Raw genomic sequence first — 72089 nt, forward strand, 5'->3', positions numbered from 1 at the left:
CTCTGCAAGAGAGGCGCTCTGCATCGCGGTGTAGCTTGCTGTCCAGGTTTCGAGAGGGTGGTTTTCTGGATGAGGTATCGAATATATTGCTTCCCCCTACTTATACCTCCCGAGGAGATCACGAATGTAAAATTAGAGAGATTCGAGCGCGCACAGAGGCTTTCCGGCAGTCGTTCTTCCAGCGAACCATACGCGACTGGAACAGGAAAGGGAGGTAATGACAGTGGCACGTAAAGTACCCTCCACCATACACCGTTGGGTGGCTTGCGGAGTATACTTGTAGATGTAGAAGGTACGCGCCCTCCGTTATGCGCAGTCTGGCAGCTTGTGGAGTACGTACGTTGATGTGCAACCTGATATTGTGTTGAGCAGCCCTCATTAGTGTCTTATTGCTGCAGCTGAAATGCACTGCAGTGGCGAGAGCTGTTAATGAAGACGAGTGCTCGGCAGCACAGAGGCCTGGTGGACTGGGGACTGGCGCGGCGCCGCTCTCGCCTGCGCGTGGCGGCGCTGCGGCGGCTGGAGTCTTCGTGGGGCGGCGCGCCGCCTACCGCGGGTATATAAGACGCGGCGCGGGCGGCCCGCGGAGTTTCTCCCGACACCGCCGCTCTGCCCCGTCCGTCGCCGCACGGCCCGCAACACCTCGCTACAGTACCGCGCTCTTCTGCAGGTGAGTCCCTCTCTCTGCCACACTCTTCCTCGCGTCAGCCAGAAGGTAAAGCTGGAAGCTAAGGATTCAATGTCCCACAGACACCGAGGCCATTCGAGATAGAACACTAGCCTATTTGGACAAAGATGGGCGAGGTAATTAGCTGCCATCTGGTCTGGTTATCTCTGCGTGATTGATCAAACGCGTGCTTTGGGGTGTTCGACGACCGACCCAGTGGTCTTCTTCAACTGCTGCGAACTGTATTATGAGACTCGCCGTCCAGACTCCAACCAGTATGATTAGAGTCTAAGAGCAACAGCCCGCTGCACTTCAAGAAAACTGCGTCGTTCGTCGATATATTGTGCATGATGTGGAATCAACAACTTGTCTCTACATACGAAAGCACACCATTAATCCTGCGATATTTACGAAGGGACCACCCGAAAGAGATTTCGTGCAAGTGGTGGTAAACGTGAATAAGGATGACCACTCGAAAATTTCAGTCCCATACCCCCCGAATACAAACCTAATAGCTTAACCGAATGGAGGAGGGAATCGTAGATTCTGTGCAATTGCAAACGGCTACGCGGTTTATCCGAGGATTTTCGCGGTGGTCACCAAGTACTTTCATCGTTACAAAAGAAAGAAGGAAGGAATATTAGAGTTTAACGTCCCGTCAGCGATGTCGACGCCAGTAGAAATGGGGGCAAGGATGTTCAGAAGGGCCATCACAGAAAATCTAAACCTGGTTCCCCGATCGAGATTTTAACCGCCGTCCGAATGAGCGTCCAGTGTACTACCACTTCCCTGTTAAGAGACTTCCCCTAGAAACAGGTTTAATCTGAGTAAACAGCCGTGACAGCTTATATTATCATCATCCAGTTTACCATTTTCTTTCGCAACACACGTGTTATTGCATTTGAATGTGTACATCTAGCGAAATCATTTATGAGACGTTACACTTTTCTATGAATTCTACTTATTTTTTCCGGCAGCAGGATGGTTTCGTAAGTAAGCTAAGTAACTCCACTAATCGGCATTTTCTTCGTAAGGATGTATCATTTCCGCCGCAGCAATGTTCTTCACATGATAGTATGCAGTGTCCTTTATCCCGCGCGTGGATGTGTAACAGTATAGCGCAGATGATTGTAATGGTGGTGGTTTGCGTGCGATTTTCCGTATTCGCATTAATGAAAGGATATTGAGGTTGAACGTCACATAAATTGAGATGTAACTAGAGACGGACTTCGAACTCAAACGGACAGTTTTGTGTGCGCTCATAGAGAGGAAACCCCCGACATTCTTCTGAAGTCATTTGTGGAGTCCACATGAAACCAAACTCCGACTGATTCTTCGTGAGTTTGAAGCCTACTCTTCCTGAATACGGGTACGATGTATAATCTCTCTGCCACATCACTCATTCTGTGCCTGGAATTAAAGTTATGAAAACGATTATGAGCCCGATGAAAGCACGTAATTCTCTTTCGAAAAAACAAAGCTCGGTTTCATAGCATAACGTCATTACGTACTCACACAACGTACTAATCATCACGAACTGTCTCATCTGCCTTCACGTCGTAATAGACTGCTAACCGGATAGAAATGTATCGGAGGACATTCGTGTACGATTTGATGGGCGCCGTCGACAGTTCTCAGCTTCTAGCAGCTCTCCTGCCGCAGTCGAAAATATCTTCCACGATCTGATTCGAACCAGCATCTTGCGAGTTGAAAGCCACACCGTGACAAAGGTTTTTTAACTCACGCGTCCCTTTACGAGGTGAACTAGTGTTCGAAATTCACCTCCATTACCTTCACTTCAACGCCAGTGTATCTTTTCGTAGCAGTCGCTCTTGTGACCACATTCTGATAGTGAGCCACCATAACGCACCTGGACGAAAGAATAGCTGTCTGCGCGCGCATGTATGTGAATGTAAAATCACTTATTGATGACAGATTGATGCTTGAATTAGACATCATCGTACTAAATAAACTGGCACTCAGCAACATGGTACGCACGTTAAATGCTCCACTACTGCATTAATGCGAACTCGTGTTCCAAATTTCGACTCTTCTTGGCAAATGTAGACTTCGCTTTTAGTATTAACACCACTCTAGGCGACTACTTAATAATTCTGCTCTGGGAGGGTCGTTACTCTCTTGAAATTCCACAGTGCCCCTGCTCAAAATATCACAAAGTAATTTTATAGGTGGTGCGGATAACCAGCATGTTATTTAAAAGGCGGAGTATATACACTCTTTCGTAACAACGTATTTAGTCGTCTGTCTAGGACACAGTTTCAGCCCTCAGGTCCGCTGCTTCCACAAGCCTGTAAAAAGAAGTTTGGAGGAAGACCATAAACACCCTGCACATGAAAGTTACTAAGACTCCATCGTAACTGTCAGTGATAAACTTCTCCAATAGTCATGCCATCACATTACCTGTAGGGAAATGGTAACTACAAACAACAAGAAATGAGGTATTGCAGGAATTAAGGTCAGTGAGAGCGGAGGTTTTGTTTCTTTTCCTCAGACAATCCACGGCGAATACCGCTAAAAACGGACCTTAAAGAGAGAAAGTCAGAGTTTCTCCGCTGTGGCTTAGGAAGATTTTAAACAACATTCGAAGTCAGAATTTTTTCAACACAGAGTTGTTTCTGTTCTAATTCCATACGTAGACGTTGGCTTTACTTATCAGTTTCTTAAAGTGTTTGATACACAAAATAATTGATTTTCTGTTTGCTGAATATCAGGTGACAGTTTAAAAATTTACTGTTTCCTCAGAATTCGCTTTCTAAGAAAAAGGTTTAGCATTTGAAGAGTACTCAGTTAAGACTGCCGGGATGAGAGGCCGCGATCGATATATGAAACTATTCATTGAGGTTCCATGCCAATCTGCGGGATACATCTTCAGTGACGAACCGGTCACTGTTGCAGCTGCCGAGTCATCTGTGAAGAAGTAGCCCTCAGATGGGGAGGAAACGTCAGTGAATAATGAATACTATAATTATCGACCAGACCCTCTCAAACTACAAGTTTTAACTGGTCTAAATACCGACAGTAACAACCCACATTTATTTGCAAGAGTTATTTTTTTGTATTTATATATTGTATGTGTGAAGTTATTTTATGAGATTCGCCACCTAAATGTAAAGCGTGTGTATCGTGCGGATGATTACGGCTAGTGTTTCGTGGTTCATTGCTGATTTTGTGGTGTTGTGTACGCTTGAAATTTCAACAAGAAAGAAGTTGAACCCAGTGATGGAGCGGGTGTGGCCTGTCCTTGTGGGTGGCCTCTGGGTGTGATGGCCCCATACGAATATGCATAAGGAATGTCCAAGAGACTCTGTGATGAGTTTTTGCCACTTAAACCGTCATCGCATACAGTCTAGGGGCCAATAACTATACGTCGGTCTCTCAGTTCCCCATGTCAAATTTCAGTGACAGTTTTTTCTGCGATCAGCACTAGAATGTATTATATCCAGTCCGAGCGAGATTGTGACGCTGTACGTGAGCGTCAGTGGCTACGGAGGCGGATTGTATTACACATATACTCATCATTCTCAACCTCGAAGAGCCATGCGGCGTCGGAGCCATTGCACAGCTCAAATTTTTTCTGACCAATGCCCAGCGAGTTGAGAATTGAGTGGAGAGGCTCGGAATTGGGAATTATCTGGAAGGAGTTTTCCCATTGCTGGCATTTGCATTACAACAGAGGGATAGCTCTTGAAGGCCTTTACTGCAATCGGGAGATTAGAACTAATTTAAATTCATTTCTGAGGCAATGCATCCCAGCCAAAGAAGAGGCCTCGTCCGTGTTTGTGTACTTGTTTGGGTAACACAGTAAAGTCGACTGCTTATTATGACAAGAACGGGAGTCTCGCATGTCGTTTTACAACACATAATGTAGCTAACTTCAGATATAGGAGCAATCAGACAGCACGCGGAAATTCCAGCAGTTTAAACGCGTAGCACGAGGAGTGAGTGTGCAGTGGAGAGACAGGATTACGACAGGCAATCAGAATTGCCTCCATTGTCAGTCGTGAGCAAGAGTCGATGCCGCGGCTGGAGTCAGGAAAACTTTGCGTTAATTTCCGAGGCCGCCGGTCCGGATATGAGATCCGCTTCATCGCGAATAGCGCTCCGGGTCACGAAAAGTCGTGCGCTTGCAGCAGCCAGCGTAGCGTTGCTTGCGTAAGCGAAACAAGCGTTGCGCGGAGGAGACCTGTGATTTGCTAACGAACCTGAGCTTCTCACAGACAGATGTGCTGTTATTAATGCGTGCATAACGGTACCATCGTAATAGCAGCGCCGAGCGTAGTCATCACCTGGAGGCCAATCCCCAATCGTAAAGTCAGGATCATAACCTACAGCCACGATAGTTGCAATGTGCAATTAGTGAATCCCGAGCACATAAATAAAAAAACGTATATTCTCTTTTTTCGTGTTATTTGGCTGACTGTAATCCCGATATGAAGGTGTGGGATCATACCGAGTGACCAGAATAGCTTAATCACGACATAAACGTGGGACGCTAAACAAATTATGTATCGAGGCCGTCATTGTCGTAGTGAAGTCTAATCGGCAGCCTTCGTTAGAAACTATGGCTCCAGAGCTCTGATTTGCATCTAGAAGTGATGCCTTTTACTGTTGTTGTGTTCAGATTCCGTTGGTTACCCCCAGTAAGTAAACTAAATATCATGGAAGTTAACCTTTATTTCGAATTCCAGTGCTGCAAAACATGCCGAATTTCACTTTAAAATAATGAAAGTGAATTATGTGAAGTGAGGAATCAAACTACACGGTGTAGCTGTAAAGTCGTCATGTGTCGACACGAATAATGCCAAACATGGTGGAGAACATAAACTTTGGTGGAGGAGATATTATCTTGAGGGCATGTTTTTCTCGACGTATTTTGATCTCTTGATAGGAACGTTGAAGCCAATAAGGTAATAATGAGCACTTCTTCAACATTCAAACTGTGTCTACTAGTTGGATCTGTCAACATGATCATTTTGGTGTTAATAAAGCAAAAGCTATAGCCGAGCGATGAGCTAAAACAGGAGTGCCACACAGCTGAAACGAAGCCCAGATCTCAACGCAGTCCAGCCTAGTCCATCATGTTCAGTTATACTATCGACCATACCATGCCACACCGTAACGGATAAGTGTTTGTCATGTTCCAAATGTAACGATCGACGTATGTGAAGAAATCTACAGCAATTCTTTGAAAAATCTTCCCATAACTGCAGAAGTCGAACTAATTGCGAAATACTGATTAATTGCTCGAGATCAATTTCCTGTAAGGAGCCCACTCACAGGAGCATTGTAGAGTTTCTGGTCGGCGTCGCTTTTTGAATGACTGGAAAAATCGATTAAGATATCCCACGAGGAAAAGTTCTGCAGCAGTGACATTACACCAACTTTGAGTTCAGGAAGCTACTATTCGTCTTTGTTGGCCAACGTGTAGAAGAGAACGGCGCTCTTCGCCAGACAACATTCGAATGAACGGTTTTTTTTTCGTGCGCCTCAAAGCATTCCCTTTTTTGGCTACACAACGTAGTAATATTTTTGTATTTTTGCATCTGTCGCTGTTTTGTAGCAATATATTTTTTATATCTCTACTAGTTGAGAGATTCCGATCCAGTACTTCATGCAAAAGGATTACTGATGCTCTCATATCAGGAAAAACCTGATGCAGTTAGTCTACCGGTAGCAAACCCAGGTGACTGCTGAAAGAGAAAGCCGTCAATTATAGCGCAATTGGTGGAAAGGAACAGGTTTTCTAGTACTCTGAAACTGGTTTCATCTCTAGCTAGCATTTCAAGCACTCGTATTTCCCCATAAATACTTTATGTATGCCTGGAAACCGTTGCTGTTCCTCCCGACCACTCTCCTTCACCACCAAAGCAAACTGCAGTGATCTGTTGAGTTGTGAACACAGTCAGCAGCAATGAGCTCCAGACACGGCAAATAAATTCGATAATAGGCTCGTCGAAAGAATATCCCTGACAAGTGCAGTGGGCTTGGCGTTGCTGCTTCGTGCGTCTACCTCCACCAATCGCGTAACGCGATTTTGTACGTGTCTCTATGGCAATGGCTCACTGTTACTGCAGCTCTGTAGACGACAATCGTTTTCGCTGCAGTCGTTTGTGCTTCCCAGTTGGCAGTTGGCAGCTGTCAGAGATTTTCTTTCGCTGACTCCACCACAGTTCGGTGTAGAAAATGATTCTGGATACCAGCTCATATGGAACAAATGAGGAACGCTTTGCCACGGAGGAAGCACACCGGAACGGAAGAACCTTCAACATCGCAGCGCGTCAGCAATCGTTGGTTAATATATTAAAAAACTACAAACCCGCCTCGATTGCAAAAAAGCACCTAGTGTTAACCTAGGTTCCGGCGTAGATAACTACACCTTCTTCAGAACAATAAAACCCATAAGTGCCCTAGCTATAGAGTTCTTTTAATCATTGACAAAGGTCTTCTTAGGCACTTGTGGGTTTTATTGTTCTGAAGAAGGTGTAGTTATCTACACCGAAACCTAGGTTAACACTAGGTGCTTTTTTGCAATCGAGGCGGGTTTCTAGTTTTTTAATACACCGGAACGGGGCACTTGTGATGACCATTGACCGATAGTCTGGATGGACATCATGCTAAGTGCAAGGACATAACCGCACAGAGAGCTGTATCATACTGGAAAGGCATTGTGCAAAGACGGAGATGCAAAAAGACTGGAGAGACAGTTCATCGTGTGAACAGAGTTACCTATGTATCCCTCGGATATGAATCCTATAGCTTTGGATTACCGTCGGAGAAATGTTGGCCCGTTAGGATCGTGATGTCGCGTAGAGACAGGACAGGTGCGACACACGTACAGAATATTTGTACTGTCCCGTGCAAAGTGATATAGATAGTCACAGACCATGTTTTGCTTTCCTCGGTGTATACATACTTGACTGATCAGCTGCCAAGCATGATGCAATGACATTGTAATCAGTGTACGATACTTCTCCGAGTCCAACTGTTTCTGTTGTGTGCTCACCCGTGGTACGGTATTTCTGGTATATCATTATGTGATTAAAGGTATCTCAACATTCCTAAGTAGTATGGAATTGGCCATCAGATGTAACGAGAGACGGACACCCCAGTATAAAACAAATGTTCAAATGTGTGTGAAATCTTATGGGACTTCACTGCTAAGGTCACCAGTCCCTAATCTTACGCACCTAAATTACCCTAAGGACAAACACATACACACACCCATGCCCGAGGGAGGACTCGAACCTCCGTCGGGACCAGCCGCACAGTCCATGACTGCAGCGCCTTTAGACCGCTCGGCTAATCCCGCAGGGTGGACGCCCCAGTATAAAAAGAGACTGAGGTATACTGTTGCCCTGTCCATAGAGAAGCAGTAAAGCAGTAAGAGCAGGGTGGGTCGGTCGCGAGAACGCAGTCCCTTCTAACATGGACTAGTCATTGGATGTCATCTGAGCAACAAATCCATGAGGGATACTTTAATCATGCTAAAGGTGCCCAAATTGATTGTTGGTGATGTGACTGCAAAGTGAAAACGAGAGGCAACAACCACAGCTAAATCAAGAAAAGTCGGACTTCTTTTTCTGGCGGATAGCGACCGTAGAGCGTTGCCGAGGGTGGTTGTGAAATATCGCATGGATTCGCCGAAAGGAATCACTTGTGAGTTCCTAAGTTTTACTTGCAGTCCAGTTAGCACAATGACTGTACGTAAGGAGTTAGAGAGAACGGGGTGCAATGGTCGAGAGTGTCCTCATACGCCGTACATTTCTGTAGTGATGACCGATGCTTGAGATGGTGTAAAGAGCGACGCCACTGGACAGTAAATGATTGGAAACGATTTATTTGCAGTGATGAATCACGGTGCACCTTGTGGCACTCTGATGGAAGGTTTGGGTTTTGGAGATTACTCAACAACATTAGTGGCCGTCATGTGTAGTTCTGACTGTGGAGTATGGAGGAGGTGCTGTTACGGTACGGGAGTTTCTTCTGGTAAGGACATTGCGCCATTATTGCGCTTAAGAAAACGCTAAATGCGGAAAGATATGAACACATTTTACAGTATTGTGTACTGCTTACAGTAGAGAAACATTTCGGAGAGAATGATAGTGTGAGCAGGTCATCGTACCCTGTCAAAGAAGCATCTGTGAGACCGGCGTCCAAGATTACTACCTTCTCTGAAAACAATGGTTCAACTGGCTCTGAGCACTAAGGGACTTAACTTCTGAGGTCATCAGTCCCGACCACTGATTTCTGCTCTTGAGGAAGAATGGGCTGTCATTCCTGTACGGACATTCAGACGCTTCGTTGAAAGTGTCCCCAGCAGACTCCGTCATAAATGGGAAGGGTGGACACATCTCATACTAATATCCACTATAGGTTTTCGGATACTTTTGGTCAGATAGTGTAAACGGAATCAACACATGTTCCAGATCCCGTATCGTTTTAGATATTCCAGTACCCATGTTAACAAAAGCAGCAGAACGTGCTACTCTGTAACTCTGCAATTATTGAAGCACTGAAAACGGAAGGTCAGTTATTGAGGATAAAAGTATATAGAATGTTTATTGGTGTGACACATCAAATTGTACCTATATCCCTATAGAACTACACAAAGGCGGACATGTGAATATACAGCACTTGAGTCTTACACGTCTGCTCTTAAATCGAGGTGGAGAGTTAAGTGGCCGTTCACTTGTAGAGGGATGGCTGAAACCGTGCCATTCGATTGGTTCCGCTGCCGGGCCCGCGGCAGCTGTGTGCTTTGTCACGCAGAGGGAAACCGAAGGCCAAGCGGCTGCTGGGAGGCAGAGAGACAAGGCAAGGCTGTGCCCGAGAGCCGGCACTTTCCTGGCGCGCCATAGGCAGCCGGCAAGAGCCGCACTTTCACACCCCACGTCGGCTTTTTTACACCGGCCTACATTCCCCAGCAGCCGCTGTAACTCACCGCACTCCCGAAAGTGAACGCGCCGCCGCCAGCGCTGCGTTTAAGGTGATCCGCTAGCTGAACCACGAAGTCTGTAACCGTGTGTATGTACTAATCACGATAAAGTTGTACACACATACATTACTAAACTGCTGATCTGCTTCATGGTCCACGGTCCCAGTTGCTGGCTGCCCTGTAACCGCTTCCAGGGACTACAAAAATTTGATTTTTAGTACTTCATATTCACTGAGGAGACAGAAGTCATGGGATAGCTGTACGCACATAAACAGGCGACGGTAGTATCGCGTACACAAGGAATGAAAGGGCTATGTATTGGCGGGGATATCATTTGCACTCATATAATTCACAGTGAAAGGTGATTATAGACGCACGAGGAAAATTAACAAATTTTGAACTCGGAATGGTAACTGGAGCTAGACGCATGGGATATCCCATTCCGGAAATTGTTAGTGAATTCAGTGTTCCGAGATCCACAGTGCCAAGAGTGTGCCGAGAATACCAGATTTCAGGCATTACCACTTACCACGGACAACGCAGTGGCTGACGGACTTCACTTAACGACCGAGAGAAACGGCGTTTGCATAGAGCTGTCATTGTCAACACACGAGCAACACTGCGTGAAATAATCGCATCGCTGAAATCGATGTGGGACGTACGACGAACGTATCCGTTAGCTCACTGCGGCGAAATTCGGCGTTAATCGGCTATGGCAGCAGACGACCGACGCGAGTGCCTTTGCTAATAGTAAAAAATCGTCTGCAGCACTTCGTCTGGACTCGCGATCACATCCGTGGACTCTAGACGACTGGAAAGTCGTGGCCTGATCAGATGAGTCTCGATTTCAGTTGGTAAGAGGTGATGGTAGGATTCGAGTGGAGCGAAGACTCCATGAAGCCGTGGACACACGTGGTCAACAAGACACTGTGCAAGCTGATTGATGGCTCCATAATGGTGTAGGTTGTGCTGACACGGAACGGAGTGGGTCCTCTGGTCCAACTGAAGCCATCATTGACCAGAAATGGTTATTCTCGGCGACATTGGAGAACATTTGCATCCCATTCATGGACTTCATGTTGCCAAACAACGATGTCATGTCACTGGGCCATACATGTTCGTGACTGGTTTGAAGAACATTCTGGACTATTCGAGCGAATGATTTGGGCATCGATATTGCGAGACATGAACCCCGTCGGCTGGCAACATCTTGCATGGGTGTTCTGACCTCCATATCTTTCAACACGGCGCACTCACCTGTCAGTGTTAATTGTGTCATTGTAGTCCTTCCACATGTGTGTCCTTTCAAGGATGCATTCGGCCCTGACTTCACTTTTATGGATGACAATGTGCGATCGCGTCGAACAGCGTAGGTAGAGGAGGTCTTGAAACGAGAGAATTTCGGCGCATGAACTGGCCTGCCTGTTATCTCGATTTAAATCCCATAGATCACGTGTACCATAGGTTGGAAATACGTATCGCAGGATCTCCATACATAGCAACGACCACCAAACAGTTGTCAGCTTCGCTGGTGGAGGAATGGAACGGCTTACCACAGGGGTCCTTATCAACCTTGTGTCCATCGTGGGAGCGGGTTGCAGAGCATGCGATGCCGTCTGTGGTGATCACGCATCCTATTAGGAACCATGTCCCTCCCCGCCTTCTGTCATGTCCCGGGGACCATCATAAATCGCTCTTTCGGTATACTTATTGTCTTCGAATAAAATGTCATTTCTGTTCGTTTCATTACGAATTTCTGTCAATTACCTTCTATATTATACTGTGCAATACATTTTGTGGACAGTATCCACATATACCACTGATTGTACTTGAAAAAATACATAATTTTACGACACATAGTTCAGGAGATATGACGTCGCAAACATGTAATGCATGAAAAACGAGATTTTCATAAAACGGAGCGCTCAGTGACTTCCAACAAACTTCCACGTCTCCCAAAATCCCGAAAGTGGCGTGCTAATGCGCGCGTCTACTCGGGCAGTTGTCAATTTTCCTTTAAGTAGACAGCGTTTATTATACAAAAAGTCTTCCACGATCAGCTGAATATTACTTGATAATGGCCGAAAACAGCTGAGCCCTATGGCTAATAAATGCGGACTAGTTAAAGAAAAAGCGACGTCGCTTCGTATGAATAAGGTTGCTTTAAAATGGAATAAGTCGCAAACTAGGAGTACTGCCTTAGCGGACGACAGATAAAGCTTTATAAACGATATTTCTCGCTTGTCATTTTCGGTCTCTGGCTACTTGAGGCAATCCAAAACGAACATCGTGATTAAAAACGACTGAAACCATTTTTTCATAGCGACATATTGATAAAAATAACAGGTAATGTAAAAGAAAGTATTCATTTTTTGCCTTCAGTACATGTGTTCTTTACGACTCCCCTATGTCACACGGACAACACATAGGTAATAATCCATTGTATCCACACTTTATGAAGCATATGTGGAGTCACCAACGCGAGCGCATTTTGAGTTCTGGAATCGTTTTTTTGCAAAGGAGGCACATTCACAAACAAGGTCCTTCGCACAACCCAATGGGCGTCATGTTCAGAGCTCGAGGTGGCCAAGACCACAGTATCGCCATGTCCAGTTCGACCGATTCAATTATCTGGAAGATGTTCGTTTAATAATGAGCGAAACTCCACACCCCAGTGTGGGTGGAGCTCCATCCTGCTGAAAGATGAAATCCATTGAATCAAACCAAGTTCACAATTCTAACACGCAGAATACCTTCTCTACGGGATCCACTTATGACACGGAACTTTTCTCTTATGCCTCACTGTGCAGGCACCGGCTTCCGATTTACTGCGCTTGCTCACTTATAGAAATTTTGACCTTCCTTAACATTCTCTATGATGGATTAAACATCTGTAGCCGTTCGCAATTGCTATATTCATTTTGAAATCCTCCTTACAATAACGAATTACGGAATAAATTGTATCAAATAAATATACATCTCTTTTCGGAGTACATTGTATCAAATAAATTTACACTGCTGGTCACACAAAATGCAACACCCTGAAGGAAACATCCAAATGAGGTGAAATGTGCAGCGTGTGTTTGCGGCAACGAGGAGGCACAAGATTAGCATTTCAGCGCAGCCACGCATCACGGGCGCCAGTAGCGCCACTTGCAAGCTTTATATAAAGGGGGAACAGACGGAATTGTTCTTGCGTGCGGTTGTTTTGCGTAAACAGCTTCAGTATGGCTCGTAGAAGACAGCAAGCATCTTTGGAGCACGTTTCGGAGTTCTAATGAGGAAGAATAGTTGCCTGTAGGGCTTGCGTATTATCCTTCAGAGAAATCGATGATAGTGTAGGACGGAACCAAACAACTGTGATGAGGATCTGTAATCGCTGGGTGCAGGAGGGAACGACGGACCGACGAGACCGATTGCGCCCACCTCGTGTGATGACAGGCATGTTATGCGTGTGACAGTGATGGATCGCTCGGCCATATTATGAACCATATCGCAACAAATTCGGTCTGTTGCGCAACAAGCAGTGTCCGCGCTTACCATTCGACGTCGTTTGGAGCAGTGTGGACGGTCTGCAAGGCGTCCATTATTGCGTTTACCACTGAGTCAACGCCACAGGCGTTTGCACTGGCAGCGGTGCGAAGAAAGACGGACACGGACAACCAAATGAAACGACATTACTTTTACCGACGAATCCAGATTCTGCCTGCACCACCACGATGGTCGGATTAGAGTCTGAAAACAACGTGATGAGAGATCGTTGAACTTTTGCCTTATGCACCGCCAAACCGGTCATCCCCCCCTATTGTGGTTTGGGGTGGTACGGGATTCCACTCCCGTGCCCCCCTAATACGCATTGGCAGTACATTAACCAGCCAGCGTTACATCTCTGAAGTGTTGGAGCCTCTTGTCCTCCCATATTTCGGAGCTTTCCGATGGCCACATTGCAGCAGCATAATGCCCGACCATATGTGACTCGGAATGTTCAAGTCTTCTTCGTCGCTCATCGTATTGCAGTGCTGCCTTTGCCTACCTGTTCTCTCACCTATCGAAAACATCTGGTCGATGACTGCGGAACTACTGGCCCGGTATACACCACTCGCTGGTACACCATATCACCTTTGACGATATGTGGAAGCAGTATGGACTCCTATATCCCAACAACGTATCCAGAGCCTCTTTTATTCAGTGTCGAGGCATGTAGCAGCGGTTATAGCCAGCGATGGAGGCAACGTTCAATACTACCTTCATCATCTCCTCATGTTGCTGTATTTCCAATCATATGATCTTTGTACAAAGTGTTACCTTCCTTATCAATTTGGTTGTTATTCCTCCGGTCCTTCTTGGTAATTCACTTTGGATTGCTAACTAAAACGAAAGTGAGGTGAATAAGCAGGTTTCAAACCTTGCTCAACATCAATCCAGAGAGCACTCTCCTTTCCGACCACATCTTACTAATGATAGCTTCTACGATCACCGTGTGGAGCGCCTTGGTTTGAGTAAGCGACATCGACTAGGAATGCAAGTTAAATGGTGCATTGGTACTATGAAACAAGTAGCTTCCTTTTGTGATAGGCCACGCTTGTAATCATGACAGATACTGATAAGTAAGAGAACAGCGCGAAAATGACGCAGCATTCCTGCCGCAGGTTGCGCCGGGTTTCGCCGGTCTCTCCGCCCCCACGGCGTCCCACTTGCTGGCGGTCAGTGGCCGGCCAGCCGCAGCGGCGAAAGTGACGGCGGCGAAAGCGCTGCTACGCCAGCTCACCAGCTGCTCCCTGGTTCGATGCCTAGCTGAGCAGGTGTGCTCCGTCAACAGTCCATGTTCAGCCGCCGAGAGAGGCGTTGCTTTATCGATAGCAGAGCGTCATGGTCAAGCGTTAGCAGAGTCTACCTCATTGTTGTTGTTGTTGTACACATCACCCACCTCCCATTTAATTCGCTTCGGGTACTACGTCATGGTCCACAAACGTGGCACGTTCTTTCTCTTCACCTTATTATTCCGTTTTGCATTACAACTCTCAATGAACCTTAAGATTTTCAGCGGTTTGCTTCCATACATCTTCGTCCTCTGTATTGCTCGATGTAGCTGTTTTGTTACGAAACAAACTATTGACGTTGATAGGTTTACGAGAAGTATCGATAGCACACACATTCTAACAGGAGGTTCTTTATAATAACGTTTTAATCTGCTAAGTATAGATGTCGAGATTATGTCAAGGTTATAAGCTAAACAGACAAAATATCCGTCATCACATTGAGAAGAGCACACTGGTCGATTTGGAGCGCTGTAAGTCATGTGACCCTCCACCGCTAACGTCAGTAACGTCATTGCAGTGGTTTCTGGCAGTCCCATTCGTGGCATCAGCGCAGTAAGACGGCTCCAGATGGAGACGTGAGAGATAACACATCGTGTTTGCACGTGTCAGTGATCACACGGTAAATGAAATCAAATGGTTCAAATGGCTCTGAGCACTATGGGACTTAACATCTGTGGTCATCGGTCCCCTAGAACTTAGAACTACTTAAACCTAACTTACCTAAGGACATCACACACATCCATGCCCGAGGCAGGATTCGAACCTGCGACCGTAGCAGTCGCTGCCATTCATGAACAGCATTCCAGGAGAATTCCAACAGAATAACGCTCGTCCACATACCGGTATTGTAACCCAACATGATCTACGGAGTGTCGACATGTTGCCTTGGCCTGTTCTATCACCAGATTTGTTTCCAATCGAACACATAATGAGTCATCATCAGACGACAGTTCCGACCAAGTGCAACATGCATGGAGCGCCATCCCAAATACTGACATTACAATGCAATGCATGCACGTTTACATGCTTGCATTCAACATTCTTTCGGTTACACCGGTTATTAATGTACTAGCATTTCACATTTACAATGGGTTATCTTTTACTTACCTGTGATTTGCAATGTTAATCTCTTAAATATGTTACCTAGACAAATGTATTCCAGAAATGTAATTACTCTACAGTAGCATCGCCGCCTGTGGCATGGGGGACTCAGGATCGATTCCCGGTATCTCCTCGGATTTTTCTGTGGTAGGGAGTTCTGGAACAGGGTCCACTCAGTCCTTATGAGGCCATCTGAGGAGCTGCTGCAATAAAGAAGCAAAGGCATCGCCAGGTTTGATCTGCTAGCAATAAAAGCTGAAGGGATTGGCGACGTGCTGATCACTTGCTCGAAGATCATGGAGCGCTTCTCGTACTGCCATGTAGGCAGCATTCGGTCAGTCGGAGCAAGCCTAAGGCCAATCCCTAAAGTGGTGTTTACGATTACTACTTGAAATTAGCTGATGGGACGTATGGGTCAACATCTGCGCAATTTGATATCTCTTCGATATCTAATTCTCAATCTGCGGTTTCAATTGGATGTAACTTACCTGAAGAAACTTTCGGACTCTCTTCCTCGTCGAACTGATGCCATTATCAAGGTTACAGGCGGTGTTATACGGTATGAGCGTCATGAGTCCGGGGTGCGTCACCAATTTTTTGTCCGATGGTCTTGCTATAAATGTTGAAAGGCAGCAGTGTTCAGTGCAACAGCTGAAGGATGTAAAGCTACTGGGCAATAAATAAACGCTACAGATGTATCAGAGGATAAAGAAAGTTTGTCACGAGCACAGATTCAGGACGAACAGATGTTACAACACAGGTTAGAGGCTGTTGTTGGACGGAGAGAGATTCTCTTTTCCACAAGCACCTGACAACCCGCCTGCATATTCACGGTGCGGCAGTGATTAGTAGCTGCTTGCTCGCTTCCCGCTATTTCTCAACGGCGCTGTGACGCAGCAGATGTGGAGCAGGGTGGCCGATATCGCCGACCCGATCTACGGCTTCATCGGCAGGGCCTCCCCTGCAGGCATACGGCGGCGCTGTTGCGTAAGGCGGGTAATGGCAGAATTAGGGCCGAGCCGGCGGCGGCAGCTTTCACTGCGAGGCGGAAGCCGGCAGCCCTACCCAGCAGCAGGAGCAGGCTGAGCGGGGAGGGGTCTCATGCCTGGTCCGATCGTCTCCTGTACCTGTACAGACAAAATATTTACACCCGTCCTGGCACTCAAAGCTCTGATCAGTTCGAGTGAGCGTCAATGCTGCTTCTCTCACCAGGCAGCCACAGCGTGGTGAAACACATACTCCCGAAAAAGAATGCAATACCCTCAAGGACAAGAGCGCAGGACCATTTTGTTGACATCAGCTGTGACAGGTAGTTCGTCGTAGTAGGAGTGTACGATAACAAATTCATACCAAATGAGAAACACCTGCCACAGTAAAGATTGCCCAAACAATCGCATTAATACATAGTACCCCCCTCTGGCAGTAAAGCAAGTGTGTATCCTTGCATGCAAATAGTCATAAGGATTCCGAATGGCATCCTGTTATAAACTGTCCCAGGCAACCTGAGCTTTAGTATCAGTTTGGCAATGGTTCTTGCTGACTCAGGAGAACTAGTAAGTTTCCGCTTCATCACGTCTCATATGCGTTAAGTTGTCGAGAAATCTGGTGATCTTGCTGGTCAGGGCAGTTGCGTTGCAGCAGCCGTATGAGGGCGTGCATTGACTTGCCGAAAAACATCACCTTTCTGTCGAAGAATTGTCAGTAGCACCCTGCTTGAATATAGGAAGCAGATCCAAATAGATGAAGGTCGCTGTAGTATGCATAGCTGGAGAGACTTGCACCAACATGGAGAGTTTCATTAGACTAGTCTTGGGACTGGAATTCACAACAACAGTAACAATTGCATCATGCATGTCCCTCGTTCTTTATCGCAGAAAGATGATGCGGACAGCAATTCCACCGTCGAACATCCCTGACAAATCCTTCCGCTGCAAGTCTTGGGACAACGTGAAAATAAGAGTAACAGATCCCTCGTGAAAGAAAATTACAAAGCTCTCCGCTGAGAGTCGGTTTAAGCTTTTTGTGTAAATTCTCAGTTACTGGCGAGTAACGCCTCAGTAAAGCAGTGGGTTTTCAAATGTGTCATGTACCACGTCTTTGTAAGTGCAGTAAATAGCAATTTCCGGGAAAAACATAATATGTATTTCGGGTTACAGGTGTTTACCGATGTCCGTGGAGCTCCGCGTCTGCATTATCGAGGATAATCGGGAAGTTACTGTATTTGCAAGTGTATATATATATATATATATATATATATATATATATATATATATATATGTGTGTGTGTGTGTGTGTGTGTGTGTGTGTGTGTGTGTGTGTGTTCTTTAGGTTTAGACGGCAAGTAACAAAACTATTTCTTGTTCGACTTATAGCGAGCCGCATTACCGAAAGACTGACGTAGAAATTAAAACTCAGTTCCTCATGCGACACTGGTTTCTTAAATTGCGTAAACAATGGAAGGCCAAGACAGTTTACCCTCCAGTTACATCTAAAATTATTCCAACTAAAAATTTATTATGGCGGTCTCTGCTGTCTGATACTGAACTGTTCATCTCTTAATATATGTAGCACAAGGAATATTTTCTTTTTATAAGGATGTACCTAAGTTTTCTTTTGTATTTTCAACCTAATGTTTTTCGTGTAGACGGGAAAGAAAATAACATATTACAAACTCAATATTTCTTACCCATTCCCTATTTATTCGACAACTGGATTATCAACATTTTTCAAGAACGCGTCGCATCTCGTTATATGATGCAAAACTTTAAGGTATTGCGTAGTCAGCCGTTGCCTTCAGTTTCAACACTCAAAGTTCAGATATGATTACTTTGTAGGCGCCAGTCGTGACCTATTCAACTGTACTTTGGCGAGTAAGTAAACAACGTATCCAAGGACGTATCCGTAGCAGTTACTTTGATTTTGTAATTTAGTGGATTAGTATTTTCTTTCTTTTTAAAAAGAACATCTGGTGACTTCGTAAAATGTCGGAACCTGTAATGATACCACGTGAGTGATCTTAGGCTGAAATACAAAATACAAAAAAAAAGTTTGTACACAAGAAAGTCTCTGTGCTTCTCTAGGGCAAGGTTTCGCAAAATAAGTTCATGGGAACATTGGTGCTCCGCATGAAATGAATCAATGCCCCGTGAAAATCTATTAATAATATGGTTTTTTTCCATATTTTGACGATACTAAATATTTTTTAAACTTTATTATGGCTTTTTCGTTATTAGTTAAAATTTAAAACTGAAGTAATCACGAAATAAAACATGTTTCTCTTTTTTTTAATTTTATTGACTCTGAAAATAATCAACGTATTCCACCAAAGTACCAGGTTTTTCAAAGTGTTCCGTCAGAGAAAAAGTTTGGGAAGCCCTGCTGTATCTGCCTCGCCGAAGTGAGAGTTTCGCCTGCTGCACAGGCAATACTGCAAGCACCACTGCTTGGCGGGTAACCTACCACGCAGGCGACCAGATACCACAGGCGTGTGCTATAAGAAGGCTGTGTGTCTGTGTTACAGGCACGAGGATGAGGGTGCTCCTGCTGGTGGTGGCGCTGGCGGCGTTCGCGCGCGCACAGGTGCGCGAGGAGTTCGACGAGGAACTGGAGGAGGAGCGAGGCAAGCGGCAGACGTTCGCGCCCCGTGGCGTCACGCAGATCCCCAAGGGGGTGCCGCTGCCGCAGCAGCTGCGCTTCCCGCCGCCACAGGTACCGCAGCCTGCCCCCTGCCCGTAACTACCCGTAAACCATAAGACAAGTTTGCACAGAAGGAGGGGGCGCAGTGGTTAGCACGCTGCACTCTTGCGGGAGGACGGTGGGTCAAATCTTCGTGTGGCCAGCCCGATTTAGGAAGTCAGTGATTACCTTAAACGCCAGTGGTGAATGCCAAGACGTTTGCTTTGAAAGAACACTATCCGTTTCCTTCCCAGTCCCCAATCGGACGACTGTTAACGACTTCGTTCTTCCATTTACAAATCAGCAATACAATGGCATTAATATCGCCAACATTACTCACTCCCCTTAATTGTACAGGAGAGTGCTGTACCTTGGAACACTTCTCGCACTTTCGCCTCTAGAAGGTCCAGTAATAGAGGCTATTATATTTTATTATTCCTTTTTGAAATAATGGCATTCACTTTTTGTGCACTGCAGTCTTTTTTTCTAAAATTACAAAAATTGCTCTGTAAAGTAAGTCTTTTCCAAAAGTTAAAAAACGTTCCACGGTACAACATGGTCGTATAACTATGAACAAATATCCTATGGAAATTTGAAAATGCTGAACTCGAGAACATTTTGTTAGTACTACAAGGGTGTAAAGACTCGGTTGGTTGGTTGGCTGATTTTGGGGGAAGGGACCAAACAGCTAGGCCATCAGTCCCATCGGATTAGGGAAGGATGGGAAGGAAGTCGGCAGTGTCCTTTCAAAAGAACCATCCTGGCATTTGCCTGAAGCGATTTAGGGAAATCACGGAAAACCTAAATCAGGATGGCCGAAGCGAGTACGAACCGTTCTGAGGGTAAAGAGTATAAGTGCAGATACCTTTATTGGTGACTGGGGTTAGTGTCCTGAACAACATTACATTAGTCTTTACTTCATTTGCAGACTAATAATTATAGCTGTTAGCAGTAGTATGTTTTAGCTTGGCCAGCACCTCCAAGTGCTTGTGGCAAGAGCAAGCCATTAATGCTTATTTTCGTCCGGGCAGCATGTCAGGAAGTGCCGACATGTGGACGCAGAATGGTTAGCCTATAATGAAAGACATACTCTACTTAGTGGTGCAGTTACGACCACGCAGAAAATATCACGTAGTAAATTACTTGATGTGTTTGTGGGAAGATTGTTCAGTCCAGAGAAAAAACAACCAGCACACTCATCTGTGTACGTATAAAGCTACCACGTACAAAAATTTCTGCGCGTATACCTCTTACATCCTATATTTAATGGTCTATCAGTTACATTATATATTACACAACAATAACCAGTAAGCGAGTTCAAATTAAGTACAAGTACTATTAGAAACCATTTACAAATTAAATACGTTTTGAAACAGAAGCTGTTGAAAAATAATACAAATTTCCTTTTTCAAAACAGTGTTAACACATTACACAAACTCAGTTAATTTGCAAAGATCCCATGTTCCGTTGTAGAACGCCTTCTTCCTTTACGAGGTATAAGATGGTGTACGACCGACAAACTGTGGCTCAGCCTTCCACAAGCTGTATACTATAGGTAAAGTGTAGCTGCTCACGAGGGGGCTGTAATTATCGTATGGCAGCGAAACGTGATAGATGTGCATTAGACATGCTAATGTGGAAACAATTTACGCTGAAAAAAAAATTAGTTACAATTTTGGTCATCAGGTGCAAATCAGGCACTGTACAGCATCTCGGTGAGGTTTCCGTTGCTCCTACTGAACAAATTGTACAAGCGTAGTTTAATAATAAAATCATTATATATTTCTCACTGGTTTGACCTTTTCTGGCCACGTACCATTGCACATCAATCACATATGGAAACATTTCTATACATCTTTCTTGCATTCATAGTGCCAGATTTGCACCCGGTGGCCAAAACTGGAACTTTTTTCAGCGTAAATCGGTTTCACATCAATGCATTAGAATATCTATCAAGTTTCGCTGCCATACTATAATTACAGGCCGTAGTGCACCTCTGCGAGTAGCTGCATTTTATTTATAACCACCTGGTAGTTCTCCGCGTCATAAAATTCTGTAACTAAAGAATTAACTGTATCTTCCAAATAACTTTAATATATTACACAGCACATAAATGTGTAGATCTGAAAATATTTACAACCCCACACAAAAGACAACGTCAGGTTCCACAATAAAGAAAACAGAAAATACCGCAAAATTTTTACGGTGCCTCGTAGCGTACATTCCTTCATGTGACTGAAACGCCGACCAGGAACCAAGATGTATTCGGAGATACACCATCCTCAAGGTAAAATGCTCTCTCTTACTTTAAACTTTCGCCTCTGAGACTTCGATTGACAAGTATTTTCCTTCCATTATCACACTTATCACACTAGACAGTGGCCAGTGACTTTGTATGTTAATGGGATTGCCATTGTACATAGCTGTTGTTAGAAGACAGCCTAGGACACTTCAGAAACAAAAGAAACCTCAGACATTGTGTCCATTCAGGTGCAAAACTGCAGTCATTGGTTCACTTATACAATTTTATGATATACGCAAACCAAATACACGATATCTTCCCTTTCTTCTTTGAGTAGTTAGTTCCCTATTTTGTAGACCATTTAGATTCTTCACGTCACTCGTCGTGGTGGATACAATTCTTTTTTAACAATCAGTAATACCTAACACGCGAAATGATGACAACGGACATCCCAAAGCACCATTACCTTCTATGCGAATCGATGTGCAACAGATCTACATTATCAATCAAAACTTTCTGGATACCTGCTAGTGGAGATTAATATGGGATTTTTCCACCCTTCACCTTTATGATGACTTCAACTCAGCTGGGAACACTTTCACTTAAGTGTCTGGATGTCTGTGAAGGAATCCTAGACCATTCTTCCTCAAGAGCCGAACCACAGAAGGTGGGCGCTGTTGTTTGGGGCAAAGTCGAGGTTCTAACTCATACCAGAGGTATTCCACTGGGTTCAGACGGCGCTTCTGGGAAAGTTAGTACATGTTCAGATATGTTACTGTCCAGAAATGTTACTGTCCACCAAGCTTGCCTAACAGATAGATGGTGCCTTACGACAGGGTGCATTGTCTTGCTGATACAAACAATCTTCCATCGTCCGAACTGTTCCTCTATTCTACGCAGTACATAATGCTGTAAAATGTGTTCATAACATTACGCAACTCGTGTTTTCTTAAGCGCAATAAGGGTATCACACTCTGGCCTTGAGAAACACCTCCATACCATCACACCACATCCTCCGTACTTCACTGTTGGCACTACACATAATGGCAGGAATAATTCTTCAAGCATTTGCCAAACCAAGACCGTTCATGGAGTTGTCACAGGTTCATGGAGTCGTCACCACTGCAAATCACTCGTTTCCAGTAATCGACTGTCCAGTCGCGTCGCTCTTTACGCTACCTCAAATGTCGCTTAGCAGTGACTGCAGAAATGTGTGGCTTATGAGGAGCTGTACGTCCAACGTACCCCCATTCTTCTTGACTCCATTCGCACAGTCATTGTGCTAGCTGATCTCCAAGCAGCATTTTGGATCTCACTAGGGATTCCTTCCACTGGTTTCATGCGGTGGTTTACAGCCACACTTAGCAAAGCTCGATGGTCCCTAACCGTACATCAATTCAAATATGTGCGAATTACTAAGGGACCAAACTGCTTAGGTCATCGGTCCCTAGACTTACAAACTACTTAAACTAACTTATGCTAAGAACAAAACACACACTCATGCCCGGGGGAGTACTCGAACCTCCGGCGGGAGGGGCCGCGCAGTCCGTGACATGACGCCTCAAACCGCGCGGCCACTCCGCGCGGCCGTGGTTTAATTGTGGTTGTTTCTTCGTGTTTCCACTTCACAATCACATCGCCAACAGTCGACATCGGCAGCTTTAGAAGGGTCGAAATGTCCTTGATGGATCTGTTACTCAGGCCATTCCACTTTCGAAGTCACGGAGCTCTCCTAACCGAGCTATTCTACTCTTACTGCTTCTCTACTGACAATATAATACTCCGACTCCTTTTACTTGCATACTAACTGGTCCGACATCTAGTGCTCAATTCCGCGTTACACAGGGGCGTCCGGATACTTCTGATCAGATAGCGTACTCGCGCACTCCGAATGAAAACGCTGACATCTACTGAGCGTAATGAACAGGTACACTGCGACTAACTACTGGACAATACGCACCAGGAAAAAAGTCTAGTAAACAAGGGCTCTAAAATACATATCCTAAAAGCTATAAGCACTTATTCACCTTCACTGCTGTGAAAATATCTCTTTTACTACAAGTTCTTTGCTTTCCATATTTTGAAACGTGCTAGTATGAACCAGACCAAGAAAAAAGTCCAGTAAACATAAGCACTTTTCATGTTCGCTACTCTGAAGCATATCTCTTCTATTGAATGATTATTCATAGCTCGTAACGTATCCTCCCCAAAGCACACGTTCGCTTGACTTTTTTTTCTTTTTTTTGGTTCATACTTTCTCTTCTCAAACTGCAGAAGGCAAAGAGCTTGCAGCAGAAGAATTTTGCTTCACAGTAGTGAGGTTGAAAAAGTGCTCGTAACTTTTAAGGTATGTGTTTTAGAGTTCTTTTTTACAAGACCTTTTTTCCTTCGAATGATCGTTGCTGCCATATCCCAGGATATTGACCATTCTTGTTGGGATACCTTGTGGAAAAGGACAATCATATAAGTAGGAAGGGCAGCCGACAAGTTTTTAACTGTCACCTCCTTCAGCGCTCTAGATTGGCCTGTCAGGAAGGCGCCATTTCCGCTGTGTCGATACTAGACCTTCTCAATGGCCTGCGCCAATTTGTCCCGGCTCCTCTAAAGATCTAATATGGTAGTGCAGCACCTTGACAGTGTCTACCAGGATTGCAGGCATGTAGCTGCAAACAAATAAAAACTTCAGAATGAGATTTTCACTCTGCAGCGGAGGTTGCGCTGAGATGAAACTTCCTGGCAGATTAAAACTGTGTGCCGGACGGAGACTCGAACTCGGGCGGAAGTAAAGCTGTCAGAACGGGGCGTGAGTCGTGCTTGGGTAGCTCAGTTGGTAGAGGATTTGCCCGTGAAAGGCAAAGGTCCCGAGTTCGAGTCTCTGTCCGGCCCCAGGCTGTGGCTAAGCCATGTCTCCGCAACATCCTTTCTTCCAGAAGTGCTAGTTCTGCAAGGTTCGCAGAAGAGCTTCTGTGAAGTTTGGAAGCTAGGAGAATTGAAGCTGTGAGGGCGGGTTGTGAGTCGTGCTTGGGTAGCTCAGATGGTAGAGGACTTGCCCGCGAAAGGCAAAGGTCCCGAGCTCGAGTCTCGGTCCGGCACACAGTTTTAATCTGCGAGGAAGTTTCAAACACAAACTTAATTACGCTTTTTTATGTGATAATTAAAAATTTATGAATACCCTTGTACATATATCGTGAAGTAATTTGTAATACACATATGGTAAATTTAATCTCTGGAAAGTGATCTTTTCGGAAATAAGATTTAATGCTCTTCACTAACGGGGGGACCTTAGGGATTGACCATGTCAGATTTCCTTCATACTCAGAGGATCTGAAGTGCCAACGGTCTTGCCGCAGAGGTAACGCCGGCTCCGGTCAAGTCACCGGGTTTAAGCGCTTTCGGACTTGGCCAGCACTTGGACGGGTGACCGTTCGGATCTGCCGAGCGCTATTGGCAAGTGAGATGCAATCAGCACTTACGTAACCAATCGAGAACCTACTTGACTGAGACGCTGCGGCTACGGTCATGAAAACTGAAGAAGGCCGTGAGAGCAGTGTGCTGACCACATGACCCTCTATATACGCATCCAGTGGTGCCTATAGGTTGAGGAGGACACGGTGGTCGGTCGGTACCGGTGGTCTTCCCGGGGCCTGTTCGGATGGAGTTCTGTTTTCTTCTTAGGACTTGAGGCTCAGTGATGTTTTAATAAAAATTACATCTTTTTATTTCTAATCACTAATCAGATGAATATGTGACTATTGACAAGTTAAAATTTAGTACGAAAATACAAAAAAATAAATAGAAAATTAAATACTTTTTCCAGAGGTTGAACAGTATTAATGATGTATATCTTTTTTATTTAACAATAAGGCATTGCGCTTGTTTGGATCAAAATTCAATTTATCTTAATATGACCAGCAATTAAAAGTAATATATGTTATTTATATTACAAAAATATCACTCGGTATTTGTTAGCCAATATTTCCCTTTGTTAATAAATATATAATACAAACAGAAAGCTTTTAAAAAATTTCTGCTAGCAGTATTCGAAACAAACACTTTACGATTATAAGACTTTGAAAGTGTTGTTAATAAAAATTCTCTATTTAAACTAGACTGAACTGCATGTGACTGCTTTAGTCTTTAATAAAACTTGCATCTGACTGCGTATTTAACTGAACTGAACTTTATCTGACTGCATGAAAATATTGTTGGAAAATTAATACTCAAAATATACATCTGACTGCATGAAAGTTTCGTGGTAAAAATAAATGAAATTCACCAACCTGCATCTGACTGCGTCTGTGGACTTAGCTCGTGCACTCCTTCCCGTTTAGCCGATAATAAAACATATATTCAACTCAGCCGTAATGCAATGGCATAAAATTGTCATTCTACATAACTTTACTCATTTTGGCCCTGTTTGTTACTTAGTAAAAATTCTGTCCTGATCTGAATGATTTGCCAACTGTGCAATGGCATATAGATTATTTTACTCTGATAAATGAAATTATTAGCTTTAGTCATGGGAACTTTACTTTAATGTACCTTTTGGTTCAATGCAAGCACAGGATGCGGAGAACAGCATAAGGTGTGAGATGAAAGTCTAATTTTATCTAAAAAATATTTATTGTTTAAACTTTTAAGGCATATGTGAAAAACTAAAAAAAAAATTCTATAGCATGGATTTACGAGAAAGTTTCACTAAACGCTTATTGCATCAACAATGGGTTTTCTATCTAGCTTTTAGACATTATTTAACCAAAGAAAACCTATTTTATTAATTATTCTTTCTAGTTTCCCCAGGTATGTGCCGAGTTTCGCTCAATATATAGCTTATTATGTGCGTAGCGCCAATTCTTACTTTGATGCTGTCACGACCCGGCTGCCTCCTGCAGGCATCTAGCTCAGACTCGAAACACGTCTGCTGTCTCTGCGCATCTCCTCACCACTCCTCAAACCTTTACTGCGTGCACCTATATCTGTTAGCTGTCAAAGATCTTACTACTCGAAGATGTACTACTCGTCCAACCTTGCGGTTGGGAACTATCGACATTTTTCACTGGCTCTATCCTGATCGAATCTCAGCACATACCTTTCAAGTTTTACGCTAGTGCTCACTATGATTGTTTTGCACTTACCAGCCTTTGGTAATCCTCCAACATTCAAAGTCGATTTTTTGGAGTTTTTCAAAAAACTGATTTATGTTAGGACAGTCATGTCCGCACGCTGATCTTCATACCCTATGGAGAATATGTAAGACATCTGATACGAAATGTTCCCTTGTAAGAGTGGGATGAAGGTGCCGCTTGCTCCGGGTGTAAAAACAGACGTAATGAATGTCTCTCATTCCCGATTGCTGACCGCGGCTGTTGCCGCCACTGTGCAGGCGTTCCGGCAGGCGGCACCGGTGGACGAGGAGGACGAGCTGAGTCGCAACATCGTGACGCCGACGCCGCAGCCGGTGTACCGCCGGCCGCCGTCGCCGCCGCCGCAGGACTCGCAGCGCGACTACTCCATACAGAGGCCGCAGCCGCAGTCGCCCAACGCCGTGCGCAGGCCGGGGCCGCCGCCCGGAAAGGGACAGCCTCTGGTAACACGCCGACTGCACCCACACCAGTAGCTTCCATCCCACGCACTGGGCTCCGGCTGTGCTCTTCCTCTACCTGTCTGGGCTACTGTTTCCATCTCCACACACTTGCTAACTTCACTCATTCGCACGTCGTATTCCTTAATGCTCATAATGGAGCGGAGGCTTCAAATGTGCAACGAGTCAACTTATTACAGCCAAAAACAGCAACCGCACACTACTTCCGTAAAGTTCTTTGTTGTTATTCTACATCTACATCTACATACATACTCCGCAATCCACCATACGGTGCGTGGCGGAGGGTACCTCGTACCACAACTAGCATCTTCTCTCCCTGTTCCACTCCCAAACAGAACGAGGGAAAAATGACTGCCTATATGCCTCTGCAAGAGCCCTAATCTCTCTTATCTTTGTAGTCTTTCCGCGAAATGTAAGTTGGCGTCAGTAAAACTGTACTGCAGTCAGCCTCAAATGCTGGTTCTCTACATTTCCTCAGTAGCGATTCACGAAAAGAACGCCTCCTTTCCTCTAGAGACTCCCACCCGAGTTCCTGAAGCATTTCCGTAACACTCGCGTGATGATCAAACCTACCAGTAACAAATCTAGCAGCCCGCTTCTGAATTGCTTCTCTGTCCTCCATCAATCCGACCTGATAGAGATCCCAAACGCTCGAGCAGTACTCAAGAATAGGTCGTATTAGTGTTTTATAAGCGGTCTCCTTTACAGATGAACCACATCTTCCCAAAATTCTACCAATGAACCGAAGACGACTATCCGCCTTCCCCACAACTGCCATTACATCCTTGTCCCATTTCATATCGCTCTGCAATGTTATGCCCAAATATTTAATCGACGTGACTGTCTCAAGCGCTACACTACTAATGGAGTATTCAAACATTACGAGATCCTTTTTCCTATTCATCTGCATTAATTTACATTTATCTATATTTAGAGTTAGCTGCCATTCTTTACACAAATCAAAAATCCTGTCCAAGTCATCTTGTACCCTCCTACAGACACTCAACGACGACACCTTCCCGTACACCACAGCATCATCAGCAAACAGCCGCACATTGCTATCCACCCTATCCAAAAGATCATTTATGTAGATAGAAAACAACAGCGGACCTACCACACTTTCCTGGGGCACTCGAGATGATACCGTCACCTCCTATGAACACTCACCATCGAGGACAACATACTGGGTTCTATTACTTATTGTTGTAGCTCTCACAAAACCGAAGATTTTCTTCGAACAGTGTTGCACTCTACCTTACACCAGACGTTTCATATTTGCGTAAGTACTACGTACAGTTGTAAAGCTATAGTAGCCTACCGTAGACTGTCGTAAGTAAGCGAAGACTATGGTAGTTTTCCTGGTGGCATTGGTCAGTTAAGATCGTACCTGTAAATTAAGTGTGTTGCATGCCTATCGGACGTTACCTCATTTCCATCGCTCTGTTTACGTATACGATTACTGTCTTACTTGGTTCCCCTAGAAACTGAAGAGCAATGAACTGTCTAGAAATTGAAGGAAATTTGTAAGATTTCAGATCTGCAGAATTCTGAAAGAATGCGGTGCGAAAATATTGGACGTTTGCCACGAATTGATTTGCCAGAGGGCGCATTGACATCTATACGAAATTTTATCCACCTCTCCTAGAAAGGTTAGAACGCACCTTTGGCGAAACTAGCATTGCTTGTAGTTCCAAATAAAAATAGATGTTTCACGAGTGATAAATTACGCACTGACTGGATCTTTCTCCAGCGCTAAACAAAGTTATTCTACGATAATGATGCAATCCGAAGAAATGAGTTAATATTTGTGCCACGGCTGGGACTGGAACGTGGGCTTCCTTGCTTACGAGGCAGGAATGCTAACCATTACACGACCACAGGACTATGGCTACCATTGCTGCACGCTCTCCCCATGTCCAATACCCCCCCCCCTTTACTTCATATTCCATCATTATCGTAGATAAAGATGTCTCAAACGTCTGGATCAAAATGGTTCAAATGGCTCTGAGCACTATGGGACTTAACATCTTAGGTCATCAGTCCCCTAGAGCTTAGAACTACTCAAAACCTAACTAACCTAAGGACATCACACACATCCATGCCCGAGGCAGGATTCGAAACTGCGACCGTAGCAAAACGTCTGGAGGAAAATCTAATTATAATATCTACGCAGCTACTCTAATATTCAAGACATGAGGGAAATAAAGACATTATCTGCCACTGGGCACTGATTTATATCAATGGGGCAAGTTGAAAAATTGTGCCAGACCAGGTGTGTAATACAGGTCTTCTGTTCACTAAGCAGTTGTGTTGACCACTACTCCGTTCAGGCACAGTGGTGACCACACCCGCACAGACTGCCATTAGCACGCCTCCCGTCAGACCCAAGTCCTCAACTTATACCACACACTACTGACTTGGTGCCCTTGCTCATTAACCTCATTACTCGCGGCAGCTCGCCGATTCCCGTAAGAGTTCGAGCTTGGTGTGCATCTGCACTGTTCTTTCGAACAGACGCTACATGCTTATTTACCTTATTTCCTGGTGAATAAAAGTCGAGAAACTCAACTTGAAGAGAAGGGTGACTGCCCTAGCCGGTATTTACACTGGTTTCTCTCACAGTTAGATTGACAGCAGTGTGTACAGCGGCTCGCGTGAAAGCTGCACAGAGCGGAGGCCGTTGCCAACAGCGCGTGAAAATGCATTGGGCCTCGCAGACTAGCATTAACAGCTGGCACGTTGCGAAACTTGACAGCGTTTCCCAACAAGCCGCCGGTGCAATGAAGACTGCACTACACTTACCTCTAAATGTTTTAATTATCCCAGAGGATATGCTGAACTGAGAGGCTGTTCTTGTAATTCCGGTAAGATCATGTTCCCACCTCACTGTGATCTATATTTATTAATTCATTTATTTTGTTGCCTTTCTACTTCCCGTAAGCTCCTATTCTCTGGCCGGGTCAGTCGGTCCGACCGACCGCCGTGCCGTTGTTTGCCACATGGCATCAAGCTGGTGCGGTATGGAGTCAGCGTCTGGTGAGCACACGACTCTTCCAGCCGTTGTCGATTTAGCGCACCTTGGAGTCGCTCGTCTTCACTCAAGTAGCTCCTCAACTGGCATTACGAACCAGAGTGCATCCCGTTACAGTCGACCCACAAGGAAAAATCCCTGGCAGTACCGGGAAGTCCTCGACATGACAGACAGCTACGATGACCACACCGCTACGGACGCGGTCCCTGCTTCCCGTACATGTATTTAAATCATAGTCCTCCTCATATCTGTGCTACCTCAACAACAATGAAGTTCTGCCTATTGCTTCGAACAAGTACATTTGGGACCAGGAAACCTGGTGATAGCGATAGGACTCGTCCACAATTCACCTTTCAATGCGAGACATTTTTACCAATGATAGATGACTTGGTGGACACGTTCGTTGAAGAAGTCTGCTTTTTGGCTATTCAGGAAACGTTACACCTCGAAAAGCACCTCGTCTTCATCCTGGAAATGCCTACCACTCAATAGATTCTTCAGGAAGGAGTCATTGTGTGCCATGTTAGGCGGAAACGAGGGTGAGGCAAAAATTGATAGCGCAAAGAGGCAGCATGTGTGACCGTGTTCTGTACACAATGAGGTGAGGGATGCCGTGGAGCAGAATCACCCCGTTGTACAGCTTCCCGCTATGCTTTATCTCGACAGCCATCATGGAAAACCATTAACAGTGACGTGCACTGAGAGACATACCGTATCCTACGCAACTCCATCAACAGCAAATGGCCTGAGCTCGTCACGGATGGAGTAATTCTACTCCACGATAACGCGTGTCCACACGTCTCTAGGGTCACACAAAGTCTAATGGACAATTTCAAGTGGGAGCAGCTTGACAATCTGCCCTACAGCCCGGACAAGTCGCCCTGCGACCTCCGTGTGTGTGTGGTCCGCTGAAAAAATTTTCAAAGCGAAGCGCTTCAACTGGGACGACGAACTGAAGGACACAGTGAAAGACTGATTCCCGTCACAGCCACAGGAGTTCTTGGAACATGGAATGCTTCGGCTCGCGAAAAGTGAGATAGCTGCTCTCGGGCCTCTGGTGATTACTTTTGAATAAAAACTTCAATTATACCCACAGTTTGTTTCGAACCTTTCTTCTGAACACCCATCATGCTACGATGGCCATTTTCCCATTTGTAGGAAGGAATTATCAAAATATTTTCGTATTCGCACGAGAAAGTAGGTAACTGAAATTTTTTGCTGTCCAGAAGCTATCTAACATCAGATTCTGAAAACTGATCCATGTCTGATTTTCATTTCTCCCACAATCTCATCGATTGTGATACCCTGGTCTTCGAGCACGATGGGCTCTACTTCCCTTGAGATTTCCTGTTCTTCACAGAGGGCTGGTCCACCACTTCGTTCTTCCTCATTCAGACCCTCTGCACCACCAAAGCACTGCCTCGTATTATGGTGTATTGTTACTACACGCTTCTAGCAACTTCAGAAAACGAATAACCGCAAGGTATTCCATTTTACCAGTGAGCTGCGCCATTTTGCTTTGGTTACTCTGGTGGCGTGCTATGGTCCAGTGGTGCGGTGATTTCAATGCGTACCAGCACTGTAGATATGTATCTGCAAACATACATAGAATCAATCAGGTAACGCTGTTTATTGAGGTGAAAACTAAAATCTTATGACTGCCTGTCATGTATGGACGAACACCGAATCATGAATAAGAATATTTTGTTTAAGGAGCAGTGGATCTTGGCCCACATTTATATTAGGCAGATTCATCAAGCTGCCAGTGGAAACCAGACTCTGAGTTAGGAAGTTTAACAGTAATGTGTGCTACGAAAGTCTACAGAGAGGTGTGCTCCATTCTTCTCATCCAAACATATGTGATGTAATCTTATGTCATTCGAAATGCCATTGTAGCTCCCGTTTCTGGGGTTCCTGCCTTCCGAGTCACGTTTTGATGACATGTACTGACCAATTGGAAGTGGACTTCGGTCTTTCAGAGTAGTTTCACCTGCATTCGCCATAATCATTCGCTCCTTGACTACTAACCTTATGATAACAGTAAAAACATCGAAATTTTATTCGGCTTCAAAGCGAGATTTAGGTAAAGAACATTTTGATCCACGAGTCCGTCGCCAAAGACGTTGAGGTCAAATTAGTGATAACCATCAGTTTATTATGAAATGCACTCGCATACTGGAAACACGATTGTACAACGGCTATACAGCAGCAGCAGCACTCCGCCGTCAGGCCACAAGTGGCCCATCGGGACCATCCGATCGCCGTGTCATCCTCAGTTGAGGATGCGGATAGGAGGGGCATTTGGTCAGCACACCGCTCTCCCGGTCGTTACGATGGTTTTCTTTGACCGGAGCCGCTACTATTCTGTCGAGTAGCTCCTCATTTGGCATCATGAGGCTGAGTGCACCCCGAAAAATGGCAACAGCGCATGGCGGCTGGATGGTCACCCATCCAAGTGCCGGCCACACCCGACAGCGCTTAACTTCGGTGATCTCACGGTAGCCGGTGTATCCACTGCGGCAAGGCCGTTGCCACAATGGCTATACGATTTGCTAATAACATACGGAAACTTGTGCCGGGCCGGGACTCGAATCTCGATTTACAGGAGCGGTCGCCTTACCCGTTTTTTTAGCCGTACATTACTCACAGCCAGACAAAACTTCCATATGTCCTTGTGTCGACGTCCCTTAGTGCTTGCATAAAAATGGTATGATTCCTGCAAAGGAAGAGACATTGTTATGCTCGTAAGATTGCTTGCGTGGATGTCCGAAGCAACGTCGCATAAATCTACGTTGTGTTATTGTTGTTGTGGTCTTCAGTCCTGAGACTGTAAAACGCAGACACTGCCCTACTGTAACATCAGTACAGTTTCACTCCCTAAAGATAAATGAGAGGCAGTACTTCGTTTGAGAGACCGAGCGAGGTGGCGCAGAGTTTGACTCTGGACTCCCATTCGGCAGGTTGGTGTTTCAAACTGAACAACCAATTTCAAGTTTCCCGCGGTGTCCCTAAGCCGCTGAAGGAAAGTGCCTGGGCAGTACCCTTGAAATGGACACGAACGGTTTCCGTTTTTATTCTTCTCCAGCGCGCTATTCTAACGCTATCTTATCAATAGCTTTACACGGTGAGAGGCGTGACTGTAGTAGAATTACATTGCGTATTCGCAGAGAATACATAAAACCAGCTGATGTATTTGTTACAAACCCCTGTACGTTATGCTACATTCGATGTTCAAGAGTCTTGTGAGTCACCTGCATTTTGGAGTTGCTGCTTGTGCGTTCCTGAGTCCTGACAGGGAGTTCCTAGTAAGCTACAATGATCGAAAAGGATCAGAAATACAAAAAAAGAAGACGAATCTTCACTTAACAATATATTCTAAAGTTAAAGAACGCTACGGCCAATTTATTCAAATAATAGTTGGAAAGCAACGTAAGCAACCAACGACAAGAGGACATGCAGCCACTAATACACTCTTGCCTGAATCAGATAAACATAAAGAGCACAATATTGATTCCCAGCAATAAACGTTTTGTAACTGATTCTTCCATGTAGTACAGACAGCGCTCCCCCATATTTCGGGAGGAAGTATCATATTTTCTCAGCGAAGTTTCAGCAGAGCGCACATTTATCTGCAGAATGGAAAATTCATTCTGGAAACAATCTCTAAGGCTGTGGCTAAGCCATTTATTTGCAATATTGTTTAAGCCAAAATTACTAGTTCCGCAAAGTATGTAGGGGAACTTCTGTGAAGTTCGGAAAGTAGGGTGAAGGTAGTGGTAGAAGTAAAGCAGTGCCTGGATTGCTCAGTCATTAAGAATATTTCCCTCTAGAGGTAATCATCTTTCTCCTTATCCTAACTGCATACTTCTCTATCTGTCTAAGAGAGTGAATCAGACATTCCCTTCGATTATACTCTTGAATGAAAGCAAACACAATTACTTCCGTCTCGTAACCGACACCCATGACAATAATTAAAAATGCAGCAATATGCTTTCTCCTTCGCGTTCCATCATTTAACGGAAACCTCTTATCATTGTCTCAAATCGTTATGTAATATTAGCGATACCAACGTTACGTTGGAGACAATGCCTACACTATCTTTCCACAGCAAGAAGATTTTCAGCCAGAACGCAGTGACATGCATTTATAATTAATGCGTAACAAATCAGTTTCAGGTAAATGGTTGATGAATTCTTTTTCTTAAGCGGATCTCCATTGAGATAGTTCCCGTGCAAGAAAGGCAAGACGGACGCCACTACGCCTGTCAGAATCGTTTAAATATTCCAAAGTAAAAGTGCTTGTGTATTTCTCCCTCGGCTTGTGATAGTGTGCGCCCTAGACCTTGGCAGTACGGAATAAAGCCTGTCTCTTGTTCCTGTTCGTGCCAGGTAGTCAGGTTTCGGCGCGGCTCCGCGGTACAGCAGCGTTCGCTCACGAGAGTGCACCCGCCAGTGTAAACACGCGAGTCTTCTGTTTGCCCTTCGCTGTCGTTTACGCAGGCCGACATCCGCAGTGCGCATGCGCCCGCCGTGCCACTTTGCCCGCTGCCCTGTTTGCATGCGCTTTCGACTGCCCTGGTGAGCGAAGCGTTGTAAGTGCCAACTACGCACTAGCGCTATGTTTACCCGTCAAATACAGCTCCAGAGAGAATCATGACATTGCTGGCGTAGTCACTGCCTAAATGGAATACAATGCTCCTGATATACGATGGTATTTACATGATCTTGAAGTGGATTTCTGTCTTAGGAGAACTCACTACTTGTATCCGTCCTTGTTTGAACAATAAATATTTCACGAGTTTCTCCCTTCAGCAAAACACAATTTCTTATTTTTTCCTCTTCTCCCACGCGTGCTTCGTTCGGATTAGATAATTATCAGGGACTTTCTATTCATTTTACTGTCAAATACTAAATGAGAAAAAGGTTAATAAATTTCAAGCTGTGTGTGGAACAACTGGAATAACACAAATGAAATCCTACAAAGTTACGGTTGTACCTACTCTTGCATGTGGCTCCGAATCAAGGAATAAAAAAAAAATAAAATAAAAAATAAAAAAAACTGTGCCAGCAGAAATCAAGTTCATTACATGCGTAAAGGGCTGTAATAAAACGGATAAAATAAGGAATGAAACAATAAGATCTTAGTCTTTACAGTTAATGACAAGAGAGAAGAGTACAGAATGAAATGGAAGAATCATGTTGATAGAATGACAGAGAAGAGATTGCCAAAAATATTAATGAACTATCTGCCGACTGGAAAGAGAGAACAAGGAAACCTTGCAAGAGGTAGATGGATGATGGAAACTAGAACAGGTGACTATAGCACCTAATCCTTGGAACGGGATGATGATGATTATGACGATGATGATGATCATGATGAGTAAATATTGGATGAGAAACCATTTAAGCTGGAGTTGTGGTCATCATGCTTAAAACGTGTTTCAACAGAAATATCTACAACAGCATGTTTTGTTATTCATGTCGCTGCCCAAGTTCTGTATTACAGCTGACATTTCAATACCTCTCTCTCTCTCTCTCTCTCTCTCTCTCTCTCTCTCTCTCTCTCTCTCTCTAAAGAAAATAAAAGAAAACGACGTGTTTATTCCGTAGCTGGACTTATTAAGGCACGGTATAATATTAGTCCACTGTTCTCATCTACTCCCCAGACCCCATCATTGCATGCAATAGAGTGATGAACTATTCGCAGTTTACTCTATCTTTTGCTATATGTGTTGTCATGGATCATACATACATTTAGCCTAACGATTATACGAAGCCAGAAGAGGTCTTTTCATCTTTAAGCTGCGATTACACAAACCAAATGCGGAAAATTCTCGCTGCGATGAGCTGTCCACGTGGCGGTGCGGTCTGGAACATCATTTACGGCGACTGAAGGCAGAGGCTCCCTCCCTAGACAGTGAGGTAAAACGTGTTTTAGGCGGTAGTGCTAATCAAGATTTATCTGTCAGTTCTTCTTTGTGACTCTGTTACCACGCTGTGACTTTCAGATTACAGTTGCGACTTCCGCTGTGTTGCTACAGGCTTGATTTGTTACGACCCCACTTAAATGATTTCAGCATATCTTAGCGTCCGAGGAAGATTACTAAAGTGCTCGTTTCCGCTGTTACGAAACACCTCACAGAGTAAAGTCTCTGTCGTCATGCCACATGTATCTGTCTTTTTGTTAGTATATTACGTGAAGACACAACCTCTATTGGCGATCTCTTGGTAGTTTTGGGCCTTACGTTATTTGGTCACATTTGGAAAGTGTGTGCGATGGTCTTAAATAGCTGTAAGCCATTTCCTTCGTGATTTTCAATTGTTCTAATTCATGTTAATTTCTTTCGACCATCCTTTTTGGAAACATATCTCAGCCAAGAAGTGGTTGTCTATGTCTCAGAACATTCCTTGTTTTACCTATTTGCTGTGTATCTGTATTGATCTATTTTACAATTTTCAACTAATGAATCACTCTGTTCTTCACTGTGACTTTTCAAATATCAGACCACACTGTCACCCATCGATGGACTGATTTACAGCACTTTTTATGTTTTTAGTCTGATTATGGACAGTCAGCTCCCAGGGACCTTATCTTAACTTAGTATCGAGCTAATTGTTGCATTTTATTAATTCATTCGCTGCATTGATACTTTTAACTCTTGCAATAGTCAACAAAGGAAGTTAGTTAGCCAATGTAGTGGTTTTTTACTGTCGAAATCATTCAAATTTGAACCGGCGATAAAAACCAAAGGTTTTTACTGTTGCGCTGTGATGACTGTTGTCTGCCTGGAACGCATCTCCATTACATAAGCAATTTTGAACCCTATGTGAAGCGCCGTCGCCTGTCGGAACTTCATGAAACTATAGAGGCTATAGCGGGTATATTCCACGATGTCCTATAACAAGTTCCACTTTTTTTCAACGGAGTTTGGTGGAGGAAAATAACTGGGGTGCATTTCTTATCGAACGCCCTTCGCATGAGGTTCAAATGATTCAAATGGCTCTGAGCACTATGAGACTTAACTGCTGAGGTCATCAGTCCCCTAGAACTTAGAACTACTTAAACCTAACTAACCTAAGGACATCACACACATCCACGCCCGAGGCAGGATTCAAACCTGCAACCGTAGCGGTCGCGTGGTTCCAGACTGTGGCGCCTAGAACCGCTCGGCCACTCCGGCCGGCCTCGTATAAGGAATCAGTATCTAGCCATGCATCTTGAATCGATAGTTTTGTTCCATTGTTATCATGATATCGATATAACTCTAGTTACTCGTATCAGTACCAAATATGATATCGAATCTGGCACTGAAACGTCCTTAGACTATAGTGCGACACCGCTCCAAGTGTAGCTTTCTACTTTTCCTTGTCCAATGTCTGTTCATGATGGTGAAGTCCTTCCTTATCGCTCTAACTGGAAATAGTCGAGATGGTCACACGAACGACTGTTACTGAAACAGGAGTCTGAAGCGTTAAATGGTCCCAACAGTTTTCTTGGACTTCTCTCGATGGCCACCGCTGACTCATCTACGAGTAGTTCGGCTAAAATCGAGTCGGAGGAGCGGGCCGCAGCGTATGCTGAAGTCGCGTCGTGCGTGAAATACGCAGTATAAGCTAGAGGGCGCTACTGTTTTACGCTTTCGCAGGTAAAGCACGTGTTGGTATGTAACAGTTCGCGTCGCACTTTCCGAGAAATGAGCGCGACTGACTCAGGCATTGTTCTCCGGTGTGATACGGGTTAGCGCAGATAGCCTTGCCCTCGGTCAGGTGCAAGACTCGAGGCACGGCCGCTCTGCCGCTTTGTTTGTGCCAGGAACAAAGGCCTCCGTACAAGTAACAGCTCTGAGGCTTTTTTCCCGCAGACACAATGAAAGACACTCTAAAAGCGCTGCTCTTGAAAGCACGTCTTCCGGGCCTTTCTTGCTCCTTGCCCCACAGAAGCCATTCAGCGAGCACCGGCACGATCTCCGGCACTATCCTTTCCCTTTGCCTCTTGATAAAAGTCACGAAGCCCTCTTCCTTTCGGAACGACATCAATACTCGCTCACTGCACCAGAACACATTACATTGTTTCCCTCGAATACCAACCAAGGCCCCCTTCGTATAGTCTGTCAGGCGGTTTTTTGAACTTGTTACTGATCCAGGCTGCTTCAGGAGGAATAGCAAACATTTTAGGAGGTGGTACTGTAAACTGATGCGTAGAGACCATTCCATACAACATGCGCCCACTGGCTGCTGACGATATCTTCGTAGTTTCTTGTTTTATTTGATTTGTGATATATCTATGTTGATCTATATTATGATTTTCAACCGATGAATCATTCTCTTGTCATAATTAATTGTTTTTAATATCTTACCATCTTGTCACCAAACTGATGGACTGATTTACAGTATTTTTGATGTTTCTAGTCTACATGTAGTCAGTGAACGCCCAGGGACCTTAACTTAGCATCGAACGAATTGTTGCATTATTAATAGTCGCATTTTACTGGCGTTGAACCGACGATTAAACCAAACGTTTTTACTGTTGTGCTGCGATAATTGTTGTATTTTCGAACGCTCGGCCTCTTTCTGTTCAATTACCTTCAGTCAAGTAGATGTCTGTCGTCATCTCAAGTCACACAAAGAAAAAAAATTTCGTATAGGTAATTTTAAAATATGCCTCGGAGGTTCAGTTGTATAACTTATTCACTGGAGATCCAAAATTTACAGAATAATAACGTGTAACGTCACCTGTTTCTCATGGATATGAAGCATCTTGGCATGTGATGCACTTAATCGGTCGGCGCAAATCTCAGGACGTAATGTTCCATGTCGTGCCATACATGTCCATAGGTTCATGATTGACTGTAGGGAGTAGATTTTGAATTTCTGATTTTATCTCATGATTATTCCAGTGGTGTCTCATCTAGCGATATTATTAGCCAAATAATTTCCTTACATTGTTCTGAATGTTCTGCAGACGAAACTAACGGTGTCTAGAAGATGAAATGCGGTACTACCCGCCTATAATATACTAAAACACAATTTCTGTTTGTAGTGTCGCTAGGGAGCTGTCTTGGACCTATGTAGCTAAGGAGCATGTTTGATTTTTAAGTGGAGATAATTTTCATTTCACACGTTGGTACTCCAGTTACGAGGATAAATGAGTAGATCAATAAATAAATCGCAAAGGTCAGGATACCACACATTGTTTTAAATGTCCTGCCTGTGAGTATCTAGAAGGTGACAGCACATGTAGCGTGGGAGAGAGCCGATACACAGTATCACGCTGCAAACGCTTGATGACTTGCAGCCAGACCAAGATGGCAGGTGTGCTATGAATTTGTACCCGACTATAACAACGTTATTTTTGTGAGCCGAGGGATTGTCCGCAGATCACGTCCATAGTGAAATACGTCCTGTATATTGTTAGAAGCATATTTTACGGAAATTATTGTTCAACCGGATACAATAATTCAGTAAAGAACATGAAAAAGTCATAAACAAGGAAGGTCCTGGCCGCCCTGGTTATACTGATAGTTTCCCCCATCTAGGGATATTTAGCTACCCGCAGAACACATCGGTCTTGTGGGTTGCAGCAATGTAAGGAACCAAACGAACTTGTGCTGAGAGGTCAATCGTTAGATGCGAACGCAGCCAGAATAATTCCACACTGTGGCTTTTATCGCCTTGTCCAACAATGGGAAATGTGTTTAAGCTCACAAGGGGAGTATCTTGAAAAGGAAAATAAATTTCAGATTGTTAAGTGCGACTCTGATGTCTCTATCGCAGTACAATTCATTTATCAACTCTCCCTCGTACTAAACGTTTCTATCATTATCGTTTATTTATCAGTTGTCATTCTTCTTACAATTCCTTCAAGAAGAAATGCCATGCTTGCTCGAAGAGTTCCACTTACTACGCGATTGGAAAAGTATTTTCAACATGTCTGTTGAAAACTTTGTGCAGTTGTCTGGAATTTAAAAAACAAATAAGGCCAATTAGTTAATAAATTAAAAATTTTACGAAATTACGTCTTTGCTTCTCTGGATGTTCTGGAAAACTACTGTAGATACACGTCTGGGACATGTTTTATTAGATTCACCAGATCAATAACAACAAAATAATGGGAATCTTACTTTACTTTAACCTCGTACAGTTTTGCGATGGCTTCATATTAGTGAAGTTGGTAAATTTCAGGCAAAAACTTTTATTAGCTTTATTAGCTGTAACTCTGTAACCAAATATTTGCAGACCTATGTTTATATGAACTTTCTCCTTTAGTTTTACTTGTAGAATAACATATTAAAATATTTGCAAATCTTAGTGAATCACACTGTATGTCCAGAAACCAATTCCTGTTAAGATAAGAGCGGTTCTACTAGTGCTGACTGATGTATACCTCCAGGTGAGACAGGATTCACAAGATACAGCATAGTAAATAACCACAATACGCATGTATGTCCAGATATAAATCCTCGAGCTATAATGGAGGTGAGGCATCAAGCTCGCTTTAGTGTCAATGGGTGGGGAGCAATTGCCGGTGACAGACTCATAGGATCATACACTTCATCAAACAGATTAATAGGTGCTGTGTATCAGCCATTTCTGCGTGATGAGTAACCAGCGCTACTGGAGAACGTTAACCTCGCAGAAAGATAGCGACTGTGCTTTATGCACGACGGGGCAGAGGCACGTTTGTACGGATGCTGCGACAGTACCTCACCGAAACGTTTCACTGGAGATGGATTGCTCGAGAAGGTCTGGCAGCATGCCTCTCCACTCACCGGACCCGAATCCGTTGCATTTCTTGCTATGAGGACATTTAGAAGCAAAGGTATATTCCAAACCCGTGGACAATGTGCAGACTTTGCAGGAGCGTGTGATGCAATCAATTTGGAGCCAGGTGTGTTTGAAAAAAGTGCGTGATTCACTGCGAAGAAGAGCTGAAGGATGTTTCGGTATGCGTAGAAATCTCATGCAGCACTACCTATACTATCCGCTCTACGTAACACATAGAAGGGGAAGAAATGATAGATTGGCTCATATCTCGGCATGTATTGGTAACCGTACATATCATTACAGTAACTTTTCTTCTACTGTTGACCAATACAACTTCCTGTAGGAATATGTGACACTTTATGAACAGCCTATACTGTTTAGTCAGTAGCTAGTTTAGTAGTTGTTGTGGGCTTCAGACCGAAGACTGGTTTGATGCTGTTCTCCATGCTACTCTATCATATGCAAGCGTTTTCATCTCCGAATAATTACTACAACTTAGATCCTTCTGAATCTGCTTAATATATTCATATCTAGGTCTCCCTCTACGATTTTTAACCCCCCCCCCCCCCTTCCCCACATTTCCCTCCAGCAGTAAATTGGTGGTTCCTGGATGTCTCAAAATGTATCCTATCGACCAGTCTCTTCTCCTAGTCTGATTGTGCCACAAATTTCCTGCCTCCCCAGTTCTGTTCACTACCTCCTTTAGTGACGTCATCTACCCATCATATTTCACAAGTTTCTATTCTCTTCTTGTCTAAACTGTTTATCGTCCATGTTTCACTTCCGTACATGGCCACCTCTCCCTCCACCCCCCCCCCCCCCCCCATACAAATACTTTCAGAAAACACTTCCTAACATTTAAGTCTACATTAAATGTCAAAAAACTTCTCTTCTTCGGAAACGCTTTCCTTGTCATTGCGAGTCTGCATTTTATATCCTCTCTATCTCGGTCAATATCAGCTTTTTGCTGCCCAAATAGCAAAACTCATTTGGCGATTTAAGTGCCTCGTTTCCTAATCTAATTCCCTCAGCATCACCTGAGTGAACTCGACTACTTTCCATTATCCCTGTTTTACTTTTGTTGGTGTTCATGTTACGTCCTTCTTCCAAGACACTGTCCATTCCATTCAACTGGTCTTCCAACTCCTTTGCTATATCTGACAGAATTACAATATCATGCTCAAACTTCAAAGTTTTTATTTCTTTTCCCTGAACTTTAACTCCCACTTCAAATTTTTCTTTGGATTCCATTTCTGCTTACTCAATGTACAGATTGAATAACTTTGGGTATAAGCTAGAACCTTGTGTCACTCCCTTCTCAGTCACTGCTTCACTTTCATGCCCCTCGACTCTTACAACTGCCGTCTTCTTTCTGTACCAGTTTTAAATAGTCTTTTTCTCCCTATATTTTACCCTTGCTACCTTCACAATTTCGAAGAGAGTATGCCAGTTAACGCTGTAAAAAGCTTTCTCTAAGTCTACAAACGTTATGAACGTAGGTTTGATTTTCATTGATCTATCTTCTAAGATAAGTAGTTTAGTTACGTCACTGGTTTTGTAGATTATTTTTGTTAAAACACTAGCACCCTAAGACGATCTCATTTTGACTGCTATCACACTAGGTGTACACGCGACGCTGCCCACTCTTTCGGTATGTTCCCTTGCTAAGACATTATTTCTACAATACGGAGTGTACGCTTAGTGTCGGGCTGTTCGCAGGATGAGGAGGAGCTGGAGGAGGAGAAGCCCGACAGACTGAGCCTGCTGCTGCCGCAGTCCAAGTTCGACTGCAACAACAAGAAGACCGGCTACTACGCCGACGAGGGGCTCAACTGCGAGGTCTTCCACTACTGCCAGGACAACGCGCGACACTCCTGGATCTGCCCCGAGGGCTTCCTCTTCCACCAGGTAAACGCACTACGAGGCGCCGCCTCTGCCCCATCAAGTGCTCTAAACCGGACGAGTTTCTTCTGTTAATTAGTTTTATAAGAGTGTGCACTGTTTGGTAACAGACCCTTTTTTTATCGGAAACGACAGCGCTTTCAAATATGTGGCCGACCTCGGACATCATTACTGATAAAATTCTCCTCTTTCACCAAACGTTTAATCTGCATCCGGGATACGCATCATTAACTGGGAAATCATTTCTCAAAGACTTGTTCATAAATGCTGTAAAGTTTATTATCTGTTTACCCAGAACTTTTTCCTGGTTATGTCTGTTTGGAGTGCACAGTTGTGTTTGGATACTAGGCTTGAAAATTCCATGCAGATCGTTATTCGCATTTTCCTGTCAAAATTATCCCCAAGTTTTTAATTTATTTAACTTTTATTAATGGTAGAGCATAAAATTTCGACCCATTTGTTTGATCCGTAATATGTGTGAAACTGTATATAGATCTCCCAGTTTCTCTGTCACGACTTCCTCCGCTTTCATTGGACTTTTTTTGCAAAGTTGCCTTCCTATGTACATACATACAGAGGGTAGATAAAAATGTGGGAACTGTCGTTTCTTGTTAACAATATCAGCTTATTCCCAAGAATAAGCAGCTTTCACTCAGTTAATACTCGGCAGAAATCCAACCTGCATTTGGATCGGACTTCCTTAACTCTTGTGCAGAAAGGTATGCAGTATACTGATGCACCCATTTTCAATAAACTACCACAAGAATTCAAAAATCGTAGCAGTAATCAACGCGGTTTCAAATCAAAACTGAATAGTTTCCTCAGGGGTCACTCCTTCTATTGTGTTCTGGAGTTCCTTGAAAAATTAAGCTGATTCTTATGTCATGTTGTTGACTGCGTTTACTGAAACTTATAGATTAGCTTTTCTCGGGTTCATAAACATTTTATTTTTAGCTGTTATTACTTCTACGTTCTAATTTCATGTACTCACATGTTCCATGACCTTGGAGATTTGCTCCTCAATTTGGTCCTACAGAACTTGTGTAAATAAAATAATACAAAACAGCGAGAAATACATGCTTGAACACAAATGCAGATGCTAGCTAAGCCTGCAGATGGCGCTGTTGTATCTGACCACGAACGGCGCCTGTACAATGCAGTCAACATGTCAGTCGTGGTCAGAACAGTGTCCTGCGTAGCTAGGTTGCATTACGTCGGAGCAAAATGAATTCGGACGTGGGCGAATTGTCGGTGCGCGTATGATGGGTGCTTCCGTAACCAAAGGAAGATTTATACCGCATACGGGGTAAGTGGAAGATCATCTAAGCCACAACGCGGACAAAATTGTGTGCTGAGCTATTGTGACAGGCAGTTACTGAAGAGGAACCTGACCAAAAATAAACAGGACGACAGCTGCAAAAGTCACTGTAGAACTGCGTGTCTCATTCTGGAACCCTGTCAACACCAAAACGCGGTAGCGTTCTCGCTTCCCACGCCCGGGTTCCCGGGTTCGATTCCCGGCGGGGTCAGGGATTTTCTCTGCCTCGTGATGGCTGGGTGTTGTGTGCTGTCCTTAGGTTAGTTAGGTTTAAGTAGTTCTAAGTTCTAGGGGACTTATGACCACAGCGGTTGAGTCCCATAGTGCTCAGAGCCATTTGAACCATTTGAACCAACACCAAAACAACACGAAGGGAGCTCCTTAAGCTGGGGACTACAGGGCGACTCGAAATTCCAGTCAAGTAAATGGACGTAACAGGAAAACGTTGTGCGGAAGCCATAAAACCTGCAAAAATGGTTCAAATGGCTCTGAGCACTATGGGACTTAACTTCTGAGGCCATCAGTCCCCTAGAACTTAGAACTACTTAAACCTAACTAACCTAAGGACATCATACACATCCATGCCCGAGGCAGGATTCGAACCTGCGATCGTAGCGGTCGCGCGGTTCCAGACTGTAGCGCCTAGAACAGCTCGGCCACCCCGACCGGCATAAAACCTGCACTGTCCAGTAATAGAAGAAAGTCATTTGGTCGGACGAGTCTTGTTTCACAATGTTTCCAACTTCTGGCCGAGTTTACGTCCCAAGAGTGAAACATGGCGAGGTTCGGTGATTATTTCGACAGCCATATGGCGGTATTTCATGGGCCCCATGCTTACCCTGCAGCGTCGCATTACTGCCAAGGACTATGTGACCGATTTGGCTAATCAAGTGCATCCCATGGTACAATATTTGTTCCCCAATTGTGATGTTGTGTTCCAAGACGACGGGGCCCCTGTTCACGCAGCTCACATTATCGATGCCTAGTTTTGTCAACACGGGGATGAATTGTCGCATTGCCCCCGGCCACGTTATTCACCAGATCTCAGTGTTATTGAGCCTTTATGGTCTATTTTTGAGAGAAGGATGCGAGATAACTATTCATCTCCATCGTCTTTAACTGAACTTGCGCTTCGTTTGCCGGAAGAAAAGATTGAGATTCCGAGACCTGTATGTATCCATTGCGAAACGACTGGAAGCTGTTTTGAATGCCAACAGTTTTCTTACACCGTATTAGGCATGGTAACGTGTTGTGTTTGTGTTGTTTCCACATTTTAGGCCACCCCTGCATATGCTATTACAGCTAAAAGAAATCTCATAGTCTCTTCAATGGCGGAAATACATTTCAGTGACCCCCTACGGTAGATACTGAATCGACATAAGTATTTTGTTCTGTTCAATTACCCTTGGTAAACAGTAATATCGATAATTTTCCAAGGAAAGGAAAAGGAAGAAAGACCTTTAGGTTGGTGGTATCTGTTCCTCTGAAGCCAAAACTGCACCTGTTCAATTTGGGATTGAATTTGTTGCTGTCGATACATTGTGGTATTGCATTGTAGTGAACAAGACTTAATTTTTTCTGATTTATATGCAATACTGATCCAACGATGTCACCTAATTTTACTTGTAGCTCCATAAGAACTGCGACCACCACTGAGAGCTCAAAAAAGGGGACTACGTTCCTAGGCAGATAGTGGCCTTAAATTTTCTGCACATTGAAATCTAAAGGTGAAGATTTTCTACATATTTTGCGTTTTTAAGCAAAATAGTTACTGTAAAGATGTCAGCCATGTTCACAAATGACGACAGTTAACTTTTATAGCTTGCCACAGATAAGCACACGCCAAAAACAAACGTCTTCAATGTGTGCAACGTCTTCATCTCAGAATAGCACAACCAGCGCCCTCAATTATTTGTCGAACGTGTGTGAATCGTTTTGGTTTCTATGGCTGCCTCTACCATCACGGAAATCATTTCCTGTATCTTAACACATAGCCTGGTATTTTGTTCATTCTTTTAGCGTTCACCATATATTCCATATACCGGGTGATCTAAAAGTCAGTATAAATTTGAAAACTGAATAAATCACGGAATAATGTAGATAGAGAGGTACGAATTGACACACATGCTTGGAATGACATGGGGTTTTATTAGAACCAAAAAATATAAACGTTCAAAAACTGTCCGACAGATAGCGCTCCATCTGCTCAGAATAGCAATAATTAGCATAACAAAGTAAGAAAGCAAAGATGATGTTCTTTACAGGAAATGCTCAATATGTCCACCAGCATTCCTCAACAAAAGCTGTAGTCGAGGAATAATGTTGTGAACAGCACTGTAAAGCATGTCCGGAGCTATGGTGAGGCATTGGCGTTGGATGTTGTCTTTCAGCATCCCTAGAGATGTCGGTCGATCACGATACACTTGCTACTTCAGGTAACTCCAAAGCCAGCAATCGTACGGACTGAGGTCTGGGGACCTGGGAGGCCAAGCATGACGAAAGTGGCGGCTGAGCACACGATCATCACCAAACGACGCGCGCAAGGGATCTTTCACCCATCTAACAATATGGGGTGGAGCGCCATCCTGCATAAACATCGAACGTTCCAGAAGGTGTTTATCAGCCAGGCTGGAGATGATGCGATTCTGTAACATATCGGCGTATCTCTCACCCGTCACAGTAGCAGTTTTGCTGTCCAGCGCCATCTGTCGGACATTTTGTGCCTTTGTTTTTTTTTTTTGTTCTAATAAAACCCCATGTCATGTCAAGCATGTGGGTCAATTTTTACCTATCTACATTATTCCGTGGTTTATTAAGTTTTCAAATTTATACTAACTTTTTGATCACCCGATATTTGCAATATATCTAATTGATAATATTCCTCAATTTCCATAAAAATACTTCTGGTTTGTAGACCACGTCATGGTATAAAATGAAGTACCAACGTTTCGCTTATACATAGCCTCTGACGAAAGAAACTCACGACAGTGGTCGAAACGCTGATATATCGTTTTACACCACGTCTTTCTCAAATGATAATGTCGGACTTGTTCGTAATTTAAATAGCTTGTCACTGCGAACAAATTGTGGAAGCCTAACTCAGGTCACGTCTGTGGTTGACGAGAGGCCCTTACGCAACACGTTGGAGTCGCGAGTCGCGGCAGGTGGGGACTGCACGCTCTGGTTCCCGTGAAAGTGAGTGCGAGGCGACACCGCGGGGACCGTCCGGTTAATTCCGAACGAAAGTTGCTGCATGACTGTCCCCTGCCTTCGTTTCCATTTTACGCCGCACAAGTTTTTCGATCAGACGGTAGAAAGTTTGTTAGAAAGTTTATCCAACAAGCGGCAGTAGGCCCGGCTACTGATTGAGCCACTACAAACAGAGCTCTTAGAACGCAGCACGGGGTGTGCAGCACGCTCTTGCATATTCTTGTGCGGAGTACCTTTGTTTTATCACGCTATTTGTCGTGATTCACGATGCACGGTTCTATGGGAGACAGTTTGTCGATCAATATATCTTCTGTTACCCAAGCATTTCTACTAGCCCTCGTCTTTTTACCTACTTGATCCTCCGCTGCCTTCACTACTTCATCCCTCAGAGCTACCCATTCTTCTTCTACTGTATTCCTTTCCCCCATTCCTGTCAATTGTTCTCTTATGCTCTCCCTGAAACTGTGTACAACCTCTGGTTCTTTCAGTTTATCCAGGTCCCATCTCCTTAAATTCCCACCTTTTTGCAGTTTCTTCAGTTTTAATCTACAGTTCATAACCAATAGACTGTGGTCAGAGTCCACATCTGCCCCCTGGAAATGTCTTACAATTTAAAACCTGGTTCCTAAATCTCTGTCTTACCATTATATAATCTGTCTGGAACCTTCCAGTATCTCCAGGCCTCGTCCATGTATACAACCTTCTTTCATGATTCTTGAACCAAGTGTTAGCTCTGATTAAATTATGCTCTGTACAAAATTCTACCAGGCGACTTCTTCTTTCATACCTTACCCCCATTCCATATTCACCTACTAAGTTTCCTTCTCCTCCTTTTCCTACCGTCGAATTCCAGTCACCCATGACTATTAAATTTTCATCTCCCTTCACTATCTGAAGAATTTCTTTTATCTCATCATACATTGCATTGATCTCTTCGTCATTAGCGGAGATAGTTGGCATATAAACTTGTACTACTGTGGTAGGCGTGGGCTTCGTATCTATCTTGGCCATAATAATGCGTTAATTATGCTGTTTGTAGTAGCTTACCCGCACTCCTATTTTTTATTCATTGTTAAACCTACTCCTGCATTACCCCTATTTGATTTTGTATTTATAACCCTATATTCACCTGACCAGAAGTCTTGTTCCTCCTGCCACCGAGCGAGGTGGCGCAGTGGTTAGCACACTGGACTCGCATTCGGGAGGACGACGGTTCAATCCCACCTCCGGCGATCCCGATTTAGGTTTTCCGTGATTTCCCTAAATCGCTCCAGGCAAATGCCGGGATGGTTCCTTCTAAAGGGCACGGCCGACTTCCTTCCCTAATCCGATGAGACCGATGACCTCGCTGTTTGGTTTCGTGCCCCAAACAACAACCAACCTCCTGCCACCGAACTTCACTAATTCCCACTATATCTAACTTTAACCTATCCATTTCCCTTTTTAAATTTTCTGACCTACCTACCCGATTAAGGGATCTGACATTCCACGCTCCGATCCATAGAACACCAGTTTTCTTTCTCCTGATAACGACGTCCTCCTGAGTAATCCCCACCCGGAGATCCGAATGGAGGACTACGTTACCTCCGGAATATTTTACCCAAGAGGACGCCATCATTATTTAATCATACAGTAAAGCTGTAGTTTCCCCCTGCTTTCAGCCGTTCGCAGTACCAGCACAGCAAGTCCGTTTTGGTTAGTGTTACAAGGCCAGATCAGTCAGTCATGCAGATTGTTGCCCCTGCAGCTACTGAAAAGGCTACTGCCCCTCTTCAGGAACCACACATTTGTCTGACCTCTCAACAGATTCTCTTCCGTTGTGGTTGCACCTGCAGTACGGCTATCTGTGTCGCTGAGGCACGCAAGCCTCCCCACCACCGCAAGGTCCATGGTTCATGGGATGGATGTTGGTATAAAATGTTATTGGTTCTTTCGTATGAATACTGCAAGGTTATTAATCAAATAATCATAAAACAACATAGAGCAAACTTATTATCCTAGGGGGAAATCGACACAGCTCTGTCCCCAGTCAATAAACAGACTTATAATGAAACAAGATGAGTAATACTCGTTACCTCCACTGAATACCAAGAGCTTAGGTGTGCAACAAGCTACATTTATTATTAATGGGCCATCTAACAATGGAAAAGTTGTAGGACACTTAAAGGAACTTGTAATTGAAATTCAGGTTGAGTATAACGGACATTATTTCCTCTAAATGTTGGACCAATACACAAGTAGCTAACAGAGAGCAAATTTTCTAAAAATTTGAATTGAGTTCACGCAAAAATGGCACTAACACTGTGGGAAGGTACCAAATTTTATGGAAGACTGTGTGGAGAAAACATAACAAGTTATCTTTATTAGGCCAGGTCACGATTTCAATGTTTACGAGTCAAAACCACAAATTATAATGAAATGGGCAAGTTGGTGCCAGAACAAGTAAGAAGTGAGCTGCTTGGAGTACAGATCGTGCTACTGCAGACTGTGAAACTTATATTTCCCTAAAATCAGCAAAGTGTGTGCCCATCAGCACCAGACAGTGGCTGGGATACCAACTACCACGAAACGTCGTTGTCCATCCTCAACTTCCAACTTTCAAAAAACTGTACATGGGCGACAGGTTAGTGCTGTTGCCAATGTGTCCAACCAGTATATTGCTTATTTCTTCAAAGTACAGGGGAACGAAACAGAAAATTCTCACTCTCGAAGTACAAAACGCATATTAACACACACAAGTTTGGTACTGATCTAGAGCAGTGTCTCCTTGATTGGTCGGCCTCTTCGCGCCAAGCACTGATGTGGCCCGACTTAATTCGATTGGGTGGCTTAAAGTCAGGAGCGAAAGCAAGTGTGTTTCTCACGCCGGCCGGCCGGTGCCGCAGCGTCTCGAGCTTCCATGTTCACGCAGAAAACGAAAAGATGTCCAATTCAATTGTTCTTTGGGGATGGCAGTGGTGGCAAGGCATCCGTCGCCCTGACCTAGGCCAGGCAACAGCTCTCCCCACAAAAGCACGAAGGAAGCCACACCCTCATATCCATGAAAACTGCCCTTCTCCCTGGGGTGGCTTGCCTTTTGTAATGAAGTTCAGTGACTGCCTTCTGCCAATAACAGAATGCTGAGACCACACCAGGAGTGTGATTCAGAAAACGCAAAGCCGTCCTCCCAGCGCCACGTATCCAATACTCTCAATAAAATAACCACGAAACAGTGACAAAAAATATAGCTTAGCATATGTGCCAGTAATGTCAGGCCCTGTACCCCAGAGTAGATGGGCGTGGTGGCCGGTGGGCTGGGGGAGGGGGTAGGCGAGGGATGGTCAAAGCAAGTACGCTATCCCGACCCCCCCCCCCTTACACCACCACTTTCCCCTCCTTGCAGACGTCCGTGGAGATGATCGTACTATGCTATCTGGACCGTAATGGTACGAAAATACTGGAGGAATTTCTAGTTAGAATACCTCTGTAGCAACTTTGTCAATTTAAGAAAATACTAGCGCTATTTCGCCTTCGCATAGCTCCTGAATAGTTCACACGAGACTCCCATTACGGAAAACATTCTCTGAATCGAGGTTTAGGCGCTAGTATCCGTCAAAGTACAGATGTACGCTGATCAGCCAGAAAATTATTATCACCGAAGTACTATCGATATAAGCCCCTACAGGCAATAGCAGCGTCACCTGGCGAGGAATTACCGCTGCTCAGGCACAAACACGGTGCATGTTGTATCAGTGAGCGTGATGTCCGTGTGTGGGATGGGGAAGGCGCGCGATCTATCTGCGTTCGACCGAGGGCAGATTGTGATGGCGCAGAGGCTCGGCACGAGCAATTTGGAAACTGCACTACCTGTTGGGTGTTCGTGGAGCGCTGTGGTGAGTGTCTTCGACACGTGGCAAAACTAAGGTGAAACCACGTCCAGACGTCTTAGTGTTGGGCGGCCACTCCTTATTTCAGATGTTGGATGTCGTAGGCTGGGTAGACTGGTAAAACAGAACAGGCAGCGAACTGTGGCAGAACTAACATCAGGCTTTAATGCTGAGCAGAGTACAAATGTATCTGAACACAAAGTGCACCGAACCCTACTGACGATGGGTCTCCACTGCCGACGATCAATGTGTGTGCCAATGTGAATACTACAACAATGGCAATTACGACGGAAATGGGCACGTGACCATCAGCACTAGATGTTGGTACAATGGCAGAGAGTTGCAGAGTCTGATGAGTCCTTATATCTTCTTTATCACACTGATGGAAGTGTGGGAATATGTCGTCTTCCAGGAGAACAACTCCTTGATACCTGTACTATGGGATGGAGACATGCTAGCAGCAGCTCCATTACACTCTGGGGAACATTCACATGGCCATCGATGGGTCCAATGAATTTCGTGCAGGGTACCCTGACGCCAAGGAGTATCATACACTGGTTGCAGACTATGTGCAGCACATCATGACGATCATTTTTCCCTACGGCAGTGTCGTTTTCCAACAGGATAATGAACCATGCCACAAGGCCAGGAATGGGATGGAGTGATTCGAGGAACACAGTGGCGAATTCCAATTGATGTGCTGACTCCCCAACTTGCCAGATCTGAACCCAACTGAAAGCATATGGAATGTGCTTCAATTTGGCGTCAGCGCTCATCGCTCCCTCCCCGGAATTTATGGGGCTTAGGTGACTTGTGTGTGTAGATGAGATGCAACACCCTCCCGCAACCTATCAAGGACTCACTGCTTCCATGCGATGAAGCGTCGCTGCTGTTATCCGTACCAAAGATGGACATACCAGCTATTAGGTGGGTGGTCATAACGTCCTGGCTGATCAGTGTACGTTTAGGACTTTTACACGCTACAGAGGAAAGATATCAATTACTTCCGCATTTTAAACCGTGTAGCTTCTGTAAAATAATATGGCCCTGCAAGCAAAGCCGTAACCTGTGTGGAAATTAAGTAGCGGGCAGTCTAAATAGAGTTCTCCCGTCACTACTGTTCCAACAGCCGGTATCGAGGGCGGCTCTTGCAAAACGAGCTACCTGCGTCCTGACGTGGCGATTTCCATAATCGCCGGCGCAGAGAATGCGATGCGGCGCGGGGCGGGACGCGACGTTTTCCTGGCCGGAAGCGGCCATCCTGTGCAGGGGCAGCCAGCCCTTGGCTTTGGCAGATAAGCCGGCCGAGCCGCGCGCTGCCGTGTGCATATTCCGCAGGCGCACCGCTCTGACGCGTTGCCGCCAACTCCACTTCCGACCCCGTTTAGATTTTCCCAGAAACTCGCTACGGAGATCTGTCGGCGTATGAAGCTGGCGTGCACACAGGAGCGCTGAAAGAAATACAACAATCCTCTCTCTCGAAATAACTACCGAATTATGAAAACAGGGGCGCCCAGTATCGCCGGTACTTTTTCATATCTACATCAACTTCAGCTTCCACGTCTACACTCAGCAAGCCAACTTCTGGCGCGTGCCAGAGGGTGTTTGTGGTACCATCAGCATTTCGCCTTGTAACCCAATCAGCAACCTCCGGCACAGGGTGGTTCTAATTAAACTTTCCCTATTTAACATGTTATAACATGGAAACTAATTACCGTACGAGTACCAAACTTGGTAGCAATAATGTCCAGAGTTTGGAGAGCATATGCGTCACAGCGCCACCGTCCAGTTCCAACTATGGCCAACACGTGGCGTGTTCAGTCATCGTGAGTCATAGTCTCACACACCTGAACTGACACAGTGCGCTTGTTGACGTGTCAACATGAGCAGGGCATTATTGATGAAGCTCTATTATCAAAACAACACTAAGGCTGCAGCTGCATTTCTAGAACATCACCGGCTGAAAAGATTACGGAAGGGTCCTCTCTCTCCACCTGTTGTGCGGAGCATGATGAAGAAGTTCGAATCAACTAGAGAACTGGGCGTCGCTCCGGGAAGAGATCGACGACCGGTTGCACCACACGTGATTGATGAAATTGCTGTTGCTGTGGCAGACAATGCTGCGCCCGATTCCCAATCGTCAGGTAGTGCGCGCTCTGTGTCGCGACAGTTGAACATCCCGTGGTCCACTGTACGGAAGGTGCTTCGAACCATTCTCAAACCATATCCGTACAAGTACCATATCGCACAGTAGCTTGCGCCACAGGGCGCACACCGTCGTGTTGACTTCGCTCTCCACTTTCTCGCAAGGATTGAAGTTGGCGAGGGCTGGCCGTTGACCATCCTATGGACAGACGAAGCTCATTTTTTCCTGACGATGAGGTGAACACGCAGAACTGCCGAGTGTGAGGATCTCCACCTCCAGTCACTGTGCATGAAGTTCTAGGGAACTGATGACCTCAGAAGTTACGTCCCACAGTGATCAGAGCCATTTGAACCATAATAACCGTTCATCCTTGAATTCAGATTTTATGTTCTTTTATTGTCACGAAATAATGCAGAATATTTCCAGCTTGTGTGACGATTGATACGTCTTATATGTGAAAATAAAAAAATTCTTAAATTATTCAGTCAGAAGGTATGTGAGATAATAGGGAAAGCAATATATATATATATACATATATATATATATATATATATATATATATATATATATATATATATATATATATACTCCTGGAAATGGAAAAAAGAACACATTGACACCGGTGTGTCAGACCCACCATACTTGCTCCGGACACTGCGAGAGGGCTGTACAAGCAATGATCACACGCACGGCACAGCGGACACACCAGGAACCGCGGTGTTGGCCGTCGAATGGCGCTAGCTGCGCAGCATTTGTGCACCGCCGCCGTCAGTGTCAGCCAGTTTGCCGTGGCATACGGAGCTCCATCGCAGTCTTTAACACTGGTAGCATGCCGCGACAGCGTGGACGTGAACCGTATGTGCAGTTGACGGACTTTGAGCGAGGGCGTATAGTGGGCATGCGGGAGGCCGGGTGGACGTACCGCCGAATTGCTCAACACGTGGGGCGTGAGGTCTCCACAGTACATCGATGTTGTCGCCAGTGGTCGGCGGAAGGTGCACGTGCCCGTCGACCTGGGACCGGACCGCAGCGACGCACGGATGCACGTCAAGACCGTAGGATCCTACGCAGTGCCGTAGGGACCGCACCGCCACTTCCCGGCAAATTAGGGACACTGTTGCTCCTGGGGTATCGGCGAGGACCATTCGCAACCGTCTCCATGAAGCTGGGCTACGGTCCCGCACACCGTTAGGCCGTCTTCCGCTCACGCCCCAACATCGTGCAGCCCGCCTCCAGTGGTGTCGCGACAGGCGTGAATGGAGGGACGAATGGAGACGTGTCGTCTTCAGCGATGAGAGTCGCTTCTGCCTTGGTGCCAATGATGGTCGTATGCGTGTTTGGCGCCGTGCAGGTGAGCGCCACAATACGACCGAGGCACACAGGGCCAACACCCGGCATCATGGTGTGGGGAGCGATCTCCTACACTGGCCGTACACCACTGGTGATCGTCGAGGGGACACTGAATAGTGCACGGTACATCCAAACCGTCATCGAACCCATCGTTCTACCATTCCTAGACCGGCAAGGGAACTTGCTGTTCCAACAGGACAATGCACGTCCGCATGTATCCCGTGCCACCCAACGTGCTCTAGAAGGTGTAAGTCAACTACCCTGGCCAGCAAGATCTCCGGATCTGTCCCCCATTGAGCATGTTTGGAACTGGATGAAGCGTCGTCTCACGCGGTCTGCACGTCCAGCACGAACGCTGGTCCAACTGAGGCGCCAGGTGGAAATGGCATAGCAAGCCGTTCCACAGGACTACATCCAGCATCTCTACGATCGTCTCCATGGGAGAATAGCAGCCTGCATTGCTGCGAAAGGTGGATATACACTGTACTAGTGCCGACATTGTGCATGCTCTGTTGCCTGTGTCTATGTGCCTGTGGTTCTGTCAGTGTGATCATGTGATGTATCTGACCCCAGGAATGTGTCAATAAAGTTTCCCCTTCCTGGGACAATGAATTCACGGTGTTCTTATTTCAATTTCCAGGAGTATATATATATATATATATATATATATATATATATATATATATATATATATATATATATATCAGTAACTGTGTTGGAAGGTATCAGAGAGTTTGAAGTTGAAATAGTTAGGATATCTTATATGTAAATGTTGAATATTCGATGGTATTAGTGCCTTGAAAACAGTTACATTCGAAACACTAGCTTTCCAAATTGTTAACAAGTTGGTTTGGTTACTCGAGAGAATTGCTTATTGTGGTACTGTCTAAGGAGGCCTTTATTTCATAGAAGTGCCGATCTGATATGAAACGAGACACACTTTTACTGCACAGAATTTTCATTTTACAGAGAAATGATGTTTTCTTAATATATCAGTTATTTATTAAAACATGAATACGCAGCTTTAATGTTCCACAATAATATTTATTTAATAGTCAGTTATGAACAGGATTTCGACTTCCTATCCCATCGTCAGATCGTTCTACAGAGATATGTGACTTTATGTCCATGTCGGTATAAAACAGAAGCATTACGTAGTACCCAAGGAGACTCTGAACAAATAAATCTTATATTACACTATATTCTACCCAAAGAGACTTTGAGTAAATGATTCTTATCTTATGCTGTATTCAAATGTTAAAAGAATATGAATGTTTAAGCCTAATATTTTGTACAAGTGGGTAATAGCACAGACTACTATGTTATACGGACAAATGGATGAAAGTGAGGAAAAGGCCGAGAAAGGGAGGGAAGGGGCGAGGGGAGAAAGGGAACGTTTAGTAATGGAACTGTGTTTGGTCAATAAGGACTATATCAGGATTCTTTGATTGGTGCTTATTAATGACCAGAATTTCGAGTAATGTTGATTTCCTGCGTTTAGTTCCTCTATGGAGGACTCTCATTTAATATCATATGAACGACATTCCTTCAGAGCATATTCAGCAAAGGTGGAAGCTTTCTCTTTCAGCCTCCACCTCCTTTCACGCTCAGCCAGTCTAGTACGGTTTCATTTGATATTAAATGTGATCTTCTCCATAGAGGAACTAAAGGTAGAAAATAAAATTACTCGAAATTCTGGTCATTAATAAACACAAATTAAAGAATCCTACCTGGTCCTTATTGACCAAACACAGTCCCATTCGACTTAGACTTCGTAGACTCACGGAATATGTGATTCGATAATGTTTTATTAATCCATGTTTTTTTACACGGTGTCAACTATTCAATATGTTGTAAACCTATTGCCTGTTAAAAATTCAATTACTGAACTAGTTAATTCTGATCCAGTTGGGGACAAAGTAATACCTAATGAGTAATACCTAATGTGGACTGGTTAAGAGTTCGGCACTAGCATGATTGAGAAGCACTTGTGTGCAGACAGACAGAAAGAGTTGCAAGCTGACAGTCATTAAAGACAGAAGTAAGCGCTTTGTTGACGTGGCATCCAGAATGTAGCAACGCATTGTGAATTTACGAGCGGCCGTTTATTTGTGCTACAGGACAATGTTTAATCAAGAAGAATTGGAAAAACAGATTTTTATATGAAGAATTCTGTGCGGCAAAAATTAATACAAATTGATCGTTACTGGAAGAACTACTTAAACCTACCTAACCTAAGGACATCACACACATCCATGCCCGAGGCAGGATTCGAACCTGCAACCGTAGCGGTCGCGTAGTTCCAGACTGTAGCGCCTAGAACCGCTCGACCACCCCGGCCGGCTGAACGGTTATTATTTAACTTCTTGATATAGATTTAGAAAGCGATCACAGTGGACATATAAATCATAAAACAATACTGAGTCCTTTTTAGCAATCAACACAATCTGATGGATACCCAGTCTAATAATAACTGCACCATGCATACCGCCAGTTCCGTAGCATTTCAGGCGACTTTGTTTACTCAATGGTTCATTTCCATGGACCTGTCCTTTTTATCGTTAATTCGTGGCCACAGTAACATTTATAATGAGTTCTTACAAAATTATACAACAAAAATACTTTCGTCTTGGAGTAGGATTACCATACTCTAAAACCGCAAAATGAGGACATCCTCGACGAGGATGAGGACGATTCTAGTCCGGATCTATATAGGTGCGCTAGAATATATTTCTTTGTTTTAAATTGTAAAATGTATTATTTCCGTTCTCTTGTCTGTAACGCAGCCCAGGTAATCAGCACTAGATTGGGATGATTTTTGGTTTTGAATAAGAAAGTACGACTACTGTAAAACACTATCATCTTCCTTTCAAGATCCAGACTAATCCCTTTAGTACTGCCGATTGAAACATGATTAGCTCAGTTTTATGTTATGAAATGGTTATATTATTATACAAACATAGCTGGATGAGTCCACTAGATCGCTAAAAATACGTGTATCGCACAAAAATAAATTATTAAGTGAAAACCGGGAGCAGGGAGACAAACACAACCAAGAAGCGTAGATATTACAGCTAACTGTAAGCTCAAATGGCTCTGAGCACTATGGGACTCAACATCTTAGGTCATAAGTCCCCTAGAACTTAGAACTACTTAAACCTAACTAACCTAAAGACATCACACACACCCATGCCCGAGGCAGGATTCGAACCTGCGACCGTAGCAGTCCCGCGGTTCCGGACTGCAGCGCCAGAACCGCACGGCCACCGCGGCCGGCTAACTGTAAGCTAAAAAGATCGAAATATCGACTTTAACCAATATAAATCGATATTTTCCGTTCCACTAACAAACTGGTTACATGTGAACTGTAAGCAAATAACAAATGATTTAATTCAGTAACAGAAAGAAAAGGTATATAAATTGTTGACGAGACGAGATGAAAATAAAAATCAAAATATCTTAATTCCCAAAACTAAAAAAATGCGGACATAAGCAGAAATCATAAAAATATATACAGACGCTACACTAAACGTCGAAAATGCGGACACGTGCTCATAAATACAGACGTATTGTGACCCTATCTCTGATTCCTATTAGATTACTTAGCTTTAAAGACTATTACTGTTTCATCTAACGGATTTTCACGATAGCTCAAGAATAACTGCTCTAAAGTTTGGCCAGGTGGCTCTGCATTAGCTCACAGTCGTGCAAATTATTAGTTCAACAAACAGATCATAGGTGTCACTCGCGTACACTCAAAGTAACTACATCTCTTACTAGAGCTTGTGATGCTCTGTTACTTCTCACGTAGAATCTGGATAGCAGCTCTGAACGGCAGTCTCGTTGCCCCCAGGTGCACCTGATCTGCATGCCGCCGAGCAGCGAGAACATCTGCAAGCAGTCGTCGCAGTTCCACTTCGTCAACGACTACCTGTACCGGCCCATCAACGAGGAGGAGGTGCAGAACAAGCCGAACGTGACTCTGCGCTACTCTGACCGCTACTACCCGGACAACTTCTACGAGGAGGAGAGTCTGCACCAGCAGCCGGCGCCCATCCGCGGGTCTGCCGCGCCGCCCCCGCCACCCCCGGCCGCCGCCCCCGTGCTGCGCGGCCGCCCCCAGGTGCCGCAGTTCCGCCCCCAGCCGGCCCCTCACCAGGTCTTCCACTCGCCCGAGGAGGTCAACATCCCGCTGCAGCAGCGCAGGCCCTCGGGCCCGCCTCCAGCACCCGTCAGGGGCGGCTTCGGCCCCCAGCACGATGACGAGTACGAATACGACGACCTGCCCTTCCGCCAGGGCTAGAAGCGCCCTCCTGTCACAGCCAGGATGCGACTTCGCGTCCCGAACTGGACTAGAGAAGGCAGGCAGACTGTTTCCCGTGCAGTCGGCATCGACGGACACTGTGGAATGCCTTTGTGCGTGTGTGTAGTTACATGCGGAACTCTCCAAACCAATCGATTCTCCCCCGAGATACCGCGGCAGTTCTCGCGAATCTCACATACCAAGCCGACTCATTCAATCAGCTCTTGTTATGTAATTTACAAACTTCCCTCCTCGCTCTTGACTGATTCTCTTATATGCAGTCGCAGAGCAGCTTCCTCCTTAAACGTAACAATACTGACGACCCATTCCTGGAAATATTATCATTTTCGTTGTGTATACTCTAATTGCCATATCTACATCTGCACGATTATTCTGCAACTCCCTCTTAAGTGTTACCCAGAGAGTGCGTGGAGCCGCTTTCATATTATTTCTCTACTTCTCCACTCGCGAATAGCACGTGGGTGAAAATGCATGCCTAAACCTTTTCGTATGGACTACAGTTTATTTCATTTTATCACGACGTAGATGGAAGTCAACAAAATATTTTGTCATTCAGAGGAGAAATTTGTCGATTGTAGCTTCGTAAAAAAATTTCGTCGGAACTAAAAACGTTTGTGCTTTAATGACTGCCATCCCGACGTGCTTAATATATCCGTGACACTCTCGCTACTATTTGGCGATTATACAAAACGATCTGCCCTTCTTTGAACATACTGGATGTCCATCGTCAATGACCCAACTGGATGAATATGCGAGCTCTTCCGTTACTCTTTACCCGAAAAAACGTGTTTAAGAATTGAAAAAAAGAGTTAGTTTGGATATCCTACTGAAATTTATTTACGTTAGCGATCCCTTTTCACAAAACAAAACTTTTCATTCGTAACAAAATAGATAGATGATTCAGTTTACCACTTTCAAGGAAACAGTTTGCGTCAAAATCAAGAACTCAGTATTTCTTTCCTTATCTACTGTACATTACAGTACGTCGACAGTTTGGGAAAGGGTTCACTTCAGAAGTACCTCCAAATAATCTATAGTTGGTGCAAAATATTTTTAGGTATCCATCATTTCTCCAGCAAATTTCACTTAGGTCACCTACAATTGTTTTTAATCGTTAACAAATAGGTGGAAACATAGTCCATCAGATATTAAAACGCAGCATACCATTCTCATTATGAGTTTTGGAGGAAGCTACTCTGCTCTGCTGGGTCCCGCCCATTATGTCGCCTGGGCGCTACGGTACACAATTTTCAACGTTAACAGCTGTTTAACATCTACTGTACAAATTAATTTATTGGTACTTAGAGTTAAGCTATGTGTGTATGTATGTGTGGCCTTGTATTTCTCAGAACTTCATCGTTAATCCTTACCTGTATCATCGTGATCCCCATTAATTTATCCCCTGTGATTTTACTCTTAAGAATGTTCACGTATGTACTCGTGCTTTAGTTAAATAAAAGCATGGTGCCCATAAGTTTTGAAACGAGATTACTAGAAACTGTTTTATCTGAGGAAGATAAAGTACTCATAGTATTTTTACCTTTAACCTAACGCCCGAAAAAACTTCCAGAATATCAAGATAAACTCACCAAAAACTCTATATAAACGTGAAAAATTGTGAAAAATTCTAGAGAAGAGGAGCTACCTACTTACCGTGTAAGCTTAGTCAGAAACTGGCATTCTTGGGAATCATGCTTCTTAGAAGATTGCAGATTAAGGAGCGTGATAAGGGTGCAATACGTTCACTGTATCTTTTACATTACACAGCTGAACTGTTACAGTAATCGACACGAAGATTAGAACTAGACAAATAATTTACAAAATTAGATATCTTAGTTACTGACATTTAGCAGTATTAACAAACAACAGCACATGTACTCCATATATCCATAGGAGAATTTCGTAGCTGCAAGGAACACTCCCACCATTTCAAACAACAAGAAGCAATCTATTCCATTTAAAGGACGAGAACCTGTTAGGTCTTGAACAATAGTTTCATACAAACAAACAGAAAAGATTAAACCGTTCAAGTTTCTTTGGATACACCGCTTTTCGAGAGGGAATGGACATTGGAAGGTAAATAAGAAGATTGAATTACGTTGTATAAAAAGAATAAGGTAAGAAGGACGATTACGATGACCATGAGTAATACTAAGCAACTATCCGGAAGTGAACTGTAATTCTACCAAAAGAGAAAGAAAGAATGAGAGATACAGGTAACGAATATTTAAGAACAGTGTGGTACACACGAAGAGAATCTAACGTAAGCGGAAATAAAAATTTAATTACGAACATGAAGTTTTATACAACAGACACAGTACTTTACATTTGTTGGAGAAAAGATGTGAACAATCTGCTATCGACACATTATTTCCCTAGTTCATTTTCTGATTCATTATAAAGCTAGTGATTGACACCATTGGGTGTTTTCCGAGACGTCTGTACATATGCGATCGTTACGGTTCTGTGTTGATTCACCATCATGTCTAAATTCAGACTTCCATAAACGGCAGATTGTTTGCTAAGTTGACGCGTCTGTGACAACAGTCACAAATCTAACAGATATAGCTGTAATTACACTATCCAATGTCATAAACAAAATTTCGTCTACCAGACACAGTAATGGGAGAAAATTTAAACATACTGAAACACATAATCGTAGACAATTAAGCAGGTTTTAACCGGTCAACAAAGTGATTCTTGAACCTAATCTGCATAGATCTATGTGGATTCAATACCCCACGAAAACCGTCGTACAGGAAATGCATAAAGGAAACTCCCTGGTGAAGCCAATGTTGACATGTTGTTGTTGTTGTGGTCTTCAGTCCTGAGACTGGTTTGGTGCATCTCCCCATGCTACTCTATCCTGTGCAAGCTTCTTCATCTCCCAGTACTTACGGCAACCTACATCCTTCTGAATCTGCTTAGTGTATCCATCTCTTGGTCTCCCTCTTCGATTTTCACCCTCCACACTGCCCTCCAATGCTAAATTTGTGATCCCCTGATGCCTCAGAACATGTCCTACCAACCGGTCCCTTCCTCTTGTCAAATTGTGCCACAAACTCCCCTTCTCCCCAACTCTATTCAATACTTCCTCATTAGTTATGTGATCTACCAATCTAATATTTAGCATTCTTCTACAACACCACATTTCGAAGCTTCTATTCTCTTCTTGTCCAAACGATTTATCGTCCATGTTTCACTTCCATACATGGCTACACTCCATACAAATACTTTCACAAACGACTTCCTGACACTTAAATCTATACTCGATGTTAACAAATTTCTCTTCTTCAGAAACATTTTCCTTGCCATTGCCAGTCTACATTTTATGTCCTCTCTACTTCGACCATCATCAGTTATTTTGCTCCGCAAATAGCAAAATTCCTTTACTGCTTTAAGTGTCTCATTTCCTAATCTAATTCCCTCAGCATCACCCGATTTAATTAGACTACATTCCATTATCCTCGTTTTGCTTCTGTTGATGTTCATCTTATATCCTCCTTTCAAGACACTGTCCATTCCGTTCAACTGCTCTTCCAAGTCCTTTGCTGTCTCTGACAGAATTACAATGTCATCGGCGAACCTCAAAGTTTTTATTTCTTCTCCATAGATTTTAATACCTACTCCGAATATTTCTTTTGTTTCCATTACTGCTTGCTCAATATACAGATTGAATAACATCGGGGAGAGGCTACAACCATGTCTCACTCCCTTCCCAACCACTGCTTCCCTTTCATATCCCTCGACTCTTATAACTGCCATCTGGTTTCTGTACAAATTGTAAATAGCCTTTCGCTCCCTGTATTTTACCCCTGCCACCTTTAGAATTTGAAAGAGAGTATTCCAGTCAACATTGTCAAAAGCTTTCTCTAAGTCTACAAATGCTAGAAACGTAGGTTTGCCTTTCCTTAATCTTTCTTCTAAGATAAGTCGTAAGGTCAGTATGGCCTCGCGTGTTCCAACATTTCTACGGAATCCAAACTGATCTTCCCCGAGGTCGGCTTCTACCAGTTTTTCCATTCGTCTGTAAAGAATTCGCGTTAGTATTTTGCAGCTGTGACTTATTAAACTGATAGTTCGGTAATTTTCACATCTGTCAACACCTGCTTTCTTTGGGATTGGAATTATTATATTCTTCCTGAAGTGTGAGGGAATTTCGCCTGTTTCATACATCTTCCTCACCAGATGGTAGAGTTTTGTCAGGACCGGCTCTCCCAAGGCCGTTAGTAGTTCTAATGGAATGTTGTCTACTCCCGGAGCCTTGTTTCGACTCAGGTCTTTCGGTGCTCTGTCAAACTCTTCACGAAGTATCGTACCTCCCATTTCATCTTCATCTACATCCTCTTCCATTTCTATAATATCGTCCTCAAGTGCATCGCCCTTGTATAGACCTTCAATATACTCCTTCCACGTTACTGCTTTCCCTTCTTGCTTCCCAAGATCTGAGATCTTGATATTCATACAAGTGGCTCTCTTTTCTCCAAAGGTCTCTTTAATTTTCCTGTAAGCAGTATCTATCTTGCCCCTAGTGAGATAAGCCTCTACATCCTTACACTTGTCCTCTAGCCATCCCTGCTTAGCCATTTTGCACTTCCTGTCGATCATATTTTTGAGACGTTTGTATTCCTTTTTGCCTGTTTCATTTACTGCATTTTTATATTTTCTCCTTTCATCAATTAAATTCAATATTTCTTCCGTTGCCCAAGGATTTCTACTAGCCCTCGTCTTTTTACGTACTTGATCCTCTGCTGCCTTCACTACTTCATCCCTCAGAGCTACCCATTCTTCTTCTACTGTATTCCTTTCCCCCATTCCTGTCAATTGTTCCCTTATGCTCTCCCTGAAACTCTGTACAACCTCTCGTTTAGTCAGTTTATCCAGGTCCCATCTCCTTAAATTCCCACGTTTTTGCAGTTTCTTCAGTTTTAATCTTCAGTTCATAACCAACAGATTGTGGTCAGAGTCCACATCTGCCCCTGGAAATGTCTTACAATTTAAAACCTGGTTCCTAAATCTCTGTCTTACCATTATATAACCTATGTGATACCAACTAGTATCTCCAAATTCTTCCATGTATACAACCTTCTTTTATGATTCTTGAACCAAGTGCTAGCTATGATTAAGTTATGCTCTGTGCAAAATTCTACCAGACGGCCTCCTCTTTCATTTCTTAACCCCAATCCATAATTACCTACTATGTTTCCTTCTCTTCCTTTTCCTACTCTCGAATTTCAGTCACCCATAACTATTAAATTTTCGTCTCCCTTCACGATCTGAATAATTTCTTTTATCTCATCATACATTTCATCAATTTCTTCATCCTCTGCGGAGCTAGTTGGCATATAAACTTGTACTACTGTAGTAGGCATGGGCTTCGTGTCTATCTTAGCCACAATAATGCGTTCACTATGCTGTTTGTAGTAGCTTACCCGCACTCCTATTTTTTTATTCATTATTAAACCTACTCCTGCATTACCTCTATTCGATTTTGTATTTATAACCCTGTATTCATCTGACCAAAAGTCTTGTTCTTCCTGCCACCGAACGTCACTAATTCCCACTATATCTAACTTTAACCTATCCGTTTCCCTTTTTAAATTTTCTAACCTACCTGCCCGATTAAGTGATCTGACATTTCACGCTCCGATCCGTAGAACGCCAGTTTTCTTTCTCCTGATAACGACGTCCTCTTGAATAGTCCCCGCCCGGAGATCCTAATGGAGGACTATTTTACCTCCGGAATATTTTACCCAAGAGGACGCCATCATCATTTAACCATACAGTAAAGCTGCATGCCCTCGGGAAAAATTACGGCTGTAGTTTCCCCTTGCTTTCAGCCGTTCGCAATACCAGCACAGCAAGGCTGTTTTGGTTAGTGTTACAAGGCCAGATCAGTCAATCATCCAGACTGTTGCCCCTGCAACTGCTGAAAATGCTGCTGCCCCTCTTCAGGAACCACACGTTTGTCTGGCCTCTCAACAGATACCCCTCCGTTGTGGTTGCACCTACGGTGCGGCCATCTGTATCGCTGAGGCACACTAGCCTCCCCTCCCCACCAACGGCAAGGTCCACTGTTCATCGGGGACGGGGGGGGGGGGGCTATGTTGATATAGCTCAGTGCTAAAGGATCTTAAAACATTGACTAATAATCATTGATCACCTGTAATTTAGTCCGAGTTAATTAGTCAGTTATCCATTTCATGGATCACTTTGTATGATATATCACGATGACGCAAAACGAATCATTTTACAGAATATTAACTTAATTGGTGTTTCAATGTGGCTATACGCCGACCCATTGCAGATGAGATCGTATAACAGCAAACAAGTTTAGTTTAATAACACAAGTAAATATTTAATACCTTCACACTAAATAAGTTAAAAGTTTCTAAATAAGTATTCTTCTGTAGAATAGGACTTTCAGATTCTTTCCAAACCTAGCTCTGCTGTTTGTCAAACATTGAACATCATTGAATAAATGATCAAAGAACTTGGTAGCACCATTACTCATCGCGTTCTGAGGTACAGTGAATTTTCATTAAGAATAATGGAGGTCTTTTTTCTGTAGTGTTGTAACTACCGATGTCGTCATTCGTTCTAAACTCTGCTGGACTACTTACAACAAATTTCATGAGATGATAATATATACTATGGTGCTGTACTTAAAATACCCAACTTCTTAAGAAGTTGTCTACAAGATCATCGAGGGTGAGCATCACATACCCATTTGTTATTATCATGGCACGCTTTTGTGGAATGAAGTCTTTCTGCCTTAAAGATGAGGTATCCGTAAATGAATTCCATCTGACGATACTGAATGAAAATAAGCGTAGCAAGATGTATGAGAAAGGCGAAATACCCTCAGACTTCAAGAAGAATATAATAATCCCTATTCCAAAGAAAGGAGGTGCTGACAGGTGTGAAAATTACCGAACTATCAGTTTATGAAGTCACTGCTGCAAAATACTAATACGAATCCCTTACAGAAGGATGGAAAAACTGATAGAAGCCGACCTCCGGGAAGATCAGTTTGGATTCCAGAGAAATGTAGGAACACGCGAGAGAATACTGACCCTGCGACTTGTCACATAAGATAGGTTAAGGAAAGGCAAGCCTACATTTATAGAATTTCTATACTTAGAGAAAGCTTTTGACAATGTTGATTGGAACACTCTCTTTCAAATTCTTAAGGTCTAAATGGGTAAAATACTGGGAGTGAAAGGCTATTTACAATTTATACAGGAACCTGGCGGCAGTTATAGGTGTCGAGGGGCACAAAAGGGAAGCATTGGTTGAGAAGAGGATGAGACAGGGTTGTAGCCAATCCCCGATGTTATTGGATCTGTATATTAAGCAAGCATTAAAGGTTTGTTTTTTTTTTGTCATCAGTCTACTGACTGGTTTGATGCGGCCCGCCACGAATTCCTTTCCTGTGCTAACTTCTTCATCTCAGAGTAGCACTTGCAACCTACGTCCTCAATTATTTGCTTGACGTATTCCAATCTCTGTCTTCCTCTACAGTTTTTGCCCTCTACAGCTCCCTCTAGTACCATGGAAGTCAATCCCTCATGTCTTAGCAGATGTCCTATCGTCCTGTCCCTTCTCCTTATCAGTGTTTTCCACATATTCCTTTCCTCTCCGATTCTGCATAGAACCTTCTCATTCCTTACCTTATCAGTCCACCTAATTTTCAACATTCGTCATTAGCACCACATCTCAAATGCTTCGATTCTCTTCTGTTCCGGTTTTCCCACAGTCCATGTTTCACTACCATACAATGCTGTACTCCAGACGTACATCCTCAGAAATTTCTTCCTCAAATTAAGGCCGGTATTTGATATTAGTAGACTTCTCTTGGCCAGAAATGCCTTTTTTGCCATAGCGAGTCTGCTTTTGATGTCCTCCTTGCTCCGTCCGTCATTGGTTATTTTACTGCCTAGGTAGCAGAATTCCTTAACTTCATTGACTTCGTGACCATCAATCCTGATGTTAAGTTTCTCGCTGTTCTCATTTCTACTACTTCTCATTACCTTCGTCTTTCTCCGATTTACTCTCAAACCATACTGTGTACTCATTAGACTGTCCGTTCCGTTCAGCAGATCATTTAATTCTTCTTCACTTTCACTCACGATAGCAATGTCATCAGCGAATCGCATCATTGATATCCTTTCACCTTGTATTTTAATTCCACTCCTGAACCTTTCTTTTATTTCCATCATTGCTTCCTCGATGTACAGATTGAAGAGTAGGGGCGAAAGGCTACAGCCTTGTCTTACACCCTTCTTAATACGAGCACTTCGTTCTTGATCGTCCACTCTTATTATTCCCTCTTGGTTGTTGTACATATTGTATATGATCCGTCTCTCCCTATAGCTTACCCCTACTTTTTTCAGAATCTCGAACAGCTTGCACCATTTTATATTGTCGAACGCTTTTTCCAGGTCGACAAATCCTACGAAGGTGTCTTGATTTTTCATTAGCCTTGCTTCCACTATTAGCCGTAACGTCAGAATTGCCTCTCTCGTCCCTTTACTTTTCCTAAAGCCAAACTGATCGTCACCTAGCGCATTCTCAATTTTCTTTTCCATTAAAGGTAACGAAAGAAAAATTTGGAGTAGGAATTAAAGTCCATGGAGAAGAAATAAAAACTTTGCGATTTGCTGATGATATTGTAAATCTATCACAGCAAAGGACTTGGAAGAGCAGTGAACGGAGTGAACAGTGTCTTGAAAGGAGGGTATAAGATGAACATCAACAAAAGCAAAACGAGGATAATGGAATGTAGTCGAATTAAGTCGGGTGATGCTGAGGGAATTAGATTAGGAAATGAGACACTTAAAGCAGTAAAGGAATTTTGCTATTTGGGGAGCAAAATAACTGATGATGGTCGAAGTAGAGAGGATATAACATGTAGACTGGCAATGGCAAGGAAAGCGTTTCTGAAGAAGAGAAATTTGTTAACATCGAGCATAGATTTAAGTATCAGGAAGTCCTTCCTGAAAGTATTTGTAAAGCGTTTAGCCATGTATGGAATTGAAATATGGACGATAAACAGTTTAGACAAGAAGAGAATAGAAGCTTACGAAACGTGGTGCTACAGAAGAATGATGAAGATTAGATTGGTAGTTTACATAACTAATGAGGAGGTACTGAATAGCATTGTGGAGAAGAGAAATTTGTGGTACAACCTGACTAGAGGGAAGGATCGTTTGGTAGGACACATTATGAGGCGTCAAGGGATCACCAGTTTAGTACTGGAGGGAAGCGTGGGGGATAAAAATCGTAGAGGGAGACCAAGAGATGAATACAGTAAGCCTATTCAGAAGGCTGCAGGCATCAGTAGTTACACGGAAACATAGAGGCTTGCACAGGATAGAGTAGCATGGAGAGCCGCATCAAAATAGTCTTCGGACTGAAGACCACAACAACAACATCGTGGTTTATAGTGTATTTTTGGTAATTCTAATATTCCTCCTCCCGGCGTTACACTATATTTGTCTGCTGACCGTGGGGATGAAATAACGGGTAGTCCCTGGCCTCGTCAACTACTAAATATTACCGAACCACTATGATCTGATTTAGTTAAGAATCAGTTCCCACCTCCAGAAAGAAAATAAAGGTAAGAAAAAGGAAGGACACGGTCTGACATCTCGTTGGAGGCCGAACACAACCTCAGACAGAAGAAGTGATAAGGCAAATTTTGCAGCAGCACTGGGCGTAGAAGTGGCTGGGTGTTTTTGGAGAGCAAATGCATTATCCTAAACAACACAATTTTATTACAAATATAAACCAAAATTATCTTATCATAAGAAATGTGCCTAGAGTCATGAAATAAAATAATAATGTAAGAATAAAATACACCCAATAGCTAAATTTCAGCCAACTGAAAAAAAATAGATGCTAGGTTTTCAGTAAGTAAAATCAAGAGTAAATTTAATCCAAAGGCACTACAAACTGCAACAAGTTAACTAAAGTAGCGCGCTAAAGTGGAATGCTGTTGCTGATTTTGCATTTAACATTTGGTGATGTCACTATGGCTGCAGTACGTTAGGACTTTGTTTTTATAAAACAGATCTGATGATGGTCATTGTAGACCCAAACCGGTAATCTGTTTAAAAAAAGTTTGTGTCCATAGACGCATATTAAAGGAAACTTATTAAGATTTTTGTTTATAGACACGGTATTAAATTGCCAAAATTGCCTGACATGAAAATTGTATTCTCTTCTTTCACTGTATATAATTCCCGTACACTAAAGTGGAACTGTAATGAAATCATTAAGTTTAAAGCGGTTTTTTTTAATGGAAGTTAACAGATATCAACAGTATTGTTCCAAGAGAAACCATCATTTATCTGTGTACAATGATGACTAATGCAAACATTTAGCATGAACAAGGATACTGAAACTACATAACAAAAAAATACACTGTTAAGATCAAATATGAACTTTATTTTTTCATTGCCGTTAATGCTTCAGTGTTACATCTGTTGTTTAAGAGCGCTTAGAAAGTCATTCATCGAATAATTTCTCTCCTCCCATCTCCTGTAAACTCTTGACTTTTCTTCTCAATGAACAACATGTGGTTTAAAAATGAACGGTTCAACGGCTTAATCAGCCAGTTCTAATTGTGACTGACTTTCAAACTCCTTAGATGTCTTGCAACTCTGAGAGAAGTGAAACAAGAATAGAATCCTAGTAGCACAAACATGAAACTAAACTTGCACAGTACTAATGAGAAAATGCGCTTATCTGAAAAGAAATACAAGAATTATGTGTCAAAAAGTTCAAGTGATTAACTTGTTCAACATGACCACAAGTTTCTACACTATAATGGTGAGTTTTTATTCTGATCTGTCGCCCTGGAAGTTTTTTCTTGGGCATTAAATGCGTTGGAAACGCAAACTGTGATGCCACTGCTTCTGGTCTAAGATGTCTCCTCGAAGTAACAGGTCTTACTAAACAGTCTACTTCCATGAAATGATTTCCACACAAAAACTGCCTCTTGTAAGTGTAAAGCCTTTACGTTTAGTGGCAGTGATCCATTGCTTTTTTTTTTCCTTGCAGAGGAAACCTGTTCGAAACAGAACAAACAATGTAACATGCATGGCAACGCTGAAGATATTTACGAGATGCTTGTCATTTCTAGACCTTCACTCGTTAGCTGTGGGAAGTTAAATTACTTTCCTCGCTATACCGCAACCGACGACCCTTGCATGTGCCAATGTTAACACTACAACACCGGCAACTACGACTGAAATGGACACGTGACCGCCGGCATTAGACGTTCACTCAGTCACAGAGCGTTGTATGATTTGATGAATGCCGATAACTTCATCATACCGATGGGAAGGCGCGAATCCGTCGTCTTGCAGGAGAACGGCTCCTTGACACCTGTACTGCGGGACGGAGACAAGCTGGTGGCGGCTCCATTACGCTCCGGATAACATTCACAAGGTCATCTATGGGTCCAGTGGAGAGGGGAGCTCGTGCAAGGCACCATGACAGCCAAGAAGCATCATATGCTGGTTGCACACCACATGCATCCCTCTATCTCGATCATGTTTCCCGACGGCAGTGGCATTTTTCAGCAAGATAATGCGTAATGCCACAAGGCCAGGAGTGTGATGGAGTGGTTCGAGAACATAGTGGTGTGGTCCAACTGATGTGCTGCCCCACCATCTCGCCAGATCTGAACACAATCGAACTTATCTGGGACGTGATAGAACGTGACGTCAGAGCTCATCGCCCCCCTCCCCGGAATTTACGGGTATTAGGTGACTTGTGTGTGCAGATGTGGTGCCAACTCCCACCAGTGACCCACCAAGGCCTCACTGCTTCCATCCCACGACGCGTCACAGCTGTTGTCCGTGCCAAAGGTGGATATGCCGGCTATTAGGTAGGTGGTCATAATGTTCTGGCTAGTCAATGTATGTTACGCTTAATGAGTTTCTCCTGTTCTAGGTCGTATTTTCTCAACAGTGCAATCAGATCGCGTTCCTGTTGAAGACGAATCAGAGCTTGTATATGGTGATCCTCCAGAGGGTTCACTCTGCCTTGAGAACAAAAAAGAGATCCACACAATGTTCAAATTATTTGGTCCAACACCTATTGAAACAAAAACAAGTGCGCATGGCATACTTGGCCGGAAGTCCCCTCCTGGTGCGTTCGGCCGTCTTGAGCAAGTCTTTTTATTTGAGGCAAATTTAGTGACTGTCGCGTCGATGATGATGAAATAGTCACACACACACACACACACACACACACACACACACATGTCCCCTACCCACCTGGGACTCGAACCCGAGGCCCCGTTATCGAGATTGAGCAACGCTAACCACAAGATTACGAGCAGCTGACACCTGACGACACAGTGGCTCTATCACTTATATTGGACGATAAAAACTCGTATTCTCAAACATTCTACTCATTTCTAGCCTATCCATTATTTCAAAATGAAGATTCGTTGGCAACCTTTCTCCGACGAATTAAACCCAAATCTGGTAGGTGGTCTTCCACATGCTGAAATGCAATGGCTTTCAAAATTGGTTCCCTTCGGGAAACTGAAGCGAAATAATCAGCCTGCTACGAGGCTGTAAAGTCCCTCCAGATGCAACCCAAATCTGCTTTTTCTGTCTTTCTCCATTATATATTCAGCAATTTAAAATGGGATTTCTGATTTCCCAGGATTCCATACCACGGTTAAAGCTGATAAATGTAGAACTGTTCAAAAGTAATGGTGATCTGGAACACAAACTTATTTCTCTTAATTCGTGTACCATTTCCCACAACCGTTTGCAACGAAACATAGTCGGCGTGCGCGTGTCAAACTAAGCAGTGGGTAGTATCACATTGTAGAAACATTCCGGAAGCGATCCTTGTAGCATAACTTGGATCTTAGCACTAGCGGCATGTGTTCGACTTCGAAGTAGAAGGTAAACTGTTGTATACAAGAATGTTTGGCGGTGAGCATATAATAACAAAAATAATTGAACTACTATAGTCCGTTTAAAATTATTTGGTAATTGACGTTTGTCACTTGCCTCTACAGTGTTGCCACATCGGCTGCCAGCTACCACTCGGTTATAGGTGGGTCACTTCACAAATGCTGTTAAT

At 43.8% G+C, this 72089-nt stretch overlaps 1 protein-coding gene across 1 annotated transcript; it reads left to right on the top strand.

The window, feature by feature from the left end:
- The first annotated feature begins 534 nt into the window (after positions 1–534).
- On the top strand, positions 535–60461 carry LOC124612515. The gene is made up of 5 exons (XM_047140768.1): positions 535–670; positions 19065–19252; positions 26845–27048; positions 42577–42765; positions 58503–60461. The coding sequence occupies exons 2-5, from the start codon at positions 19073–19075 to the stop codon at positions 58950–58952; spliced, it is 1023 nt and encodes a 340-aa protein (XP_046996724.1). The 5' UTR covers positions 535–670; positions 19065–19072; the 3' UTR covers positions 58953–60461.
- Positions 60462–72089: the final 11628 nt, after the last annotated feature.

The sequence above is a fragment of the Schistocerca americana genome, chromosome 4 (genome assembly GCF_021461395.2).
Source record: "Schistocerca americana isolate TAMUIC-IGC-003095 chromosome 4, iqSchAmer2.1, whole genome shotgun sequence".
Lineage (NCBI taxonomy): Eukaryota > Metazoa > Arthropoda > Insecta > Orthoptera > Acrididae > Schistocerca > Schistocerca americana.

What these genes read in the sequence shown, in the direction of transcription:
- LOC124612515 (XM_047140768.1), top strand. Translation starts at nt 19,073, where the DNA reads ATGAGGGTGCTCCTGCTGGTGGTGGCGCTGGCGGCGTTCGCGCGCGCA. An exon ending in TGCGCTTCCCGCCGCCACAG is followed by an intron (nt 19,253 to 26,844) that starts GTACCGCAGCCT and finishes GCCACTGTGCAG; the next exon opens with GCGTTCCGGCAGGCGGCACC. An exon ending in AGGGCTTCCTCTTCCACCAG is followed by an intron (nt 42,766 to 58,502) that starts GTAAACGCACTA and finishes CGTTGCCCCCAG; the next exon opens with GTGCACCTGATCTGCATGCC.